The 71,685-nt window shown below is 36.6% G+C and overlaps 6 protein-coding genes and 1 pseudogene across 10 annotated transcripts; 3 read left to right on the top strand and 4 right to left on the bottom strand.

Moving 5' to 3' along the window:
- Positions 1-10,141: 10,141 nt before the first annotated feature.
- LOC125468714 lies at positions 10,142-10,694 on the bottom strand. The gene has a single exon (XM_048564965.1). It carries the CDS (start codon positions 10,640-10,642, stop codon positions 10,142-10,144), a length of 501 nt encoding a protein of 166 aa, XP_048420922.1. The 5' UTR covers positions 10,643-10,694.
- A 1,175-nt stretch (positions 10,695-11,869) lies between these two features.
- Positions 11,870-18,253, bottom strand: LOC103942745 (guanylyl cyclase 1). Of its 5 annotated transcripts, XR_007251199.1 has the most exons (11): positions 17,940-18,253; positions 16,851-17,133; positions 16,565-16,689; positions 15,476-15,587; positions 14,951-15,025; positions 14,740-14,828; positions 14,535-14,596; positions 13,658-13,730; positions 12,633-12,798; positions 12,393-12,468; positions 12,154-12,219 (listed from the first exon to the last, which is right to left on the bottom strand). XR_007251199.1 is itself a non-coding variant. In XM_009352960.3 (10 exons), exons 2-10 carry the CDS (start codon positions 16,980-16,982, stop codon positions 12,169-12,171), a joined length of 792 nt encoding a protein of 263 aa, XP_009351235.2. In that variant the 5' UTR covers positions 16,983-17,133; positions 17,940-18,204; the 3' UTR covers positions 11,870-12,168. The 5 variants fall into 5 exon arrangements, 4 of the variants coding, with proteins under 4 accessions (XP_009351235.2, XP_009351227.2, XP_048421318.1 ...); XM_009352960.3 differs by lacking the exon at positions 12,633-12,798 and having other exon boundaries at positions 11,870-12,219; positions 14,535-14,593; positions 17,940-18,204; XM_009352952.3 differs by lacking the exon at positions 12,633-12,798 and having other exon boundaries at positions 11,870-12,219; positions 17,940-18,199.
- Positions 18,254-23,781: 5,528 nt separating this feature from the next.
- Positions 23,782-27,397, top strand: LOC103942753 (rop guanine nucleotide exchange factor 7). Its single transcript, XM_009352964.3, has 7 exons — positions 23,782-24,429; positions 24,688-24,804; positions 24,936-25,090; positions 25,400-25,474; positions 25,566-25,856; positions 26,173-26,529; positions 26,627-27,397. The coding sequence occupies exons 1-7, from the start codon at positions 24,099-24,101 to the stop codon at positions 27,122-27,124; spliced, it is 1,824 nt and encodes a 607-aa protein (XP_009351239.2). The 5' UTR covers positions 23,782-24,098; the 3' UTR covers positions 27,125-27,397.
- A 9,836-nt stretch (positions 27,398-37,233) lies between these two features.
- Positions 37,234-37,788, top strand: LOC103942998 (annotated as a pseudogene).
- Positions 37,789-38,843: 1,055 nt separating this feature from the next.
- On the top strand, positions 38,844-39,470 carry LOC103942762 (non-specific lipid transfer protein GPI-anchored 5). Its single transcript, XM_009352972.3, has 2 exons — positions 38,844-39,208; positions 39,295-39,470. Exons 1-2 carry the CDS (start codon positions 38,869-38,871, stop codon positions 39,309-39,311), a joined length of 357 nt encoding a protein of 118 aa, XP_009351247.1. The 5' UTR covers positions 38,844-38,868; the 3' UTR covers positions 39,312-39,470.
- Positions 39,471-40,141: 671 nt separating this feature from the next.
- LOC103942770 lies at positions 40,142-42,934 on the bottom strand. Its single transcript, XM_009352981.3, has 5 exons — positions 42,505-42,934; positions 41,229-41,450; positions 41,057-41,132; positions 40,712-40,771; positions 40,142-40,434 (listed from the first exon to the last, which is right to left on the bottom strand). Exons 1-4 carry the CDS (start codon positions 42,667-42,669, stop codon positions 40,755-40,757), a joined length of 480 nt encoding a protein of 159 aa, XP_009351256.2. The 5' UTR covers positions 42,670-42,934; the 3' UTR covers positions 40,142-40,434; positions 40,712-40,754.
- A 6,069-nt stretch (positions 42,935-49,003) lies between these two features.
- On the bottom strand, positions 49,004-52,786 carry LOC103943001 (cucumisin). Its single transcript, XM_048564918.1, has 10 exons — positions 52,639-52,786; positions 52,440-52,540; positions 52,148-52,245; positions 51,817-52,060; positions 51,109-51,625; positions 50,817-50,920; positions 50,488-50,703; positions 50,251-50,362; positions 49,925-50,138; positions 49,004-49,723 (listed from the first exon to the last, which is right to left on the bottom strand). The coding sequence occupies exons 1-10, from the start codon at positions 52,732-52,734 to the stop codon at positions 49,197-49,199; spliced, it is 2,229 nt and encodes a 742-aa protein (XP_048420875.1). The 5' UTR covers positions 52,735-52,786; the 3' UTR covers positions 49,004-49,196.
- Between the last annotated feature and the right edge of the window lie 18,899 nt (positions 52,787-71,685).

Below are 71,685 nucleotides of genomic sequence, written 5' to 3' on the forward strand. Positions count from 1 at the left end.
ATTATGGATTAATTTCTTACATGTTTTAGTTTTTCCAAAGACAAAAATAACAAACATAAAATTCACGCCCTTAGAAAAATTGATTTGTATGTGTTGTTTGTTGGATTTTGAATGCTAATAAACAATAAGATGAACCCGTAAAAGAATTGATTTGATGAGGAAAAGAAACGTGATAGTCCAATCGGCACACCATGCTCACTACGACGACAAGACACCGTCGTGGGCTAAAACAGATCTTCAGACATTGTGAATGATTTTCCGATAAGATCGATATATACTAGAATCAAACCCTCTGGATTATTTGTTTTGTGTAGAAATTTGATTACATTATATATATATATGTGTGTGTATATATATATATATTGTGAGCTCATATTTTGCTGGGTGACTTTCCTTTCTCCAAATAAACTGATGTAACATCTCACATTGTCTAGGGGAGTGGATCATCTATCCCTTATATGTATATTCTCATCTCTATCTAGTACAAGGCCTTTGGGGAGCTCACTGGCTTTGAGTTCCATAGGAACTCCGATGATAAGCGAGTTCGCGTGAGAGCAATCTCAGAATAGATGACCCACTAGGAAGTTCTGCTCACGTGAGTTCCTAGAAACAAAACCGTGAGGGCGTGGTCGAGGCCCAAAGTGGACAATATCATGCTACGGTGGAGTCAAGCCCTGGATGTGGTAGGGGCTCGGGCGGGGATGTGACAATTTGATATCAGAGCCAATCCCTGGCGAGAAGTGTGCCAACGAGGATGTCGGGCCCCTAAGAGGGGTGGATTGTAACATCCCACATCGCTCAGGAGAGTGGATCATTTATACCTTATATGTATATTCTCATCTTTACCTAGCACGAGACCTTTTGGGAACTCATTGGCTTCGGGTTTTGTAGGAACTCCGAAGTTAAGCGAGTTCACAAGAGAGCAATCCTAGGATGGGTGACCCACGAAGAAGTTCTCGTGTGAGTTCCTAGGAACAAAACCGTGAGAGCGTGGTCGGGGCCCAAAGCGAACAGTATCATGCTACAGTGAAGTCGAGCTCGGGATGTGGTAGGGGCCCGGGCCGGAATGTGACAACTGAGGTTCTCCATGACAGCCTAAGAAAAAGATAGTGAAGAGCCGACTAGATCAATAGGAGCCATTGGATCATGGTTCAAATTTAACAACTTAAATTTACTTCAGCATTTATTAATTTCAATTAACCATAGTTAAACCAAAAGCCATGTGATGTCATTTAAAAAGGACAAAGGGTAACTGTTGAAGTTTAATTCGTCTAGAACACTGCTGTCAATCTGTGTTAGAGTGAGGGTCACCTGGAAAAATTTCTTGATAACATCAACGATTACAAGTCCGTTGGACAACTCAGAAGCTTAGGAAATTAAAACAACATTAATCACGCGAAAATCAAAAAGTTTGATTTTTATTACAGAAATTAAAACTACATTTTGGATGCTGAAACAACCTCGGATGGCTAAATCTCATTTATGTTACAATTGTGAGTTTGAACAGCGACATCGTTCTCTTTCCGTAAAGATATCATGAGCCCGAATCGAAGCTCGGACGTCAAATTTACAAATTTCCACATCGTCCTTTTGTCTTCTAACGATGGTCATTTCCTCTTCAATCCATTCAACCATTTGTTTTACATTTCCTAAAAATAATCTCCTTTTATAAAGAGTGAGAGATACATGGAATAATAGAATAGAACTCGGTAGGTCTTAAATGATGGGTACTAGAGGGAGATGGTGAAAGTTGGTGGTGTATATTATTAAGGGCACCTAGCTCACAATTTGAGTAAATATCAAGCTTTCCTTAAAGTTTCAATCATGTATCTCACTTCTCATTCCCGCACCCCACGTGTCATCTCTTCCTCTTCCCTGTCCATTTTCATAGGGTGGGGTTACCTTATGTAAAATTAATTTATTTCATTTTATTATATTGGTTGGCTTATAAATTCTAAAGTTTCCTTTTTGTGAAAGAGACCAAAGTTGGAGGGAAGATCAACCCTAGAGATTTGTTTACTCCTCCTCCCACATATAATTCTGATAGAAATTCCACATCCGATATTTGACAACACAAAATATGATTTATATACGAATATTCTATTTCTAGTTACATTGAAATTTTTTAGAATAAAATCTCACACCTTATAATTTGGAGACACTGTCATACTTGAAAGTACTTAAAGTTATCTCTAACCAAGAGCTATACGTCACATTTAACCTTAAATTTGACAAAATCAGTCTCCAACCAAAAGGCTAAGGAGATTCGTCACTTAGTTGTTAGTATTACAATGTAGTGGTATTCTTCTTCACTTGTAAGTGAGAGGTCTTAAGGTTCAATTATTGTTAAAAGTAAATTTGAACCACATTATTACTAGGCCATTGTGAGGCTCAGCCTACTTCCACACCCTCTTAGTGTAGATAATATTGTTTGTTAAAAAAAAAAAAAAAAAAAAGTTAAAGAGAATTATGTTAAGTTTGGCCCCTGGACATGCAACATGTTGCCCATAGCAGGCTAACTTTGGCTCGTAAAAATAATAAAATATGAAAGGACATTAATATAGACCTACATGATTAGAGATGAAAAATTATAACCCTAACGTAGTCTTTATCATTTTAAAAAAAGTTAAAATGCAATCAGAGTCTATGTTTAGCCTCTCGTGACGGATGATGGCAAAAATAATCCCCTCCTCCCACTAGTTTACGCCTTTCTTCTGTTCATATATGTTCATGAAAATGTATTTGAATTCTATCCGGATCTAAATTATAGGGATTAAAAAATAATCGCACAATATATAATGCATGGCTAGAATATAATGATCTTTAAAATCTCGACAAAATAGATCTTAAAAGGATCTTCTCCCATGGAAATTGTTGCACGGCATCATGGTGCGAAAGTGATGGTGACAAGTGACACTGTGACACCCCATTTTAGGTAGCCCAAATAATGCTGTCCTCCTTTATAGATTTTGTTCCCTAATTTTTCAAAATTCGAACAATCGAACTTACCTGCCGCCCTCTCTCTCTCTCTCTCTGTCACATGCATGCTACTGCTATGTTTTTCCCATTTGATTATATTCAAAGATTCAAAGATTGTTAGAAATTGAAATTATGACGTAGAACTGGCCACCATTTCACTCAATCAAGACAGAGGAGGCATCACATGGGCAAACACACCTTGTTGCTCTTGGTCAAAGGCTCTTCGGAAGGGTGATGAAAATGTTTATTATGTGGGATCATTCTAATCAAATCATTCGTAAAATAGTTCCATAAAAAATAGAATCAAGTATCTAAAGTTTTTCAACGTTTATGTATCATTCCAAACTAATTTTAACTTTAAACATTTCAAATATGTGCCCATTTATTGAAAATGTCATATCTGTTAAGCTTAGTTAAATTTCTGTTATATGAACTAGGGCTTACTTTATCTCCAAAATCAATATTAGGTTATGTAAGCATGGAATCCTCTAACTAATGATCACCACCACCACCTCATCAGACTGTCACCTTCAAACCCAACGCTCAATCACCAACTTCATCCTACAAATCAAGCCGCCAACATCGATAAGAAGGTTATGTAGATTGCTGAAATTGTATGGATTGCCATGATGTAGCCATAATCATATTCACCGTCCACAAAGAAAAATTGTCATGGAAGCTTACCAACCGAGAATCGGCTAATGAGGAAACCACATGAGCAGAGAAACAAGCTTCTTAAAACCTATATGAATTATTAACCCTTTTCTTTGTTAAGAGATTACCCTCCTAATGTAATTTCAATTTGGGTTCAGTTTCGTTTCAATTCAATACTCGTTTCCTCATTAGGTTCCATATTATATAATTTATGTTTGAAATTTAGATTTTGAGGCAACTAATATTAATGTTGACTATGATATATCCAATTGGTGGGTTTTGAATATATGGTTAGGATGAGATTTAGGTGGTCGTAGGTTGAGCTTGGAGGTGGTGGGGGCTTGATAGTTTCCGATCTTTTTTTTTTCCTATTTTTTGTGAATTTGTTTATTATTTTTTTTTTTTGTATCTTTATGTCTTTTTGAAGTTATTTTTATTATTATTTTAATGTCCCTGTAAGTTAAAAAGTGGGATCTATTGTTGCCACATGTACATTTAACAAAAAAATTAATTGGGGTTTATTGGATGTGACATTTTCAATAAGTTGGGCACTTGTTTGGAATGTTTAAAAAAGATTGAGACCAATTTAGAATGACACTAAAAAATTAGAGGGTTTTAGGTACTCAATCCTAAAAAATATAAGACATGTTATTTGGTATAACTTATCTCAATAAGGGTGTGTTTGTTTAACCTCACTAACAATCAATTAATTAGACTGGATTAATCCTTAGTCTAGACCCGTGTTTCTACCGTGCTAGGATTAAGATTAATGTGACTAAAGGGGACTTGCATGGACAAACCCCTTCATTATGAGGTTTTAGCGAGACCCCCAATAACCATGGGATTGCTAAGGCATCCCCTTCATTCGTTTGCTCTTTGCTCTCCTGCCCTTGTTACTTGCAATCTCTCCTCAGTCCAACGAAATCACACCACTAGACCACCACACTCTCTCCCTCTTTCCTTGTCCTACTCGACTGCACGGTAGCTCCCTAGGTGAGCAAATCCAGATTGTCGTTCACCCAAAGCTCGATGCTGATCTACGCATTCGCACTCGACCACACCATCTACAACTGCAATGCCTACTTCGATCAGTAAATCTTTCATCTGGTAGGGGTTCATCGGCTTGTACTCAGTTCTTGAATTTGAAAAGGAAGAGAAAAAGAAAAAGTAATGAGTAGAAAATAACAGAGAAGCTTTGACCTAAAAAAAAGAAGGGATTTGGATCCTCTCTTGAGCAGAGGGTCCGAATCCTGCTGACCAAACAACACTGACCGTTGGATCAAAATCCAACTGCTACAATTATTATAACTTTTAGAATGTCCTTTTGTTTGTAGCTGTTGGATCAAAATCCAACGGTCCGTGTTGCTTGGTTAGCAGGATTCGAACCCTTTGCTCAGAAGAGGATCCAAATCCAACGAGAAATATTTGGAAATGATAAGAAAGAGAAAAGAAAAGGGAAAAGAAAGAGGGGGAGAGAATTAAAAAAATGACAAAAAAAATTTAGATCATAAAAATAATTTAATTTGTGACTTAGTTTGACATTGTACAAACACTTTATTATTCCTATACTAGGTTGTTCATGCTAAGCCAATTTAATTTAGTCATTGAATTTAGTCTAATCCAAGATAGTCCAATAAAACAAACGTATCATAATAATCTTATTACATGTGAGAGATGTCTTAATAAAGTAAATTGATCGAAATTTCTCTTGTTTTATTAATGTTTGGATTACTCTCTTGTGTGGCCATTTATTTCCCTTCTGATTTGGGGTGGGTTTGAGCAAACCCCAACCCACACACCTTACTAAAAGTGGTGGTGGTGGCACCTAATTTATAGGAGATTTTCTTTTTTAATATTTAGATTTAGTGGCATCACTAATAAACATTAAATGGTTTTCTAAACCTTTTTTTGGAATAAAATTAAAAATCAAAAAATAGAAAAAACAATTCCGTTGCTAGAGGGGGAGGAGGGTCACATGCAAAAGTTACATTTTCATAGGGCTCATCTGATCACATGTGCTCACACCCGTTGTTTAGAGAGATAATCATTGCATTATTGTGAACGATCAAACCTTACAAACAAAGATTCTGCCATCCCTTCGAGTTAGACAACAATTGCATTATTGTGTATGTCAGAGGGGGCGTTGAGGGGGTGCGAAAGGTGCAATCGTACAGGGCCCCAAATTTGAAGGGGCCCTCAAAATTTTTGTTACCTAATATTTATATGTAATAATATTCTATTTCAAATTGCTTTTGTTATGAAATAATGTTCTATATTCAAAAATTGATTTTGTTAGCACTTTAAAATCTCATCTTACACTCCTTACAAGCGTAACAATAAGAAATTTTGAGTGCTAATAATACACCATAAAAGACGATATTTTTTTCAATATTATTATGTAATAATGTTACATATTCAAGTGAAACTTTAAGGTTAGAGTTTTTGAAGTTTGTTTTCTTGTTTGGTTTTTTAAGATTGAACTGCTTATGATTGTTTAATGAACGTTATTGTGACATCCCACATCGCCCAGGGCAATAATCCTTAAATGTATATTCCCATCCCTACCTAGCACGAGGCCTTTTGGGAGTTCACTGGCTTCGGGTTCTGTAGGAACTCCAAAGTTAAGCGAGAAGGGGGCTAGAGCAATCCCATGATGGGTGACCCACTGGGAAGTTGCTCGTGAGTTCCAAAAAACAAAACCGTGAGGGAATGGTAAGCCCAAAACGGACAATATCATGCTACGGTGGTGGAGCGGGCCTGGGAAGTGATCCGCCCGGACCGGGATGTGACAGTTATGCTTGTAGCTCTTTTTACTTATTATTAATATCATTTTTAAACTTGCAATCAGTGAGTGCTAAACTTTGTTTTGATTTAAATGATTGTTTTCTAGCGTTAATACATTGTCTTACATTTGTTAAGACTATCTTAAGGAGGGACACTTTTATAAATTTCGCACAGGACCCCTAAAATCTCAGAGACGATCCTGGTGTATGTGAGCCAAATCATGCACACCTAATTAATACGACATGCAAGCACGGTTGGAAGAAAATCACATTGGTTAAGACATGTATAATTCAATTTGATCGCAACTCTTGATTCAATGAATTTGGCTTTGTAATTGATATGTTTTATCATTGGCTGTATATAATTATGTGCTTATTTATCTCATCAGCATGATTTCTTATAAAATATTTACCCTTTCACCGGTCGTATAATTATTCTGCCTTATTTACACAATCAGAAAAATAGTTTCACAAATATATATACAACCGAAAATCCAAGAATCATACCCTACTAATTGAATTTTGAATTGCACAAGTTGAGGCATCCATAATCCATAACTTTAGAAGTTTATGTTAGATATAAGTAATAAACTACGTTGATTGGCATTAAGTTTTAGAAGTTTATGTTAAATATAAGTAATGAACTACGATGCTTGACATTTTAATTCATAAAAGAGAAATATTAGCATTACTGAAATCTAGTTGATTCAATATTAAGAGATTAGCTTCGTAGCAGGTACTCCGTTTTACTGCAGCAAATTAAATCGGGATATATATAGGCCAATGTATGTGTTTGGCGCGAAGATTTCTCTGGAGAAGGATCCTCGGACCTCATCATAGCTCTCAAAGGATTGACACTTTAGATGTGTTGTTGGGCTCTTACTTGTTGATGTGCTACAATAAGAGGATAGAGTTAGTTTTGAAAGGTGCATTTGTGAAGCCTTAGGTGTAGGCCTTGAGGCTTGCAATCAAAACCAAGTGAATGCTAGGCGTGCCACTACTATCTCAGTATAGCAGATGTAGAACAAGTGTGTTTAGTTGATTACTTGCACCCCAAGTTACTCGGACTTCTTGTTATCAAATGATTGTCATAGATGGGTTAAGTCCACGTAAGTTCTTTTTCTTGCTTTGTGACCAAGGACTTTTAGTTCATAGTTTTGTATGTTTGAATGAAGGGAGTCCAGAGCCCTCTAAGTCATTTACTTGGTTCTTGATTGATTTTAATGAAAGCATATTCATTAAAATGATTAGATTCAGATACAAATGAGACTCTTAAAGTAGGAAAACTGATGGAAACAACTTGAATACATAATGGAGAATGCATTAAGTAATAGATCTACAAATTCAGAAAACAAACAAAGAGCTTCGGACAAGATTTCACCTTGTCTGCAAGGTTGAACCTCTTGTAATCGCTTCTCTTTGAACTAACAGGGGTTTATTCGCTAAAAGGGGATGAATGGTAAACAAGATTACACGAGGGAATCGATACTAGAGAAAGATAGGCTTTATAAGGAAATCTAGACAAAAGATAGCTTGTCGCTAAAAATGACTGAATATAGGTTGAATTCAACTTTTGGATGCAAATTTGGCTTGAGAGCAGAGTTTGTATGTTTGTTTGTTTGATTGGTCGAGTGTCCTTGTCTCTGGGGCCTCTTCCTCCTTTTATAGGCAAATTAGCCCAACTATTGTAACTTTGTTCTTGCTCGAAAGCACTTTGGAGGGTAGTGAGTTTTCATCTTTTTACTTGTAATGCCACTAGAAAGTGTTCTTTGGCTGGTAGTAGGTTAGTCTCCATCACTTGTCACTTCAGTGGCAAGCATGCGGCTTGCATTTTGGCTGAGAAAGCCTCAATTTGCTTCTGGGCTTGGTGCTGGGCTTCAGGCAAGTCTCCTTGAATTAGGTATTCTTGAGCTTTTCTTCATCTAAATCCAATGTTCAAATATTAACCCAAATAGTATGTCACCATATATGCTCTCTTTTATATATCACTATTTTTTTCTCTCTAAAATATAAGAGTCTTATACGACAAATACATAGTCCTTACAGAAATCCTATCATCTTGTTTTTCTATCGTAATTCTAAATTATGGCTAAGAAGGGGCACACAATATGGATTTACTAAATAAGATTTTGTGTCTATATTACTACTTTCTAGTTTAGAATCACATAGTGGCACAAATATAATTACTAGACTAGAGTATGGCATACCATTCTATTGAAATGTCCCACATCGATCGTATCTATGAGAAAATAAGAGTTTAATACTCTAATCCCACTTCAACTAATACTGAAGCATTTTGTAATAAAACCCCACACCTGACGGATGGGTAGGTGGTAATTACCAAGTTGGGGATAATATCAGTGTTGTTGGAGTGGGTCATTGGCTCGTCTCTCTGATAATTCTATGTGGTATCAGAGCCAGGAAGCGAGCCCATGCTGTAATGCCACGTGATGGGTGGGTCTCCTTAGCCCTACGTGTAGGGTGAGTCCCATTGGCTCCGCATGGTTGTCAATGTGTGGATCTCCCACATGGGGAGTGTGTTGAAATGTCCCACATTGATTGTATCCATGAGAAAAGAAGAGTTTAATACCCTAATCCCACTCCAACTACTACCTATGTCTTTTGTGATAAAACCCCTCACCTTACGGATTGAGCAAGTAATAATTACTAAGTTAAGGACAATATCGGTGACTAATACCGAGGTCTTTTGTGATAAAACCCCACACCTTACGGATTGAGCAGGTAGTAATTACCAAGTCAGGGACAATATCGGTGTGGTTGGAATGAAACGTTGGCCCGTCTCTCTGATAATTCTACACATTCTACTTCCTAAACCATAAAAACAAAAAGGAAAAGAGCAGCATATAATAATAGAACAATAATACACCAAAGTTATGGGGTGTGTGTATGAAGAGACATGTTTTATTGTTCTCCGGGGAAAGGCTTTCATTTGTTGGAATCTTTGTTTTTCTAAGATTTGGAACTAAATATTATATGCTATATACTATATACTATGTACATGTTGCTAGATATATGTGTGTGTGTGTATATTTATTATATGCCAGTGCACTTTGCAATATTATTCATCACCTTCTTTGAGCCAACTCAATCTTCCATGCGTATTCCGTTTCCACCAATTCCTCCACCATCATCTAGATAATGCCAAAATTAATCATAAATAATAATAACACAGTTCTTAATTAGCTCAATCACATTGGACTTAATCCATTATTTATAGACAAAGCCATATAGATTATAGTTTGTTTAGGTCAAGACATGGTATTAGTGTCTCAGATGTAGAGAAAAAAGAAGGAAAGCACCCCAAATCGAGGACTAAATTAAACCCTCACTCATGTTCTCTTAAACTTTCTCTTAAACCCTATAAGTAAAGAAGATTATAATCACTCATAATTCGATGTTAATTCAATAATAGATGATCGTTTTATTTTTTAGGGTAAATATCAGTTTACTATCCTCAAGTTTCGTGGTTTTCAACATTTGGTACATGAAATTTTTTTCGTCCCAGAATTATACCTAAAGTGTTAATTTTGGGACAGTTTCATACATTCGTTAGTTTGTCTGTTAAATCAGCCGTTAACTAATGACGTGATGCCCATGTGGACAATGACTTAGCACCACGTGTCAATATGGCCGACGTGGATATTAAAAAATAATAATACAAATTAGAAAAAAAAAAAAAAAAAAAAAAAAAAACCACCCTTCTACTACCTCACACCTCGACCCCCTCCCCCTCCGACAATCGCACCCAAACCCTCCATCCCCCCGATCCCACCCAACCCTCCATCCTTTCTCTTGCCCACCCAACCCTTCGTCCTTTCTCTCTTCACCCGACCCCCTCCCTCCCTTCTCTCCTTTGCACACCCTCTCTGCCAGAAGCTCTTCCGTAATGACCCTTTGAGCTTCCCTTCCACTATATACACCTTATAGCTCGCCACCCTCTTCTTCCTCCGCATCTTTGGATCACTCAAGCTCCAGCTCTTCGTCTCCAACTTCCCCTTCCTGATCATCTCGCCGTTGTTTCCCGCCTGGGTTTGCTGCTGCTGCAGTGCACAGAGGTTGCGTAGGAGGCGCTGTAGCACCTGAGATCCTGCATCCCATTGACCCCCGACGAAGCGGGTCCGCCATTGTAGCTCTCCATCTGCGACCTTCCGTGACCGCACGATCTGGATCTGAAATCTTCCATTCCATTTGCGACCTTCCACCATTGTTTGAATTTGGTACAGAGGAGGGAAGAGATTTCTTTGGGGTCGTGGTTTGTTGAAGAAGAGAGAAAGGAGGGAGGGGATCGGGGGTTGAGGTTAAGCCCATAAATTATTATTATTATTTTTTTTAATATTTTTTAATATTTATGTGGGCCTTTATGACACGTGATGCCTAATCATTGTCCACGTGAACGCCAAGTCACCAATTAACGGTTGATTTAGATGTATGAAATTGTACCAAAATTAACACTTTAGGTATGACTATGGAACAAAAAAAATGTCATGTACCAAATGTTAAAAACCACGAAACTTAAGGGTAGTAAATTAATATTTAGCTTATTTTCTAATTAAGATTGAACAGTGAATCACCATAATATTCTTGAACTATGACCTAAGAAATCAAAACTCATTAAACTTTAGCTCGAATAATGGAGGACTAAATTAACTCCTCAGTCATGGTCCAAAGAAATTATGGTCACTCATAATTAGATAATAATTTAACAATAGGTAACCATTTTACTTTTTTGTTGTACTTTCTTCGCTAACATTGAATTAAAATCAAACGGTGAGTGACCACAATGTTCTTAAAATATGATCTAAGAAATGGAATTCAATAAACCCTAACTTGAATAATTGCGCGCACTCTCTACGTGCACACGTGCATGCGTGTGTCTTCCATGCTCGAACATGCATTTTGTTATAGGCCCACAGGCATGCACGTATGTATATACTTGGTCACACGAAGTCCGTTTATGGTTAAGTTTTGATAATTTATGGGGCTAGCTCAGTAGCTCTACATATCTACAGCTCTGACGAGGAGCACATGAACTCAGGACAATGATGAATTTGACTGGAAAACGATGGCTTACATCACTAATCGCATGCTTGTATTGAAGAAATCACAAGTACACTCTGAAAATTAAAGTGCCTCCTGTCCCTTAGAGCGAGGGGATATCATCCATAATCTTGCAGGATAGTTGCAGAATGTGAGGGGCCGGTCAATCAACAGAATTCAGTCAATAATCAACTGGTGGTTCGCATCCCGCCATTATCCAGCAAGATTCATCTTGCATTATAGAAAGCCTCGTGGTCTTTTGTTTTTAGTTTAGGTTTTGATTTCGATTTAAGAGAGGGATAGACACATCTCAACGCACCGAAAAAAAGGTGAAAACTGCATTTACAATATGACATACGGAAGTGAAAATAACTAGAGATTAAACACAGAAAAACTCAAGGGTCACGTGATTCTAATTTATTGAGATATAAGAATCTGTTTGGAAATGGAGATGGTAGTACAGAATACATACATACATACATACATACATGTTACATGATGTACAATTATGTCCGTTGGTGGTTTGCACGTCCATCCTACCAATTCGGGAGCTTACATACTGTGATTTTAAAATCAATAGAGAAACAATTTTTCCCTATATCGTACATGCTAATCCTAAATACGAAAAAACTTGTAATACATATGTTTCTTCGTTTTCATGGGGACTGACAATTGATGTTAGCAATCAATACAATCACTGGTGTGTTCCCGGGCGATTTTGCTTCCCACTCTTCTTCAGAGATATCTGCGTCGAAATCCCACACGAAATTAGTTGTTTCTACCATTAGATGTTTGTGACAGGTGAAGTTACTTAATGCCATGGAAGAATTAGGGACCCATAACTAACACCCTAGCAACTAAATAATGATTAAATGACAACCGATGTGCACAACGAGGTGAAGGCTCAGTTTGGATTACCAAGAGAAGATCCTCATCGGTACCAAAGGATTTGCGGGCTTCTTCTAAGCACGTTGAGGAGATCCTCTCATTTTTCCTGCAGTTACCAGAGTGTAATCTTTTATAAGCTAAAAAGAATTTGGGAACACAATCAAAGTGTTCACCGTGCCTACAGAATGCAAATGTAAGCACACATGCATGTAAATCTCGTATCGAAGACTATTGACATAAACAAAACTCATTGAGGGCATGCTTACTCACCAGGAATGGGTATGGAAGGTATGGGTATCATCCCCATTCCTGAAATATCCTGCGTTTACTATCACACGAGGAATAAAAAATAAGTGTGCCCCGCATCAAAATCATTTATCCCTTGCCTAATCAACCAGGTATCGTATCACCAAGGAGGGGGTAGTTTATCCCGTACCTGAACAACCATGCCTTTCCCCATTCTAAGTAAGGAAACATGCGATGAATGATAACGACCATAGGGTTTGACTTCTTCAGCACTATTGGCTGTATGCAAGCATAATGCAGCCTTTCCGAGTAACATTTGCAGCCTTAATACAGAACATCTCGAAATAATACCAGGTGTGGGAGACTCAATTAATCAAGATTCAGAAGATCAAATTTCACCCCGACCATCAATAGGTTTAGCCGGTGGATATCGGATCTTCTTAACTATTCTTATGGTGGAGTACCACTCACTCACGTTGCTAGACTTTAAACCGAATAGCAGGAATGTCATAGGGTGATGAACTTAGTGTAAATAATAAAATTAACTTAGTTTTATGTGATGGGTAGATTGGGAATCATGATGAACTAAGACTTCCTCTGACAGACAACCTTATTGAACAGGTAATCGGTAATGTCTTACTGAATTTTGAGCATAGTTAGTCTACTAGTCATCAGTTTCTTATTTCAATTTGTACATTTACAGTAGAAATCATGAAAGCTGGATTGTCTCCTATCCTCTCTAAGAGGTTTGACAAACTTGAACTTATCATACGATGGGTTTTCATAACTCATCACTCTAATCTTTCTACTAAGTATAACTTATTAGTCAAGGAAGGAAGTGTTGAATTTGTTTGCCTTACTACACAAAATGTAAGAAATTGTTGGAGTCAGGTAATCTCCAAATTGATGTCATCATGCTTTATACCAGTGAGAAAGCTAAACACAAACGAAGATGACCCAACGACATCAATAGAAGATAAGGTAACAGATTTTCTTCTTCTTTCCCAAAAAAGAAGGGAAAAGAAAAAAATTTGTAATGAAGATAATACCTTGAACAGGCCGGATCTCTAATTTCAAACTCATCTGCAGTAGTGTCATACCCACATATGACGACATAGTGACCTACAAAAGACAATAATAATAATAATAATCAGTAATCAATTCATCTAAAGACATAAACTTCTGAAGGTTGTGACTGGGAGCAGAAGTGAATAATCAGGACGTGCAAAAAGATACTTCATCCCAGCATTTACTTTATTTATTATTATTAAGGGGAGGGGGAAGGGTTTGAAATTATTACAATAATTTATGGGAGGGGGGATTTTTGAACCCAAGACGCATGGGTAGAAACCCAACAACCTATCCACTAGGATATTGGACCATATACATCATCCGAGCATAGAGCATGCCTTTAAGTTTAATTATAATTCCATAAACTGTTAATTCAGAAGAGCTGGGGAAATCATGTTGGAGAAACATCCTATAGGAATTAGCTCATTGCTAACCACCGTTCTCACTTTTTGGAAATGGAATGACATTAACATGAATTACAGGCCTACGAGCTATGTTATCACGGTTCTGAACACAAGAGGTCATCCAACCTGTCTTGCTAAGCTTAAATAATATGTGCAGAAAGATGCTTACAATCTCCAGGGTAATATAGGTGCTAAAGTAGATTTTGACTAGGAGTTAAGCTAACACAAGCATGAGCTTGTCATTTTTCATGTATTCATGTCCCGTTTTCCTTTCTTTTGGTCAACTAGTACTTATACAACATGTATATCCTCCTCCCTCCCCTCGCTTCCCCCCCCCAAACAAAAAACAAAACAAAAAAAAGCACAATCATGTCATACTCAACACTGAGTGGTGAAAAACTTTTTAGTTCAGATTATTCAGCACCAGGGTAACTAAAAGTAAAAGTCCTACCTGTGTAACCAGAGTTGCTTACACAATAGTCTGAGACAAAAACATCGTCCGGAGAAGACCTACTGTGACAAAATTTTGACAGAAATATTTTTCCATTAGCCCAGTAAGACTTGATCATATATGTCATACATTATTGCGCAAGCAGTAAAGAACAGTTATCAATCAAGGTGGAAGAAAGAAAGAAGGGAAAGCGAGAAGTTTGAACCTCAATTTATACTGATCAACCAAAACAATGGCAATGTACTTCCCGGACAAAATCGAGAAACAAATTTCTTCTCGACTTATTGATCTGCGCTGTAAACAAAAGAAGGAACGTTTATTGCCTTGTTCTAAGAAAATTATAAGTAAAAAGGACGTCTGGCTCTTAATTTGGGAAGAGGTAACCAAGAACTGAAATGAGCAGCTAGCAATTATACCTGTATATTAATTCCGGCTTCTAGTGCTTTTTGAAATAGATTATCAACTCGCTCCAGATCATTAGGTAATTGCTCCTGCAGAATAAATCTACTTATTTGAAACTTTTATGCGCATCAAGATTTGAAAAGACAAGCTCACAAGTATATGAACTAAGAAAAGTGATACTACAGTCTTTAAATCCAAAACAAGTTTTCTTTTCAAAATAAAATAAAATATTCAACTTCTCATTTCTTTTACATATAACAAACGCAATAAGTAGCATTACTCGTACTCATGCAGTTTTAGGTGACACTCATTGGTAAATATTCAAAGTTCGGCTAATGCCAGGAAATCGTGACAGACAATGATCTTGTCTATATGCAGTTTGGGTCCTCGTTGTCATATGATATATGCATCTATAATTGATAGACAATTAGGCTTAGATGTGCATTCCAGATCTTGCAAACAACCAATACAATCTAGTTCATACTAACCAACACCAAATACTGTCAACTAAAACTTATCCATCTTAAGAGTAAAATCACCTTGTAAAATGTCTCGCCAGAATAATTAGGGTTTGCTCCAAATGTCACTGTGTAGTAGGAAAAACTGATAGAGAACTTCTGTAGTAAAAATGCTAGATCAACGGTCCAAATGCTGCAAACAAGATGCAAGCACTCAGTTATACCAGAAACTTTTCACGTAAGCACATGTTGAATATGTCACTGATGAAACAAGTATAAGTCTAACTTCAAATTTTTTGCAACAAGAAGGTATCAAACATTTTTATATACTCCATAACCATTCCAACTTCACACAAACATACCTAGGATGCTCCATAGCTATTCAAACTTCACACAAAAAATATTGATTTGTATACAAGAAGAAACATAAAGTCATCTGTTGGTTGAAAAGTGAATGAGAAAAAACGACTAGTGTTGCATGTTACTTGTTTCTGTATCAGAATACATAAGGTATAGCCACAGCATGCGCTTCTGTAAATAAAACCTTTAGGAAAAAAAATAAACTGATATAGTAATTCAAGTTAAACTCTAGCAGCTTCAACATTAGATTGAGGACGGACTTTTATTCATCTGCACTTTTTCACCAATCGTCAAACTCATAACCCTATAAACATCAATCAATTTATAAAGGACAATACTCAAAAGGAAAGTACATAACAGACCTTCTGTAATAAATATGCTAGATCAACGGTCCAAATGCTGCAAACAATATGTCAGCATTCAGATATAACAGAAACTTTTCATATAAGTTTGTATTGAATATGTAACAGATGTATCAACTATTAACTCTAGTCTCTAGCTGAAACTTTTGGTAACAAGAAAGGTATCAAGCATTCATATCATATCCCACCTAGAATATTCATTTCCGTAACATACAGCATGTCCTCGTAAATAAACCTTCTAAGAAAGAGTAGATTAATACAGCAATACAATAAAAGGCTAGTTTTTTCGAGGAATGGATTTTATTCGTCTACACATTCTATCTTCACCAATCACAAAACCCATAATGCTATAAACATTGATAATTTCTAAAGAACAAATTCTCAAAGGAAAGTACATAACAGTAGTAAAGGAGGAAATGAAGTTCTGACTCTATAAAGAGGGGAACACCTATTTGTGTGACATAGCTCTGCCAATGTCTGAATATCGCAGTTGTCTATGCCAAGGGTCCGAAAGACCATAAGAACACAGGCGAGGCCGCAATCCCAAGAATCTTGCTGGTTTATGTGCGGGACCTATAAGCACCAGGACAGCTAAACAAATTAAAACTAACAATACGATTTGATGGGTCCACTTGGAATCCATATACTGTTATCAGGGTACATACTGAAAACAGTTGTAATTTCAATGTAGATGATCAATAAGAAAGGTAGCGACAGAATCACAATAAACTCACTTCAACAAAGTGCGAGCAGGGCAACGGATGTTCACATGGGTAGGGTTCTACCATGCCTGAATGTTCACCATTCGATACATCTTCATCTTCTGTCTTAAGAATCTTATTGAATAAAAAATACGAAGGCCACATGTGTGAGCCACTTCGCTAAGGGTTTTCACCCCGCCACACTAAATCTCAGATATTTAGATAATCAAAATGGTTATTGCACTTGGTTATCCCAGTAACAAAGTTCCCCAAAAATCTTTAAAGGGTATATTATATAATTATATATCTCCGCAACCTGTTGCATTTTGAACATAGAAATATATCAGGTTTCTGAACTAAACAACAAAGAGGAATGAAATATTAATTTCTCCAACCACGAAAAAAAATGCTGTAATCAAACAACATTCGTACTTTGCCAGGGCATGATGTATGAAAGACTATTACAGATTCAGTTAGGCTATTTAGGACTGCTTCTGTGGGAAGCACTTCTGCTCATAACTGCTTTTTCTATAAGTACTTTTATATAGAAACACATTGAAATTCTTTTTAGAAGTCCATGTGCTTCTTAAGCTTTTCTGCCAAACATATTCAGAAAGCGCTTTTAGCCCTTCCAGAAGCAGTCCCAAACAGGCCATTAATTCTAAGCCAACTCAGGCAGAATCAAGCTGAGCTTGGACAGTCTCATCCATGAATCAAATCAAGCTGAGCTGCTTCCCCATTTGCATTCAATTATTCAGTTCAAATGGAAAACCAGGGTTTCTGATTTGGAAAGAAGCTATTGGATGCTCACAAGAACGTAGCTTTACACATGGTAACGAATCCGACGCGAAAACCCATAAAATATAACCAATCAATTTCCATAAATTGGATTAAATTTCCAGTTTCCGCAATCAAAACGGACAAAAAAAAAAAAAAACAGCATCATCAATAATTGAGCTCAATAATTCATCAAAAACAACATTAAAGCTCAATACTTTGCAATCTGAGGTATCAAAACGAAAGCAATGGTCAGAGGCAAAGCAATCCAACCGCAAGTTTCAGATCAAAATCCAATCATTTCATAAAACAGATGGAAAAGCGAATAATGTAAAAAGACATGACCTTTGACGGAAAAGACGACAGAAGCGGAAAGGCGGGCAGAGTTCCAAGGAATCCTTGTCTGGCTGGTTATGTCCTTGTCCGATTCGATCCTGCCCGGAAAAACATTCAGATTCTAAATTCCATGTCTTGTGTTTTTCAGCTCTTAAATATTTTTGTGTTTTGTTTTGGTTTCTCAAATTGACAAAAACTTGCGGTTTCCTTTTTCTCTTATTTTCGTTTGTCGCCGCCACACAAAAATATTTCCTTTGTTTGCTCAAAATAAATATTATATATATTTCATTTGTGGGGATGAGAAATGTTGGGTTTAATCGCAAATTGACAAGTGGGTTGCAGGAAAGAGAGAGAGGGAGAGGAGGAAGGAAGAAGAAGGCCCAGTGGGTTTTTGTGCTGATGGCTTGGGCTAAAAACTGAAGGAATCGGGATCTCTTTATTCTGACATTGTTTGGTAGTACTGGAATGCGACAACGTGATATGTATAATTATTTATTTACTTTATGAAAAAGAAGACAATTGTTGATAGGCTGGTTATCTACTTTTTTTCAGGTCCGGAGAGATTATAGAGAATTTCATTCTGCTCGTGGTCACAATCAAGTAGACTCATCAGCTTGGAGTATCAAACCTGGAATCTCTCACATTTTTTTGTTTATTGGGCATCAGCAATCTACGCCTTTACCATTGAGCCACTTGCTATAATTTGTGATATGAATAGTTCACGTGTTAAAAGTATGTAGACCAATATGATTGATATTTTTTCACATTATTTAACAACGTGACAATATTTCAATGATGTATAATAGTTACTTGCCTATGAATTCTTGTGACAAATAATTTTTTTTTTCTTTGTTAGCAAATAGTTGAGTTATGTAGAGTTTGATTGAATTATGTCGTTGTTAGTTTTTGGTTTTATTTTTTCTATGTACCCTTTTCCTATATCTTTCAACTATCTTTCTTCACTCTTCTATATCTCTTATTTTTCTCATGATTTCTCATTTATCTCTTTGAAATCCTAAAAATGAAACAATTATCAAATGGATTTATAGTTTTCAACCACCACAGGATGACCCAATGGTTGGGGACGAATTCCATGTAGGTATTCCACATGGCACATCGTGGGTTAGATTCTCGGTTCTAATGAATCGCACGATGGTGGCTAGAGAAGGTTGAAATGTCTTTATGAGTCTTGCCGACCTCTGAAATCTTGGACTGTCGTACATAGATAGTAACATAATATTTATTCTCAATTTTCCCAGATAAGTACATAGTTACATACTATTTATTTTCAATTTTTTCAGATAAGTAAATATTATTTTGTAACTAGAGAATCCAATGTATTTGAATGAGATTGGCCAACGAACTTCCCCCAGCCTACAAATGAAACCTGCCACAAGTTGTAGAGGGTGTAGCTGACGACAGTGGGTTTCAGAACAGATCCAATTTGTAAGAGACAACCACCTATTCAAATTTAAAGTATCTGAAATTTATGGCCCAACGTTGAATGCAAAAGGAGGGAAAAATAAAATGAATGCAGAAAGAAAATGCAACTTTTGCGCTTGCGAAAAGCAACCTCAACAAGGCTGGAAAGGCTGTAGCGCATGAGAACCATACAAAAAAGTCAAAGGATTTAGCTTTTAGCTTATAGCTCATTGCTTCTGCTTTCACAGTCACTAACGGCTATTTAAAATCCAAAAGACTTTTGGTTTTTTGCTACTTTATTTTATTATTTATTGGTTTATTTTGCAGTCGCGACATGGGAGGATATTTGAACTTTAGTCCTCTTCGTCTTTTTTATTTTTATTTTTATTTTAAATTTATTATTATTAAGAAGAGAGGGGATAATTATAAATATTACAATAATTTAAGAGATGAAGGATTTTGAATACGAAAAGAATAAATAAAAAATTAATATCTCATCTACTAAAGTATTGGATCACATACATCATTTTCGTCTTTGATCATGCAGTGCTGTGCTCTCCACCATGCAAACTATTCAGTATGATGAATATGGTGGGGCATTTGCCTTGAGGCCCTCTTCATCCTTTTATGTTGGAAGTTGGGAGTTGGTGGAATTCCACACATATATAACTTGGGGGATTTCAAGCAGATGAAACCACCCTTGAATATTTTATAAATCTCATAATATTGGATTCACTAGTAGCTAGGTTTATCCTTCTTCTGTACTACTTTGATGAACAGAACTTGTAGTCTTTATTTATTATGGTAAGGCAAGATTTTGCTCACCTAGTTGGGCAAGACAAGGTAGTGCGATGTTGCAAAGGACTGCAAATTTTCTTTTCTACCCAAAATCAACAACTATTTTTATCTTTTCTCCTCCATTCAAACCGATTTCAACCAAATTCATTCACTTCACTCAAATTTCTCAATCCCAACTTCTTTCTTTAATCTCTCAAACGCCACCATTGCTAAGACTAACTCACCAGTCACCAATAAGAAACTTAGGCATTACACCAAGTTTTTATACCTTGCCCACCCTAATAATATTATTAATTCATTATCGATAGTATACTAACAATAAAACGGACCAATTTTGTTCAAAACATAAAGGTCAATTGCAACTAGAAAGTAAAATAGCGTCTCATAAACCGTAGGATTTTCACTTTTTACTAAAATTCAAGCAAAAAGTCCAAAGGGAAGTTCAAAGGTGAATAATATATATATATATATATATATATATATGGATTTTAGTCATTCAACGAGGTGCTTTTTTGTAGCTCATGGACCACTTACCCCCCTTAAAAGCGGATAGGTATTGTATGCCCTTCACTTACCATCCCTTTTCTTTTCCTTCTTATTTGAGCGGTTACGGTTAAATCATGTTATAAAATATTAACGTGGCTTAATCGTGACCGCTCAAATAGGAGAGAGATGATAAGTGGAGGGTAGACAATCCCCATCCCTTAAAAGCTACCTTATTGATTCTCAAATCCCATTCATTTGAATTACCAAAGTGCCCTCGCCTAATTACAAAATATTTGTTTACCCTCTTTAAAAAGGCTTTTTATATTAGTACTCCACAAAATATTGGATGCAACCCACAATAAAATTTAATATTAAATAACTTATTTACCCCACTATGCAATGATATTTTTTATCTTATTAGGTTTAAAAAAAAAAAAATCTAAATACACCCCAAATCACTTTTAGCGTATTATTTATATTCTCAACTATCAAAACCCTCTCATCCTCCATTGTTGAACAAAACCCTAACCAATGAAACTACAAACATGTTGATTGAGAAAAATTGTTTTTGACGAATGGAACACGAAATCGATGTTTTGAAAGCTTCACATGAGGTAAGATTTCATATTTTCCATTGTTTTAGTGATTTTGATGACATCGATAATTATTTAATCTTACGTTTATTGAATTAAACTTCTATGTTCATATTCATTTTTTAGGTTCATATTAATCTTGTGTGCCTAGTAACATGAGTCGTGTTAGTGCTGGAGTCATATACTACTTTTACAAATTGAGGATAGCCATTCTCCACAGGAACTCCTACATTCAATCTTTTGCTGTTTGTCGGGATCTTCCATGCCTTAGGAACCGACGCAAAATCTCCGGAATGTATAATAGGTCCAACATTGGATTTAGAAGTTGAACAAGGATCACTTGTGTTTTTGGATTTCAATTTTCTCACAAGTCCACTCTGTGGTGTCCAAAACCCAATTCTTCTTGTTGCATCACCGAACGCATTTACCATTTCAAAGACGGATGTTTGTAATTGCCCATCAACAAAACTGAAATCCCCACCAAAGCCTCTAAATTTAGTACCTGACAAGGATTTGCAAAGCTCTGAACCATTTTGGGAGATCCCAATTGTTTCAAGATCATTTGATGAGTTGGTGGAAGCATTAGCCTTTTCATAATCAATTAAAAGTATAAGACTAATATTGATAAGGTGTATATTGAGAATTAAAAATGAGTGTTATAAGATTTGAGAAATGTGGGGTATATAGAAAATGTGGGTTGTATTAAGTATGTAAGGTTTATTTAACAATTTGTGGGGTGTTAATATAATAAGCCCATAGGGTAGTAACTACGAGCATTATGGTTTCTAGCCACCAGAAGTAAGGTCTTTCAGATTGGCATCACTCTTCACTCTGGTTCCTGGCATTTAAAATCAATAGAATTAGTTTATGAATTTGTTCACTATCAATATGGTCATTCTCTGAAAAATCTTCGTTAAATAAGGATAAAATGAAAAAAATACTCCCAAATTTTTGTCAAATCATTTTGGGTCATCATTTATTAAATTGAAAGTATATTTGTCATTTTGATCTTTATTTAACATAAATTTTTCACGAAGTGATCAAAATACTTGATATGAAAATTTTCTTTTGTGGTCCATAAATGGCAATTAAATTTGCGTTTTGGGTGGTCCAAATTGACAACATTTTTCTTTAGTGGGATTCATACCATATGTTATCATTATGTGGGTTGGTCCCTTGTCCCCATACTAATATGCAGGTGAAAGAAAATAAACCAGAGATCATAGATACTTGTTGGGGCCAGGGGCCATGTTAGGTCTGGGTTTTCAGGCTGAATCCCACTCGGGACTTGTTGATTTGATGGCATGGAAGAACAGTTGCAAATTCAGGCTTTGAAGATCATCAAATTTCAACCTTGACCTAACTTTCCTATTCCATATAAGTTCATGTACGCTCATGATTTTCGATTTTTCCATTTCTTTGATCAAGATAAAAACAAAGTAAATTCTCAATGGATTTTTCTCCCAATAATTTACTTTATGTGAGTAGCTTGTAGATTCAATTCGATTTTCCAATTATCTCGATAGATTTGCAGTGTATTGGAGAATTGGAAGACCTTTCAACTTGAAAGGGGAATGAATTTTTTTATAGGGGCTACTTGACGAACTTGTAAAGCTGTCAGATTAGAAGTTGCCATGTCTGACATGAGTAAAGCCAAACTAACTAACAAATAGGGGGTTTGTGTGTGTTTGTGAGGAAGGGTGGGACTATAGAATTGTCCACCTAAGTACAATGTACCTTCTCAATGGAATTTTCTGCAATGTCGGATGAGTTTTGCGACATAGTTACACATGCAGCCACCTCAATGAATTTATCTCACATTGAAAATTTTCTGTATGACCTAAAGTGACTACAGATTAAGGGTTATGCATGCTTAACCTTAAAACCGATGTATCTTCTCATAAAATTTTCTTCAAAGTGAAATGTGCACAACATAGTTGTTAAACATAAACAACCGATCGATTGACACAATAACGATAGTGAACTGGTCACTAACAAATAATACTTATCTACTAAAAGAATGAGGAGAAATTCCTCCTCAAAACACTTTGTTCCCGATTCGCAAAAATTTGTACTTATTATTAGAACCGTTCATATTACAATTTACTCTCTAAAATCATCTCAGCATAAAAAATCAATAAAATATGAGATCATTTAGTTATCAAATTGTATAAAACATACAATTGAAATTGATAAAAGTATTACGAGCCGATTATTCATTTGTTATAATTGATTGACTAAATGATTATTATCTTAATTATTTTTTAAATAATCTTACAAACTGAATTTACAATATTAGCAGATTCAATTATAAACAAAGAAATTTTGCAAATAGACCACAAAACATTTTGGAGAGGAATTCCTCTTCATTGTTGAGCATCCAAGAATTGTCAGTCACTACAATGGTAGAAATGTGACCAAAGAAAGGTCAGAGGGCAAAATTGTAATTACAAATTAACGAATCCGTACTCCTCCATCTACGTGGTCCTATATTTTATTAATTTTTTGAACGTATTCTCTACTCAGAGAGAGAGAGAGAGAGAGAGAGAGAGAGAGAGAGAGAGAGAGAGAGAAAAGAGACGTTGGCATGGCATGTGACAATGAGCAGTTGACTCACCCTTCACTTCAAACTCAAAAATCAAATTTTACGACAAAGATAACATAATCTTCTTCGACCTCGACTGACTGCTTCACTATGTGCACAGAGATAAATTTCAAAACCCACCTCCCAAATCCTCCCAAAACTTCAAGTGCACAAAGCTTTACATTCCAAATCCACGGCAGAAGAAAGCACCTGAGCTAAACGCTGGCTCATTTCCCTTGCTTTCCTTGTGCTGCAGCAGCTCAAGCATTTTCAGAATTCGAAAAGATGGAGTCTTTAACGAGAAAAAGGGAGAACTTGCAGAAGAAAAGAACTGGGTTTGGCAAGTCTTCAGCTAACAATGTCGGTGGAGGAAGCGAGTCGCTCACCGATTCGAGCGGCAGAGACTCGAGAGAGACAAGCAGTACCAGCCGATCGAGCCCCGAGACTTCCGGTGAGGAAGTGAAAAGAAAAGGGCCTTCTTCTTCGCCGTCGCCGTTGGGATGGCCGATCAGGAAAGCTGAGCTGTGTAAGAATTCGGTTGCTGATTTGGGTGAAGCTGAACGAAAAGCCCCTGTTGATGATTGCAATTACAGGGACTTGGCTTCCAAAATTGCAGGTCAGATTTTGATTTTCTGCGATTTATTGGTTCGTTTGGTTGCTGAAAAAGAGTCGTACAAGTTAAAAAAAAAAAATGCTCAGAATTCAAAATTTTGAACCTTCACCGTGTTTTCAGCTCACTTTTTAGCTGAGCTGCATCAGAAACCAAAAGGGGAATCTAAAAATCCTAAATTTTAAATTTCTTTATATTTTTTATTGGGAAATTCTACTAATTTTCCTTTTTGTAATCGTATTGTAATGTTGGAAATTCAAACAGAGATGGATATGATGAGAGAGAGATTTTCAAAATTGTTGCTTGGAGAAGACATGTCAGGTTGTGGCAAAGGGGTTTGCACAGCGATGGCGATTTCGAATGCCGTTACCAATCTCTGTGGTATGCTCATCCTCCCAGCTTCTTTTCAATTTGTAATTCTGTGAAATTGATGTATACTATATCTGTGGTTCTATTACTTCATGTTGCACTTTATTTTTCAATTAATTATTTTTTCCTTGTACAACATGTAGCTAGCATTTTTGGGCAACTGTGGAGATTGGAACCCTTGCCTGCTGAAAAGAAATCAATGTGGAGAAGAGAGATGGAATCGCTAATCTGCGTCACCGACCATATTGTTGAATTGATACCTTCTTGGCAAACATTTCCTGATGGAAAAAAGCTTGAGGTAATCTTTGATTTAGCGTTAATTCTGCTCCCAGTTGTAGTAATATCACATCAAGATGTCTTGTTTAATCTTTCCTTTTTATTTAGGAAGACAGAGAAATGTAAATTGATTTTTCGAACCTTAGATTTTTCACAACCCTAGCTCACCTGACCTAAGCATAATTCTGCTGTTGGTTTTTCTTTTGAATGCCATGACCTTACTTTCTAGGGCATGGTAAACAATGTGCAAAATCTAGAATGGAGAATCGGTGGCAAGCATGAACAATCTGTCTTTATGTTTTTTGTTTCTTATTGGTGGTACATTCTGCAGGTCATGACTTGCAGGCCCCGATCAGATCTATTTATGAATCTTCCAGGGCTGCGTAAGCTAGACAATATGCTTCTTGTGAGTCCAGACCCTGATTGTTTCATAATGTACAGTTTCCAATTTTATAGGTAATTATGAGCTTAGGAGTCTTTGTTGTTTTTCTATCCAGGAAATATTAGATAGTTTCACCAATATGGAGTTCTGGTATGTTGATCAAGGAGTTATGGCCCCTGAAGCTGATGGCTCAGCCTCTTTTCGCAAAACAGTCCAGCGGCAAGAGGAGAAGTGGTGGTTACCTGTACCTCGCGTGGCAGCTGACGGTCTCAGTGAAAGTTCAAGAAAGCAGTTACAACACACGCGGGAATGCACAAATCAAATATTAAAAGCTGCAATGGCTATCAACAGCATTACTCTTGCAGAAATGGAAGTTCCAGAGTCGTACTTGGAAACTCTTCCCAAGGTTTGCAAACTGAACATTCCACGATACTTTTATGCGAAACTGAAGTGCGCTGTTATAGTATTTTTTTTTTTTTTTTTTTTTTTTTTTTCCAAATCTTTTAAAATTTACTACTCAATCATGCTTTTTCTAAACACATATAGAAGTTACATAATTATGGTTGATAAATCTAGAGGTGACTAGATGCATGGCATCTAGGAGTAATGATGTGCATCCACAAGTCAAGAAGTGCATCTAGGAGTAATGATGTGCTGCTTTTCTCTACTCAAAGATTGTAGTTTCATAATCTGACGTTGAAATTCTTATGATGTGTGATCAGAATGGAAGGGCCTGTCTTGGGGACATAATTTACCGATATATTACATCAGACAAATTCTCCCCAGAGTTTTTGCTTGACTGCCTTGACCTGTCCAGCGAACATGTTGCTCTAGAGATTGCAAACCGTGTTGAAGCGTCAATATTTGTCTGGCGTAGACGAACTCACTCAAAGCCCCCGCTTTATCCAAACCGCTCCTCCGCAAAGTCATCCTGGGAGATGGTCAAGGACCTAGTGATCGATCTGGACAAGCGAGAATTGCTGGCAGAAAGAGCTGAAAGCCTCCTGCTTTCCTTGAAGCAGCGGTTTCCTTGTCTTACTCAGACTATCTTGGACACCAGCAAGATTCAGTGCAACAAGGTTAGTTTTGCTTCCTTTGAAAAAATTTCCTTGCATTTTGTTTATTTTCTTGTATCTTTGTCTTAACATTAACACTCCTTGTTTTCAAAATTTTCAGGATGTTGGAAAGTCCATTCTTGAAAGCTATTCAAGAGTTTTGGAAAGCCTGGCATTTAACATTGTGGCTCGTATTGAAGATTTACTATATGTGGACGACTTGGCAAAGCAGACAGATAAACTGTCATCAGTTGCTGCAGTCAGTGTAATTTCTCGCAAGAAGGTCTCGGTTTCATATCCAGTGCCTGCCCCAAGCACTCCTCACAAAAGAGCTTCTGCCATGCCTAACGTATCACCTGCACCTTTAATTAGCCCTGCAAGGGGAGAGAGAACTCCTTTTCTCCACACCAATAACAAGGACAAGCCTCCCCGACGCAGTTTTGGAGTGAGGAGAGTCTTGACTAATTACCTTGGTGTTGAAACAAAAGCAAGAATCTGCAGCAACACAATGGAAGGTTCAGTTTCGATACCAAACGTACACGGCACAGAAACTTTGGATCGTCTTAAGGACTCCTCGCCCCACCAAAATGGGAGAAAATCAAACGAAGCAGATCGCTGAGGTTTGGCGTATTAAATTATGGTTGTCTCTGGAATTGGTTGAGGCAAAATGAGCTTCTGAATGATAGAAATAGATAGAAAACCTCTTGGTGGAACCAAGTATTGATACTTCATGAGAGCTAGGGGAGTTTAATGTATTTGTTAAAGTTCCTGGTTATTTATATGTTGGTTTGGATTTGAAATGTAGCTAAAAGGAGAAAAAAAAATAGAGACATTAGATCGGTCGTTGGAACTTCTGCAGATAGAATATAGACATGAGATTGCTTGTTTTTTCTTTATTTATTTATTTTTATTTTTTATCAAGAGATTGCTTGTTCAATATTTCAAATTAATAACCTCTCTCTCTCTCAAACACAACACAAACCCAACGTAAAATGAACTCCAAGGTTAAGATTTTTGAACTTAGGACATACAAATATGTAGATAGAAAGAATTTTCGTTAGTGTGGAAAGTATTATCTTAGCGAGTAAGGAATTGGAGTTTTAGAGAGAGAGAGAGAGAGAGAGAGAGAGAGAGAGAGAGAGAGAGAGAGAGAGAGAGAGAGAGAGAGAGAGAGAATTGTGCAACTGTATGTGATGATTATATCATCAACATAAACCAAGATGAAGGTGATAGTTGTGTTTTTCTTGATGAAGCGACTAGTATCTGATGAAGATGGATAGAAACCCAAGGAAAGAATAGCTCTATAAAAAGCTTCATATTAGGCTCTAGGAGCCAGTTTAAGACCATATAAGGATTTCTTGAGCTTGCAAACATGTGTAGGTTTTGAAGCATCAACAAAGCCAGGAGATTGCAGCATATAAACATCCTATTTTAAATGACCGTGAAGGAATGCATTGCTAACATCTATTTGGTGTACAAACCAATCATAATGGACTACAATGGAAAGAAGAATCCTTATGGTTAGTGTTTTAGCCATAGGGCTAAAAGTTTCTGAAAAATCCAAGCCTTTTTGTTGATAGAAGCCCTTGGCAACTAGACGTGCTTTATACATTTCTATAGACCTATTAGCCTTGTGTTTCACTTTGAAGACCCATTTATAACCTACAAGCTTGTAAGAAGGGTGATGAGGTACCAAATCCCATGTACCTATGGGTTGAATGGCCTGAAACTCAGCTTGCATTGCTGTCATCCAAGGAGCATGTTTAAAAGCTTGTAGGTAAGTAGTTGGAGTTGATGGTATCTTGGTGAGTTGATCAACTGAGAAGGAAGATGATGCTTCGTGACTGTGAATACTTTGGGTTTATGAATTCCAGAATTTGGCTTTAGTAATCATTGGATGAGTGTTGTGAGGTGCTTTTGATAAGACAGGTTCCTCAACAATTGAATCAGTGACATGTAGTGATGGTGCAGATGTTGAAGTAACAGATGTAGTGACATGTAGTGATGATGCAGTGGAGGTATTAATATTAGCAGATTCTTGAGATTGAGATACAGCAAGCGAAGAGGTAGATTGTACATGTATAGTCATTGAGATTGAAGAAGCTACATGAGTGGATTTTGACATTGCAAGAGTTGTAGTAACTGAGAAACTGTGATGAAGATGAGGAAAGAAACTCTCATCAAACACAACATGCCTTGAGATGTAAAGCTTCTCAGTGATAAGATCATAACACCTATAACTACTGTGATTTAAACTATATCCCAAAAAAATGCACAGTTTACTTTTTGGTTCTAACTTGTGATTGGAGTAAGGTTTAAGCCATGGATAACAGGCACAACCAAAAGGCTTCAATGTGAGATACTTTGGTGTAGCTTGAAACAATTTTTCCCATGGACTCAAGGATGAAGTCTGTTAAGGCAACTTGTTAATAAGATAAAATGTTGTTTGAAAAGCTTCAACCCAAAATTTAAGAGGTAAACCACTTTGAGAAAGTAAGGTCCTGCCCATTTCTACAACATATCGATGTTTCCTCTTAGCACACCCACTTTGTTCAAGTGTGTGAGGACAACTCAGTTGATGTGTAATGTCTTGACCATTAAAGAAACCCTAAAGTACTTTGTTTATAAACTCACCATTTGAATCTGATCTCAAACATTGAACTTTAGATGCAAACAATGTTTGAACTTTGAGAATGAAAGTTTTAAGTACTGACGCAACATCTGATTTAAGAAACAAAGGGTACAACCAATTGTATTTTGTGAAATCATCCACTAGTATTAAGTATAATTTGTAACTAGTATAAGAAGAGATAAGAGAATGCCCCTATACATTGGTATGAACCGAATGAAATGGTTTAACAGAGTTACAAGGTAACACATAAAATGGAAGCTTAGAAGATTTTCCCATTCAACAAGCTACACAAACTGGAAATTTATTTACTAGACCAATTACATGTAAATGATGAGTTTGTAAAATAGAATGTAAAACTGCACTAGAAGGGTGTCCAAGCCTTCTATGCCAGAGATGAATATCGGCCTTTGCAACCATCAACGCACGAGGATACACTGTTATTCTAGAAGATCCATTGGAAGTTGTCCAGTAGAATGGATAAAAACCACCTTTAATGGGGCCCTGGAAGAGCATATTCCTAGTTCTTAGATCCTTGATATAGAATCCAAAATAATCAAAAGTTAGAAAGCACCAGTTATCATGGATAAATTTGTACACAGATAACAAATTATGAGAAGCTTTTGGCACAAGTAAGATATCTCTAAGTCTAAAAGCTGCATTAGATATGGGTATAAAAGCATGACCAATATGAGATATACACATAACTTTACCATTACCAACAAATAATTGCTTATTGCCAGTGTAAGGAATAACATAATTGAGAGAAGAAGGATCTGGAGTAACATGATGGGAAACACCATTGTCTGTAATCTAATAATTGGGTGTAGGATTAGTTATTGCTAACATAGCTATGGGAGAATAACCCGAAAACTGATGGTTGCCAGAGAATTGATTGTTGCCAGAAGTCATTGAAGAAGCAAATTGAGATAGGCGAAAACAATAAGGAGCTTGATGACCATGCTGATTACAAAACTGACATGGAATTGATTTCCCAGAGAAGAAAACGATTGACCAGACTGGAATCCACCATATCGAGATGGACCAGTACCAAGAATTCCACCAGTTTGAGTAATAAAGCAATTTTCTGCCAAAATTGTGATTTTGAATAAATTTGTTGCGATTCTAATTGTGTCCCCAATAATTCCCTCAGAATCCAGAGTTATGACCAAAATTATTTGAAGATTAAGCATCATAAACATGAAATATAGTAGATGAATTTGATGTAGTTCATCAAGTTTTACGCTTTTAAAGGGAAATTTCCTTGCTCAAAAGTAAACCATGAAGTTCATTAGAAGTAATTGATTCATTTCTGGTTTCAATAGAATCAACAAATGATTTGTAATCATCAGAAGGCCAGAAAGAATATAAGCTACCAGATCAGACTAAAAAATTGGTTCACCTGCAGCAGCCAATTTGTCAGAAATTTCTTTAATTGAATTGAGGTGATCAATCATAGAAGGATCACCTTTTCGGATTGTCTGAATCTTAGCACGAAGACTGTGAATGTGTGTGCAAGAAGCTCTAACAAATTATTTTTCCAGAGAGAGCCACAGAGATCTGGAATCATCAATTCCAACAGTTAGAAGGAGAAGATCTTTAGAGAGTCGAATTTATCCAAATCATCAAGATTTGATCTCACTTACACCAAATTTCATGTGCAGAATTGAGAACACAAAGTCCAGTACAGTCAAGAACAAATTGAGAGGGACATAAATCTGTGCCATCGATAAACCCTAAAAGCTTAAGTTGCTTTAGAACTGGAAGAAATAAGCTGCACCAGGTGATGTAGTTATGATGATTCAGCTTCGTCGGAACCATACCGATGATATTCTGAATGGTAACAGATGCAATCAGAGCTAGTAAAGGATTAGAAACTTCAGCGTGAGGAGCAAAGGTTGAGGAATTCGTAGGAGAAGAAGAATTTGAGTTCATTGATGTAGTCATAGCGGAATCTCATAGAGAATTGAAGAGAAAAGTAAGAAATGATCTGTTTGGCAAGAGAGAAAGTGCAAGAAAATCAAGAACATGGAAACGGGAGATCAACGTCGGTGAACTCCGGCGATGATACCATGTGGAAAGTATTATCTTAGTGAGTAAGAAATTGGAGTTTTAGAGGGAGAGAGAGAGAGGAAAATGTAGAGAGAGAGAGAGAGAGAGAGAGAGAGAGAGAATTGTGCAATTGTATTTCATTACATTGAGTATTTCTACATAAATACCAAATCTAACTAATGTGTTGACTCAACACTTCTTTAACTAATATACACTGAGATACTAATCTGGTGCTTTACACCTTTGATAAGATTGTGAACCTTCGTTACTCCTAATAGTTAAGTACGAAGATTGACTTTTAAATCAACAACTAAGTAACTAATGGCAGTCCTATCTATTGTATTCTCTATATTTAGAAACAATGAAAATTTAAAATTACTATGAAAAGGTGAAGAAAACTTGAATTAAAAATAAAATTTTACAACGAAAGAGTGAAACAAAATTGGTTTAAATATTGTGAAAACAACCAAGAGAACAACAAGATCGTCGTAGTATAATGTGTATATCCGCTTGTCATGCAGGTGACCCAAGTTTCATCCCCGGCGACAACGCGTATTCTGCTGGGTGACGTTCCATTCCCCAAATAAATTGAGTCTCCATGGCAGCCTACTTACGCCTTCGATTGGTAAGCCCTAAATTCCGACCTTCTCCTTCATCTTCTTCCTGCTGTTTTTTCACCTACATGGTTCTAATTTATCCATCTTCTATCTATCCCATTTGGCTCTGTCTTCCTTCACTCCCACAAATTTTTAGACCTGTAATTACTTCCCTTTTTCGTTTTTTGCGGGTTAATCGGATGGAGCGTAGAGCCTCGACTCGGATGTTTACACCACTACCATCCACTTGTCTGTCGTCCTCGGCGCTGTTACTTGTGGGATTTTCCACTGGCTTCCTTTCCTTGGTGGTTGCGATTTGGATATTTGTGGTTCTTGTTGCCGGTAGGTGGAGTTTTTTTCTTTTCGTTTATGGGGCTTTGCCTTGTTGGATCTTCGGCGTTTGCAAGGGAAGCTGGTTTGTTGTTGATGGTTGGTGCGCCAGCGGCGATAGAGGAAACCGGCTGCTCGGTTTTTCCGTTTTGGGCCCCAAAGTTTGAGTTGGGCTTTTTTTTGTAGTTGCTATGGAGGTTTATATCTTTGTTTTGTGCTTTTGTCGTAAGTGGGCCTACATCTATGTATAAGTGTGTGCTTGGTAATAATATTTGAAAAAAAAAAAAAAGATGTGGAAGAACCGATTGGACCAACCTGACAGTAGAAAGATAGTAACCACTGGATCAATCTTAAGGTTCAAGTTTGAAAACAAAATTTATTTCAACATTTATTAATTAGACCCAACAATAAATCAAAAGCCACATGTTTTATTTTAAAAGGACATAAGATAGGTGTCAAACTTTAATTCGTGGGGAAACTAAAAAAAAAAAATTATTGTGTCCGAAACAGCCGTGGTAATCATTTGTGAAAGACTTATTTTCATGTTTTAATTTTTTAACACGAGTATTTTACCACTTATATAATTACACATGTATGCCACTTCGTGTTTCAAGTACATTAAAAAATCTATCGTAAAAAAGGAGCCATGTGAAAATTGCTCCCCTAAAGAGCTACCCCATCTACAACGACAACATGAACAGCTTTTGAAAGTAAGTTGAATTATTGACCAAAACAATACAAAAATATATTGATTTCCCTACCCCTCCCGGCTGCTATGGTTTGGTGAAAACATAAAAGCTAGTTTAAAGTTGGGTGCTTTGGTTTCATTACAAATACTCCCTCAACTCTGTACAATTCAACCAACAAACCCACAACTTCAGCCCCTCAACTCTCGGTTTAAAGTTGGGTGCTTTGGTTTCATTACAAATACTCCCCCAACTCTCAGTTTCATGCACAACTTCAGCCCCCGTTTCCTTTGATGGCTTCCCCCAATGCATTACCAAAAAAAACTTGGAGTAGGATTCTCGCTTCTCCTATTTCTCTCCCCTTCCCTCCTCTTTCCTCCTCTCCTCTCTCACTTTTCACTTTGTACGTCTCTTGCTATAAAAAAATTAATATAAAATATTGAAATGACTTAATTGTGACCGTCCAAATAGAAATGAATGAAGAGGAGAGAAAACAAGCGAGGACAGAATCTTACTCCAAAAAACTCGGTCTACCATTCCAATCTTTGATTCCATTTATATCCCTCAAAACACCTCATATGATTCCATTTTGCATGCACGCATAAACGACCTCGTATATTCTACACCTGAAACTCCAAACCTTTGGCCATAATCGATCTCGAGAGTGTATCCCGAATTCAAGCAACCATTCTTTTTGCAAAACATAATGGATTGCAAATTAAAATGGGATCTTTTGATATAGGCGCTTCAGTTTTGAATTTTCTAGATCAAACATCCATGCATTTAAGTGATTTGATTAAACTTTTTTTGGTCATAATTTTGGTGCTATATGCACATTATATTGTAACAAATTTCCTGTAATCTAGCTTTTTTATTACACTCTCCTCCATTAGAGATAATTGTAAAAAAAAAAAAAATGGTTAGATTCAATTTATTTTCAAAATAATGCTACAATTTAGCAATAATTATCTACGATTTAAGACATTTTTTTTTTCCAAAATAATTTAAAATATTTTTAAATCCCCCAAAATCAAACGTACCAAACTCAGTTTTTCTTTTAGTACGTTAAGAGAAAATAGGATTGAGAATAATATAAACATACCAATACACAATGTGTACAAAATAAAACGTACCAAAAAATAGAAATAATGTACCAATGTTAACAATATGTATCAAATCAAACGTACCAAAATTGCAAATAAACGTACCAATTAATGATTTTTTTGAATTAAAAAAAAACAGCAATATATATATATATATATATATATATATAATTTCACAAAAAAATTGAAAAAAATTACACGGAGCTTTTACGTTGATCACCAACTATTTGAAAAAGAAAAAACCATTTGGAAAAAAAAAATTAATAATAAATGTTTGCATAACCCAAAAAAAAAAAAAAAAAAAAAAACTATGATCGAAATAACATATTTGGAAGAAGAGAAAATGTAGTTTAATTACTAATATCTCTACTAAATAAGGAAAAGTCCATCCTGCAGATAAAAGAATAAATTCAAAATTTATTTTAATTTTAAAAAATAGAGATGACTATTGGTCAAAACACTTTAATCAAATTTTACAAAAGCACACGTGTTTAATCTAAATGATATAGAAAAATTATAGAGGATTTTAATTTTCCCAATTAAAACCCGAGGCGGCAGCCATGCTTTGAGAGCATATCGTACGTGTCGGATGTGCCCTTTGTCATGATTGACATGTTCATCCATCTTATTTCCATTGATGTCAATGTAGGCGATGGGAGCATGTGGGTTAAGGCCGGAGCTCTTCTTGGTAGGAGTGGGTATCGTCCAGTTTGACCAGGTTTCATTTTCAAATTGAAACTGGAACCAGAAAAGTATTTATGATTCGGTTCTATTCTGTTTAAATTTATTATTAAAACCGTATGACTCGGTTCACATCAATTTCAGTTCAATTTATGTTGGTTTTGCGATCCTAACAAAAATTATATATATATATATATTATATTTCGAATTTTCTACTTTCAAAACCAAACACATATTTCAACCACAAATTGAAGCAAATTTGAGTTTTCACTACTAGATCTACAAGACTTGTGACCGGAAGATAGAAAATGTACATCCTAAACTAAAACTAAAGTGTACATGATGCAAAATATAATGGAAAATAATGAAAAAAAAAAGTTAAGGGAAGAGAAGCAAGAAAAAATTGGCCCTATGCATATTGCCTTCTTGGAAAAATGGCTTATTTATACAAGAATAATAACAAAGCAATAATTTATATTAAAATTGATTCGGTCTGGTTCATCCGATTTTTAGTATTTCCAAACCGAAACCGATTTGAGACGTTCTGGTTCGATTTTTGTTCCGGTTTTTATTTTTTTTATTAACGCGGTCTTTTACAGGTTTTTGTATCATGGTTGGATTCGGTTTTCTATTCAATGTTTTTTATGCCCACCCTTGCTTCTTGGACAAATTTACTGTGGACAAATTTACTATGCAATTTCTACCAAAACCCGAGTTTATGGATTTCCTGTTGGGATTTGTCCAATGGATGAAATGTTGATAGGGGAGGTCCAAGAGGAAGAATATTTGATAAAAAGAGAAGAAAAATAGTGGAATTGACGAGAGAGGAAAAAGATAATGAGTTCTCAGATGGGGTTTAGGGTTTACTTTTCCTTTTCAATGTTTTATGCCATTTTAAATTTGATTGGATTATTTATTTATGGTTAAATTACACAAAATTACCTTAATTATTGGTCAAACCACAATCTTTTACCTTATATTTTGAAAATTACAATGTCATACCTCATCTTACAAATTTGTTGCAATTTTAGACCTCTATCAATTTTTCTATTAGTTTCTCTGTTAAATGTTGACGTGACTTGAGGCAGGCTTGCTAGTCCAGTTGGATTAAAACTAAAATTAGTTAAATGTTTTTATTTAAAAATATGGAACCCACCTTACAAACCCATCCCCTCACCCTTCTTTCCCACCCGTCTCCTCTACCACCGTTTCTTAGGCGAGCTTCCCAAGTGAGTTGACCACGAACTCCAATGACAAGCATCGTCGCCACCACCGCCGTTCCACTACTCTTGGTGCCACTGACAGGACCTACCTAGACTTCACGCTGTTTGACCGTCGTTCATGGCAGATTGAACCGTGGAATTTCTGGGATTTTGACGCCGGCAATCTTGTCTTTGGAGATGACGGTGAGGGTGTAGCGTTAGAGATTGGGGATAAATTGTTTTGGGTATTTTATTAGGGTTTCTGAGTGAGCGAGAGTGACACTTGGGATTGGAAACAATTTTGTAATTTGTAAACCAATCCAAGTGGTGGAGGACATTGAAATGGGCGGTAAAGCTTTAAGCTTTTTGATGGCATAATAGAATACCAAAAGCAATTTATCCCTATTTCCTACGGAATCCCAAGTGTCCCCAATCCCCAATAAAATGGTTGTAAGACTTTAACGCCCTCCTGCCTTCTAGGCAGTATGACCCGCCGAAAAAAAAAAAAAAAAAAGACAAAGAGGAGGAGGAGAAGGAGGAAGAAGAAGAGGAGCAAGAGCTGGAGGATGAACTCCAGAGAAGATGGGTGGGGAGAAATGGACGGGGAAGATGGGTTGGACGGACTGGGAAGATTTGAGCAGCGATGAGTGAATTGACAGACCCGTGACCAAGATGGTGGACGGTGGAAGAAGGGTCAGGGGATGGGTTTGTAGGGGGTGGGTCCCTCTTCCTTTTTAATAAAATATTTAAATAATTTTAGTTTTAGTTTTTAAATATTTAATTAATTTTTAATCCAACTGAACTAGGAAGTGGATCAGCATCAAACTATGTTAGTATTTAATAGAAAAATTAATAGAAAAACTGATGGATGTATAATATTGCAACAAATATGTAAGATGATGTATGATATTGTAATTTTTAAAACATGAGGTATGAGATTGTGATTCGACTAATAGTTGATGTAGTTTTGTGTAATTTAGCCTTTATTTATTTATTTGAAAGGGTTAACTACAACGGTAAACTTGTCTTTAAGGTTTACTTTACGCTGAAGTCAGCATCTTATTAAGTTAATCTAGGCAAATTTAGGAGGAAACCCATAAACTCGGGGTTTGGTAGAAATTGCATGGTAAATTTGTTCAAGAAGAGCTCCGGACCTAACCCGCACGCTCTCATCGACAACATTGACATCAACGGAATTAAGATGGATGAACATGTCAATCATGACGAAGGTCACATTACGATAATCTCTCAAAGTCATGGCCACCGCTTCGGGTTTTAACTTGCAATCCATTATGTTTTGCAGAGAATGGTTGCTTGAATGTGGGATACACTCCTGACTGAGATTATGGCCAAGGGTTTTGGAAATTTGGAGTTTCAGGTGTAGAATATACGTGGTTATTGATACGTGCATGCAAAATGGAGTCGTATAATGTGTTTTGAGGCGTATAAATGGAATCAAAGATTGGAAGGATAGACACCCCCGGCGGCACCACCATCCACCTGACGGCCCCAGATGGCATTGTCAACGTTAACTCCCTCTTCTCCTTAGCCTTCTTCATCGCCCTCACCTGGAACCCCTCCGACCCCAGTAACAGGCTCATTGAGGACGACACCACCGCCTGCCTCCCTGGCCCCTCCGTGGCCGAGGACCTCGTCTCCTTCCACGTTTACTCCTTCAGCTCCTTCCTCTTCTCCAGCCTCATCGCCACGGCCTCAGGCAGGCATCCGGATCACCCACAACCCGTCCTACCACCCTCCCGCCGAGATTATAGCCCGGGTCACCAACGGCTCCCTCCCCCGGATCGGGATGCTTGTCTCGAGTCTCCGTTCGGTTGCCAGGTGCGTGTTCGTGATGCTGGTTCTCATCAACATGGTGCAGATCAACTCGGGACTTTGGCTTGCGGCAGCTCCCACACTCTCGCCGCCGTCGTCCCGCTAGTCATCTTCGTCCCTGTCGCGCTGCGCATCTACTGTTGCACCGTTTTGTAAGCATTTACGCGCTAAATTTTTGTATTTTAATTCTAATTTGATGTATTTGAATGTTTGATTTGGATTAATCCTGAGATTGAAGTTCTTAAATTCGATTAAAATATATAATTCCTTGATCTTCGTTCACATTAGTAGTGGATCAAGTGGGAAATCAAGTTGATTAGTGCTCCACAATTTGGGTGAAATGGGAATTTGGGGATAAGTGGTAGTACACGTGGGTTAGCAAGTGCTAATATTCTAGTGAATTTGTTCATGTTACCAATTATTCCTTTTGCTCTGTTTTGGATTACTCATGCTGTCTCCATCATGACTTCAGTGTGGAATGGCCAATCAGGCACCCACATACGGGATGTTATTGTGGCAATATCTTAAGCTAATCACGTGTGTTAACTGCGTTATTAGCTTGTAATACCTTTGCGCGTGTTCTATTTCGTTCTACGCAGGGTGGGGAGGCTGTCATCAAAGGAGTATTAGTTGCTTGATGATTTCTGTTGAGTTGGTGATTATGGTTGGGTAGTTCAATACTTAACCGTGCTTTAGCGGTTTTTCTTCAGTGCAAATGCACTTTCAGTCTTTCACACCATCCCACTACTTGCTTTGCTCTTTAGAAGTGGTAGCTTGGATCTCTGGACTAGTTTAACACTGATTGAACGTAGTGTGCAAAGAAGCGCCAAAGAAAAACCAATGATTTACTGGGTATCGGTCTAATTCTTATAGGTCTAACTAGTCTAGAGAAACAGATTGAGGTAGGAATAGGATGTAGCCGTGGAGATTGTGAGATTGATTGCTGCTGTGTTATCTGTTGCAAAAGAAATGCCCTTTCGCGCCTCTTCTCTGAAATGACAAAAGTAATGGAATGGTGGCAAGCACTTTAGTTAGAGGTGATAATTTTCAATGGCCTAAAGTTGCCAGGTAATCGAAATCCATTTCTGGAGGAGTAGGTGCGGCAATAAACAAAGCATGCCTCCTTCCAGTGCTACCTCCACTATGTCTTGTGGGTTTCATCTTTCAGTAACTAATCAAGTGTCTTTTGAGCTGCCTATTGCTGTATAAAAGCGGGAAGTCGAGAAGTGTTTTCTGCACTAAATTGAAGAAATGGAAGCTCCAATGAAGTACATTTGCCTCATAGCGTTTCTTGCAATTGTCGGCATAAGTCAGTTGAATGGGGCATATGGGGCTGGTGAGTGTGGAAAATCTAGTCCTGACAGCGAAGCTTTGAAGCTGGCTCCCTGTGCATCAGCAGCACAGGATGCACAGGCTCCAGTTTCCGCTAGTTGCTGTAGCCAGGTAAAAAGGATAGGTCAGAACCCTAGCTGCCTCTGTGCCGTGATGCTTTCAAATACTGCTAAGATGTCGGGAGTGAAACCAGAAATTGCTGTTACCATTCCAAAACGTTGTAACATTGCTGATCGTCCCGTGGGTTTCAAGTGTGGAGGTTGGTTTTTAACATCTCAATTGTTTCTAAATGCCTCCTCAACATACATTTGCAGTTTTATTAACACTACCTGTTCTTATTTTCAGCTTATACATTGCCCTGAAGACGCTGAAGTCGCTGATGGTGCCTGGTGACTGGGAACGAGTACTGGGGATTGTATCTCATTATCTTTGTAACTAGGTTTCATCTAGCGTTTCACTGTGACATGTTGATCCAGATACCCTGAATAATAAATAAATTGTTGGTGTTTTAACCGTCTTTACAGAATTTACTTCGTGCTATCCTTATTGATGTTAACCATGGCTGCTTACATCCATAACCAAAAAGGAAAGTAAAGATGAAAGGGGTATCTCATTTGCTTCTTAGCTTCCACTCCTGCTTATATTCATCTTCAATTGCTAAGCAGCACATATTTCATATTTGTCACTAGTATTATTCCTCTCTGCTTATAAGTGAAGGGTTTTAAGTTTAACTCTCATGAATGGGACGGTTCAAATTCTCATCCCCACATATCTGTTATGTTAAAAACAACACATTCTGTTGGGCTAGGCTCGAAAGTTGAATTCCTAATTACTGGCCATAGGCCCATCCCATATAACAAGTCTGATGATTGAACCTTACAAATATATAGTTTAAGTTTTGCTCAAGTACTGATTGGTTAAGAAGTTAACATCGCGCAAACCAGTGTTTTGAACTCATTTCACATTGTATCTAGTGGATCCGAACCTTTAATTTTTTAAGCATCATTGGAAGAACCAAACTAATATACTATTGCTAGTTATAAATGCATTCAATGTCCTTAATTTGTAGGGATTCCTACTTTTAGAAAATTTAGGGAAGGAGCCAAGCAAATTGGCATCTAGAATATCACAGAAAAAGCTGCTATGGCTTCATTATATATTGATTTGATTAGTAAAACTAATTAGATAAGGATTGAAATTCAAAAAAGCACAAGGTGTAGTTAACTAGTACGTGGAAAGTTCTTACAAAACAAAGTACATCAAAGCTGAGATTAATAAGCTCATATCCATATTTAATTAAACTTGGCCAACTTGACTAAGTGGGGTAAAAATAACCCAACAAGTTAAGTTTCTGGATCAGTTATGGCTGCTCTGCTAGCTCTATCTGCCATGCTATTGCTATATATAACACCACCATCTTTATTTGATTTTCCATACATATATAGCTTCAAGATAGAGATCATACATATATATTTGTGCTTGACCCTGCAACATAACAAGCATATTTCTACGTCAGATGAATATCTAAGAAAAATTCTTCAAATAGTTATTGCTTTTTATCACTTTGAAGCAGCATATATTTGTGGTTATAAAAGGATGTGAAAAATAGAAATTTTTTAATATGACGTGACAGCTTCTTATGGTTTTGATATTTGAGATTTTATTTAACATATTATAGAATAATATAAATACATCAATTATAATATGAGTAGATTAATAATACTTTTCGATGCATATTAAAGGAAAGGACAATTCGAGTTACCTGCTATTAGGTGGTGAGTTCACATAATGCGTAGAGCAAATAATTAGTAATAAAGTGAACCTGCAGAAATGACGTCACGTACATATTAATCATGTAGAATAAACACTAATAATATTTCTAGTCGTGGAGATTTTAGGAAATTTGTGATCGTGACAGTTCATTGTAGATCGTGCGTTAGAAATTATTTAAAAATTTAAAATTAAATATAAATAATATCTAATAAAAACTGACCGTAAGATGTACGATAAACAATCACGATCATAGAATTTTTAAAATTTCCAAAAAAAAAGATCCGGTATCACTTTTTTATTTATTAAGTAATAAGCCCACAGATATACATCATACCCTGCCACCAGTTTCCTCTTGAAACACTGTTAGCATCATTCCCATTTGCATCGTCCTCGCCACCATCTTTCTTAGACTAAAAATTAAATTACAACAATATCATTAGTGTTTACTTCATAAAAAGCGAATAAAGAATAAACAACCAAAACAAAACCCTAATTTTTGCACTTACAGTATGGTGCTGGTGGGATTCAGTTGTCCCAGTTCTTGGACTATAATTCTCTCGGCCGCCATAGTAGATTGATGAACTGAAGTTGCATGGCTCCACAGCTTCGTTTTGATACATATTGGAAGCTTTGGTGGTTTTGCTTTCACCCTTATTATCCGAAAAACTTGGATTCCCATACTTCCCAGTTTGATCTCCGAAGTCGTGCCTTCTCTCCCTCCCGACTCCCTAAAATCCAAATTGAAATAGAAAACTAGATTTTAATCCTTAAATAAGATGAAGTCTAGAAAAATATTTTATACAAGATTAAAAATTAATTTTAGTCCCTAAATTCTATTTAATGCCCCCATATTAAATGCCTCTTTTCTTTATTTATAATTTTATGAAAATATTATAAATTTTAATTTTCATTATGATAAGTATAGTATTTTTGTAAAAAATTTTCGGTACACATGTTTTTACATACTTTCTTATGTGTCACTAATTTATTACAATATATTTAGATACGAACATTTTGGTACACTAGGTTAGTATAATATGTTTAGGTATGGTCATTTCGGTACATTAATTTATTATAATATATTTAGTTACCGATATTTTGGTACACTAGTTTAGTATCATATATTTAGGTATGAAATTTTTCGGTACACTTATGTTTTTGCATATTTTCTTATGTGCCACTAATTCACTACAATATATTTTGATACAGACATTTCGGTACACTAATTTAGTAAAATATATTATGATACAGACGTTTAAGTACATTAATTAGAGGAAGTAAAATAAATATAATGATTTAAAATATGTATATTAATAAATAATTTTAATTTTAATGCAATGACATTAAATAAGATATCTATCATTAAAATAAAAATATAATATAAATTTGAATTAAGTACACATTAAAGGACTAAAATCAGTATCCAATCTAACACCAGATTTTTATTGAATTTTAATCTTCTTCAAGGATTAAAGTTCAAAAACCTCAAATTTAAACCCCACAGGTTAACGGAAAAAAAAAAAAAAAAACAAACAAAATGTAATTTGATAACGAATGTATGTCTCGCACCGAAAACCTGACAATACCAAGGACTTGTTGGATAATCATTGTAGTTTTTACAAAAGGAAATGAAAACCAAAATCTAAGTCAAATTTTGAAAACTCAAGAAATAGCTTTCAGTTTTGAAACAATTGCTAAACAAGTTTTCAGTTTTTAGAAAAGTGAAAAGTAAAAACGAAATGATTATTAAATGATAATCTTAAATAAATAATAAGCATATACCGTTGATGGGACTGGTGGGAAAAGAGAGCCAAATAATCCGGAGGAGGATGATGAAGAAGAAGATGAAGAGGAGTCCTTGGGACCAAAGAGATGGTCCAGATTCCTTGATGGTGGAGAAGAAGAACCATGGCTTGCACCACTTCCCGCTTTCTTGTTGTTCTCCATAGTAGTGATGAATTAGAAAACTAAAGCTAAAGTTGGTATGTTGTAAAAAGCTGCGTTCAGCTTTGTAAACCAACGAACAGATTATAACTACCGCTTTTTGATAGTTGTTGATAGTTATCTCTTAACTCGGAAGCAGAAATTGGATAAGGTTCCTAGAATACCGACCAGAATTCAGAAACCAACAACTTCAGAGATAAAATTGGAGGGAGGGCAGATAGGAAGCAGGAAAGGGCACGTAAAGATTTGCAGATGTGGAGAGACTGAAGGTGTCACTCGCTATTTATAAACCCAAAAGGAGAGAAAAAATAAATAGAAAATTAGATTTTAATCCTAAAATAAGATGAAATTTAGAAAAATGTCTTATACAAGATTAAAAATTGATTTTAGTTCCTAGACTCTATTTAATGCCAACATATTAAATGTCTCACTTTTTTAGTTATAATTTTATGGCGTTCATAAATTAAATTTTATGAAAATATTATATATTTTAATTCTTATTATGGTAAGTATCTTATATAAGTAAATATTTTCGTAAAGATTTTTCGATACACATGTTTTTGTATATTTTCTTATGTGCCACTAATTCATTATAATATATTTAGGTATGACCATTTCGATACACTAGGTTAGTATAATATGTTTAGGTACAGATATTTCAGTACACTAGTTTATTATAATATATTTAGATACTAACATTTCGGTACACTAATTTAGTATCATATATTTAGGTATGGAATTTTTCGGTACACTTATGTTTTTGCATATTTTCTTATGTGCCACTAATTCACTACAATATATTTACGTACAGACATTTTGGTACACTAATTTAGTAAAATATATTATGATACGTACATTTAGGTACACTAATTAGAGAAAGTAAAATAAATATAATGAATTTAAATGTGTATAATAATAATAAATAACTTTAATTTTATTGTAATTACATTAAATAAGACATCTATTAAATATTAAAATATAAATATAATATAAATTTGAATTAAGTACATATCCAATTTAACACTAGGTTTTTATTGAATTTTAATCTTCTTCAAGGATTAAAGTTCAAAACCCCAAAAATAAACTAGAGTTAGCTCTAAGGTTGGACTGTATTCATAACCCATTAATAATATAATACGTGTATCTAGCCATTTTAATTTACATTATAAGTGCATGAAATATTAAATATGTAATATATTTTTTATAATATGTGAATTAATAATGCTATATATTGGTGTAACACTTTTCAGTGGCTTGCATGCATCATTATGCTATTCTTATCATCTACTTATACAATCTCTCTAATAAAGATGGGATCCGTATGCATTGACGGACCCTATCTTTATTAGAAAGATGACACAAATGAATGGTAAGTGTAGCATATCAATGATTCAATGCTAAACCCATCACTTTTCTCCGGTCCCCATGTGCCCTTCATTGTATACACCTCTCCCCTGTTTTTTGACACATGGGTGTATCATGTCGACAACTTCGACCTTAAGGTATCGTTTGGTATGCAGACGGGACGGGACGGAACGGGATGGGAGCGGACAAGACGGGACAGGACGGAACGGAACGGAACGGAGCGGGAGCAAAGATGCCCTTGAATGGAAACAAGAAGGAAGAAGAAGGAGATGGAGTGGTTATAATTTTGTGTTCCACGGATGTGGAACGAGTCGTTCCAGGGGGGTGAGGTGGAACGAAAATTCACCCAAAACTCGTCCCGTGGAACAGCTCGTTCCACCCGTTTTAGGTGCACCAAACGTGGGACGGAACGCCTTGTCCCACTCTGTTCCGTCCCGTCCCACGTACCAAACGGTACCTAAGTGCACATCTTGCCAAATCTAAGCCCGCGGACATCTTTCTTTTGGTTCAACTGGGGCTTTCATGGGAGGATATGCCCGTTTACCTAAAATAATTGACTCCTTAAAAGTTTAGAACAAGACTAGATTGTCTTCTCTGATATTTTTTAAAGGAAATAAGATATGAGAACTTTTGAACCATTATTTTTCTTGGTTGTAAGATTAGTTATAATTTAACTGTGTTAATAAAAAATACTACTAAACTTTTTATGACACGCCCCGATCCCGATGTCTGTGGAATATTGGGATGGTCACGTGCTAGCTGACACCTGAAGGTAACGCAAGCCATTTATAAATGCAAATGATGAGAACATGTGAAACATGCATATAAATTTTGCTTGAATACTAATATAATAAAATAATATTCAACTGCCAACAATGAAAACATAATGATAATGCATGACATGTTCAGAGCATACATTTAGTTCAGAATACAAGCGGAAGGTGAAATTACAATGATGTCAAAGCATAAGAGATGACGCGGTATCACTGGTAGGGGAAAGCCTCGTATCTCGAATCATATTCCTCGTCCCTATGTCTTGAGGGGACCCAAAACAAACATGAGTGAACCAAGTTGATATATATAATTAATTAATTAATTAAACAGTTATTAACATACTAACGCCCAAAGTTTTATGAAAACTAATAGCATAATATGTGATAGGTTTTTCCTAAAACACTAGCATTCCATAAAACTTCTCATAAAACATATCTTGTCTATAATGGGCTAAATAGTGGTATCCAGTAACGATATCTCTTGGCCCAATGCTAGCTCCATGTCTCTCGGCCCGAAACTAGAGATTATTTCTCCTGGGCTGCAACCAACATCCATAATCCTCGCCCTTGGCGGTATAGTGACCACTAGATAAGCACAAAATCATTGAACATAGACTTTCCAAACATAGGTGTGTGTGTGTCTGTGTATATATATATTTATCTAAAAAAACATCTTCATAGTATAAAGTCATCCATCATCTATACTATAAAGATGTTTTTGAGATATATTTCAAAGCATACATCTAGTTCATAAATGGTTTGCATCACCTTCGGGTGTCGGCTAGGACGTGCCTACTCTGGTGTTCGGGTAATATCAAGGTCGAACGTGTCATTTTATGTGTAAAAGTTCAATGTTGTGCCCAAGTTAGAGCAAAATGAAGTATTGATGAGCCTAGGAGGATAATAAACACGGATCAAGAATAAAATGCATATCCTTTCTTATAAACAAAATGTCCCTTATACCGTCAAGATTCCTTAAGAAAACAAGTAAAAACAAATAACTTATACATTTAAGGAAACTTGACCACTTTCTTTAAGGCTACAGATCTCATTTACTTCAAGTTATTCTTAGGTGTGCTAAAGGTGATTAAATTTTATTTTTAAATATACTTTAGGATCAAAAGAATAACTCGTGATCAACATGGCAACTGGCAAAAGATATTCCACATGGTCAATCGGTGTAGCGTTGTTATGAAAAATATCAACCTAAGGATTCCTCAGGCTTCTCATTTGTTCTTACAAACATATGCTAATTAGTTCGTTTAGTTAATTAATTGGATAAAGATGGCATCAAGTTACGTACTGATAATCCCTTCCTTTCAGCTCTGCCGACCAGATTCAATTTTTTTTGTTTTTTAAATTTTTTTTGTCAAAACTGCCGACCAGATACTTTAATTGGATGATTATAATTAACCAATGAAGGGCTTACACGTATCACGTATGATGTTTAGGACGTGTAAGTAATGTTAGGATACAATATTTGAATCACACTATCTCGAAGATACGGTAGTTGAAGAAAGAGAGAAAATTTGAGCAATCGTCTCTAAATTTTGGTTCAATTGAAGTTTTAGTTTGAATTAAAAATTCGTGAGTATTGATCCATAAACTTATTATAATGTAGAGCAATTGTTCTTTTGGCTAACTACGTTGGGATTTTCATCCATTTTTTATCCTTTTAAACTCTTTATTTTGGTTCGATGTTCTAACGGAGTTGGGCAAAAAAAGATATTGCTCAATCTTATAACAAGTTATGAGATTAGTAGTCACGAATTTTTAGTTCAAAAACCAAAACTCCAATTGAGTTAATATTCATAAGCCATTGCTCCAATTACCCTTTAAAGGAATTTCAATCTTTGAAGTTTGATATCATCATGATTCATGCCTTTAGGTTCTTTTGGCAGCTTAGGATAATCACTACATCTTCCGTTACATGCACCGATATTCTTTCCTGGAAAAGTTGATCACATGTTTCTAAATCCAGAGAAAAGTTTTTCCGTACCTGCCATATCTATGCACTGCATGCTTTTTCCTTCATTTTCTAGGGAAAGTTGATCTGAAGAAGAAAATACAGATTTTCCGTGATCCTTTGCACAGTTGGCATATTGCTAATTTATACCATGTCGGTACTAGTGGTTTGTCAATTGGATGGATCGTAGCTTTGAGCTGGTGGGTTTTGGTTGGACTTGTGAAGTTTCCATCCAACCCTATCCTTCTATTAGACTGGTTGACTTGGGCCAGAATTGATGTCCAACCAATACTTCAGGGACAAAGAATAATGAGTTTCTCATTTGAGGTCAATGTATTGTTTAACTTAGAGTTGAATCATATTACATAATATTATGGTCTAGTGATATTTTTTTTTCACTTGTAAGTGAGAGGTTTTAATTTGATTATTGCCAAAGGCAAATTTGAACCACATTACTGCTAGTTCATTGTAAGGCTAAGCCCACCTCTCATCCTTAGTGTAGATAATATTGTTTGTTCAAAAAAATAAAAAAACCTAGAGTTCAATCAGTTGGCATTTTGTGTGTTTGGCGTTCCAAAATGGTTTAAGGTGAGTTTGATTCTTATAACATTGTATTTATAGTGGTATGATGAGTTTTATAGTTGTGAGTCACTATTTTATAGTAATCAGTTCATGAGATGTCAACAATTCAACTCATTACTGCTGACTCAGCCCACTGTAAAAATCGTACGTATAAATAGGTGAATGGATGTTGGAATTGTCGATGCCTTAAACTTAGTGCTTGGTTAGATGACAAATTGGGTATAAATAGTAAGAACTTGTAACTCAATTGGTTAAGAGCATTCACCACTTTTGTAATTGAGGTCATGAGTTCGATTCTCCCTCACTTAGTATCGCTTGTATAAGAAGAAAAAAAACTTGAATAAAATATCCATCCATAGACCTAGGTTTAAAGATTTTTTAATACAAGTGTCTAGACACTAATTCTACTAAACTGCGGGAAGGGGGAATCCTACTCGAGTGCAGATTGCTGGCATGCGTAAATCACCTTATTCACACACTTGCATTAAGGTATTGCATTGTACAAATTTCATAAGTGAAACCCTTAATGTTTTTAATTATCATTTGATATTATCTTTGCTAAAAAAATAGATAATCAACTTAAAATTTGTTTAGCCATCCATATGTATCAAATCGATAATTTGGGCAACAACTAGTATCCTCATAACAAATTCTCCATTCAGATATGATACATATAGATGTATTGACTGATCTCCAAGTGCATTGATCTTGCACATATAATCTTAAATGAAGATTAAAAAATAAGCGGTTCTAGTTATAAAATTTGTACTATAAGGCGGCCGGTAGCTCTACAAGCAAATAACCGCTTGCAACCTTTTCTTAGCGCATAACATGGGCAATAGCCTTCATCGATGGTTATCCCAGCCCGATGGTTATCGTCCTTGATCATATCTGCTCAAAGAAGAAAATGATCCGACCCAGTTTACGTACTTCGACCATGAAGACAATTGGAAAACTAGAGAGCCGGTAGCCAGTTGAGAAATGTTGCGAAATAAGGCAGTTTTTACTTCATTCAATTTTTGGTTCTAGGGAATGGCGGTACAAAAGCATATTAAATATGGTATCAATTCCATGTCTAACTTTTCCAACAGATACTGCTTTTGAAAAGAAGAAAAACCTCTTGACCTACATCACATGCCATGCATCCATATTGACCTTTGGATATATCCACAAGTCAGGAAACAAGCATATTAGTCGGTATGCTCGAACAAGTGAGAGTGGGAAGTGAGAAAATGCAGCTTGCTAATATTCCTAGCTCTCGCACCACTGGTCACTCGATCGATTGTTCTTGGCATAATTTGCATGGTAGGGCTTGCATTGTCCATACGTATATCGATCGATGCATGATCATGTGCCAACATCTAGAACAAGTGGGTGGGTAAAGATTTTTATGCCACCGATTCATGATGCTACTCTGATATTTTTCATGTGTATAAGTAGTTGTTTGCAAATGTCCCCACCGAAGTTTTTCGGTCTTTTGTTTTTAATCAGGAAGGTTCCGACTAAAGTCTCGTTGATAACTTGATCTAGTGATAGCTACAACCTGTATAAACGGGCAACGAGGGATGGGGCCTTCAATCAAGTAATCAACGTAGGAGAAAATCTAGAGAACAATCAAATATACAATTAGATTGCACAGAGAACTATAAAATATCCTTGAATGAGTACGTTTCAAATTTCGATGTACTACATCATATTAAAGGTTCATAAATATATAATAATTAAATTTTCATTTGAAATACATCATCGTGATCAGTACGTTGCACTTTTGTTTCATTGGAGCCCTGTCTAGCTTCATGCAATTACTTATTCATACATCATACATTATTACACATACCCTGTTCTCAAATCACAAAATACACAACAATGGGGCTCCTCACTTGGAAATTACCATCATCCCACACCAGAGAACCAGAGACTATGGTTTTTTCAATCAACCCTTTCACCGTGACTTGAAACGATAGCTTCTGCCAGAGAGATGTGAACTTTAGAACGCTTGGATTAACTTTGATTTCAAGTCCTGGTGGTGCACTCACTTTAGCTTTATATGAGGACTTTGGTGATCCAACATTTGTGACGGTCCTATTGAAAATGCCATTGACGGATTTAGGGTTCGAGGTGGAAAGTGCAACAGAAGGATAGTTTAGATGATCACTGAGTGTTCCATGACTCGATTGTGATGATGAGCAGCTATCCCCTGTAAGAGCTTTCAATAATCTGGTACTATAGCCGTGTGCACACAAAAAATTTACGTAATCGATTTCAGCAGCATCGTATACCAAACCAGGATACGGAGCCCTACTAGGATCTATTAGGCCAGCACCGTATGCGAATTCGGCTTCAGGGTTAAGATTTGCACTCATAGGTTTGGCTGCAAAATTGTTACAAATTAATCAAACATATAAATCTTAGGTAATACAATGTACATCATGGACAAAGTCTAATTATATGTAGAGTCTTTCTCACAGGACTTGGTCACATGATCTCTGACAATAATTGGTCACACGACTCATCAAATATGTGAGAGAACGTTTGTATTGTAATGGGTACATTTATGAAAATGCATCTATACCAGTAGTCGTAAGAGCTGACAGGATAGCAGCAGGTGACCAATTGGGGTGAAATGATTTGACGTATGCAGCCACGCCCGCAGCATGTGGGCATGCCATTGATGTCCCCGAGATTATATTGTATGAAGCTACTCTGTCATCACCTTCAACACCTGAAACTGGGGTAATTGGAGGCCATGCTGCTAGAATGGAAACTCCAGGAGAAGCGATATCTGGCTGCAACATATAGGAGAAAACAAGGAGGAAAATTAAGACCCCTCAATATTCATGATTCGGTTTGTTCATTTTTTAAGTCAGCATTCACACACCTACGGGGCCTTGAAGTTACCTTGAGAATGTTAGGAGTGTTTGGATTTGGACCCCTTGATGAGAATGAAGGTACATATGGGGCCAGTGCATCCCTACCCTCAGTACTTTTCCAAATTGTTGCTGTTGGGTTCCTACGAATCATTACAGGGATTAAGGATTTATTAGCAATAACATAATAAGATGTCTTTTGATTTATGTTAGTTTCGCACATTAGCAATATTTTAAATCAATCACAGTCATTCTCAAATATTGATACCTGGTTGAGTTTATGTAATGGGTAATTTCGTTACCAACATGGAACCAAACAGAAGCTGCTGGTACTGGAACAGGATCGATTACATCTGCTGCATTTCGGCTTGTCAAAACATAACCAAAAGCGCCTGCATATATAGCCCCATCCCCAGTAGTCCCATCGCAAAGAACAATTTTACCCTCCACCAATTTTTTGTCTAACGTGCCTATATGGCATAACCTGTTCCATATATATATATATCCATGTTATTAGCACCTGGTTAGACTTATGCTAGACTACCGTGGTTCTTCAATACAAAAAGGTATATATACTCTCAAAATGCGTAGACATACCTGGAAGTTTCCCCATCGTAACCTGCTGCCCTATCTGGAACGTCTGCAGCATATACTATGGGGTAGAATTTACCCTTGAGTTCAAATGTGTTTGTTACTATTCCCTACCAATTAAGGAAGCAAAAAAAAATCATAATCAACTCTCATGTTAATCACTTCTCTAGTATTTTGGTGCATCTTCAGCGCATATATATATATTGTTGATTCTCCAAAAGTGATTATATATTGCCCAACCAGAATCACTACCAAACAAAGCCCTAAATGAGCAAAGGTTAGATTCTGTATCAATTACCTCATAAATTTTGTGGTTTCCCAATTGAACCTTGGTATCAAAGTGACGATCTATGGTGCTAGCAGCCACAGCAAGAGACCATGGTGCAAAGTTTGTAATAGTTTTCAGGTTTGGACCTTCATTACCAGCAGATGCGGAAGTGAATATTCCTTTTCTTAAAGCGTGAAAAGCTCCAATGTCAATGGAATTTCTGAAATAATCTAACGGTTTAGGCCCCCCAAGGGAGACAGAGAGTATGTCAACACCGTCAGCTATGGCATCATCGAATGCCGCTAGTATATCAGCATCCGGGCACCCTTCTGACCAACAAACTTTGTACACCGCAATGCGTGCTGATGGCACCCCTCCTCTTGCTGTCCCCAACCCTAAACCATACAGACTTGCCTTGCTAACTAAGTTCCCTGCTGCTGTTGATGCACAGTGGGTTCCATGGCCTTCCGTGTCTCTCGGGGACAAGATATCACTGCTATTTTTGGGGTAGGGTAGACTGCGGTAATACCGTGCTCCGATAATTTTACTGTCCAAGTGTAACAACAGTATGCCATATTATTTAAGTTAGAGTTACAATTTGACAACATATCGTACAAATTATAATCGAGTTCGCACTTTTTTTTCTTTCTGTCCAAGTGTAATTAACAACACGTGATATCTTTTTTATTTTTTTTTGAAATGTGCAGTGGATGGTTGAAATAAACTGGTTTGCTTTACTTGTTGCAAGTAAAATTGCCTTCGCCCTTGCAGGCCCCTTTCCACCTTTTGGGGGGTGGACCAAACCCGGCGTCACTGAAGCTGGCGGATTCAGGCCAAATTCCATAGTCAATCACCCCGACAATTATATCCGTTTCAATGGCGCTTCTCTTCACCATTTCAGGAAACCCAATGAAGTCCCATGACCTTGTTGTTTGGAGCTTCTTAGTTTCACTAGGGAAAACAGACACCACACCATCCATTCCTGCATATATTTTTCTCGTCATACAATGGTCACTATTAATGTTTATGCTAGTTGAAAAATAAATTAAAGTTGGGTTCATAAGACAACCAGCCAACTTCTGTGCTTCTTCCTCCGTTAGCCTGGCGGCAAAGCCATTGAAGCTTCTCTTGTAGCTGTGCAGAAGCAGAGATTCGTGCGCAATATTGCTGGATAAATAAACGTCAAATAACAAAATCGTCAAAGATTTGATACTTTCAAACTCTGCCATAATTAAGCTCGAAAAACAAAGAGAAGATGCGTATGTACGAGAAATGACTAAATTAAATGGTACCCTTGTCACGGATAATGTTAATCAGTATATATAATTAAGCTCACTATCATATGTGATAATTAATTAAACCTGTCGTCGACGACGTTTTGTAGCATGTTTACATGAAGAGCTGATGTGGTAGTGGTGGAAACCTCAGGCTTTGGCTTGTCACCCATATACACTATGTAATCCTGCAGTTAATATATCCAAGATCAGAAGATTAAATTAATTAATGAACATATTTTGAGCAGAGAAACGGAATTGTTCAAAATGCATATTTTATGAATGCCTTCCGGTTATCCTGGTGAGCAGCAGACAGAGTGACATCAACTAGCAGAGTAGATACGAGGCTGATGAGAAGGAGAAACCATGGAGTTAAAGCCATTGTGGCGAAGTTCTAGAAAGCGTGTAAAAGATGGACAATCTCATCCAAGAACACCATTATGTATTTATACTAAAAATGAAAAGCCACGCATTTCACGTGTTGCTTCTTTATTCTTAGGGGTATGGTTTGTGTTCCCATGATTATTTTACTTATTTTAGGAGCGTATTGATATAAACGCTTCATTTTTTAATTTCATTGAAAATGCATCTGTTACTTTTAAGAATTTGATTAAATATTTTCTCTACAATTTTGGTGATTAATTTCATTTTATTATAAGTTCAAATTTTTCCTTTTTTTTAATAATTTTTTTTTTACCTTTTGGGTAATTTTCATGAAATTGTTTGCTAGCCACCCTAAAAAAATTTCACATTACATCTTTACTTTCGTTTTCCTTTTTTCCCTATCATTCCTTACCTGTGAATTTGTTATAGTTATATGCATCTCTCATTCTGCAGATTTTAGATTTTCTATTATTTGTTATAATAATTAGTTTAGTGAATTAAATAGAATGTTCAAAACTCATTATCACATACATAATCATAGTAAAGGTACGTTTGATTGTAGGTCGTTTGATTGTATTGGTACATTTGATTACCTATAATATGGGCAATTTTGGTTTTATGGTACGTTTATTTTCAAATGTACCATAAGTTTTAAATACATTTATATAACTATATGTAAAATTTTACCAAATTAATGAAGCTTTCTTATGAAAGTATTAATAACTTTTTTTTTTTTTTTAATGTAGCAAGAGACTAATTAAATATAATAACAGAAATAAAAAATTCTCTCTTTTTTTTTAAATGACAATAAGGAATTTTTTTGGGTCAAACAATAGATTATTAGATTTTATTAAATTAGATGTTAGATTAGTCACTGACGGGGTTTGAACCCACTCCTCCATGCAAGGACTTAACACCTTTCTACCACTGTAGTAAAATGCTACTTGCAATGACAATAAGGAATTAGTTAAATTACTATTTTTAATTAATAAAGTCACCAATTTAAAATTCTTAGATTGTAGGAAATAGTTATTAGAGCATCTCCAAATAGTTATTAGAGCATTTCCAAAGGAGATGTCAAAATGTCCACATAAGCTATAATAGTAAAAAAAGACAGCCACTAATTGTTTTCAACCGAAATGCCAAATCCTATGTGGCATGACATGGAATGTGTGACATCCCACATCGCCCAGGGGAGTGATTCTTATATGTATATTCTCATCCCTACCTAGCACGAGGGTTTTTGGGAGCTCACTGGCTTCGAGTTCCATGGGAACTCCGAAGTTAAGCGAGTAGCGCGCGAGAGCACTCTCAGGATGGGTGACCCATTGGGAAGTTCTCGTGTGAGTTCCTAGAAACAAAGCCGTGAGGCCGTGGTCGGTGCCCAAAGAGGACAATATTGTGCTACGGTGGTGAAGCGGGCTCGGGAAGTGATCCCCCCGGGTCGGGATGTGACAATTTGGTATTAGAGCCTAACCCTGGTCGTGGTGTGCCAACGAGGACGTCGGGCCCTTAAAAGGGGTGGATTGTGACATCCCACATCACCTAGGGGAGTGATCCTTATATGTATATTCCCATCCCTACCTAGCACGAGGCCTTTTGGGAGCTTATTGGCTTCGGGTTCTATGGGAACTTTGAAGTTAAGTGAGTAGCGCACGAGAGCACTCCCAGGATGGGTGACCCATCGGGAAGTTCTCGTATGAGTTCCCAGAAACAGAATCGTGAGGGCGTGGTCAGAGCCCAAAGCGGACAATATCATGCTACGGTGGTGGAGCGGGCCCGGGAAGTGATCCCCCTCGGGCCGGGATGTGACAATTATTGTGATATCCCACATCGCCCAGGGGAGGGGAGTGATCCTTATATGTGTATTCCCATCTCTACTTAACACGAGGCCTTTTGGGAGCTCACTGGCTTCGGGTTCCATGGGAACTCCGAAGTTAAGCTAGTAACGCGTGAGAGCATTTCCAGGATGGGTGACCCATCGGGAAGTTCTCATGTGAGTTCCCAGAAACAAAACCATGAGGGTGTGCTGGGGCCCAAAGTGGACAATATCGTGCTATGGTGGAGTTGGGCCCGGAAAGTGGTCCCTCCTGAGTTGGGATGTGATAATTTGGTATCAGAGCCTAACCCTGGCCGTGGTGTGCCGACGAGGACGTCAGGCCCCTAAGGAGGGTGGATTGTGATATCCCACATCGCCCAAGGGAGTGATCCTTATATGTGTATTCCCATCTCTACCTAGCACATGCCTTTTGGGAGCTCACTGGCTTCGGGTTCCATAGGAACTTGGAAGTTAAGCAAGTAGCGCGCGAGAGCATTCCCAGGATGGGTGACCTATCGGGAAGTTCTCGTGTGAGTTCCCAGAAACAAATCCGTGAGGGTGTGCTGGGGGCCCAAAGCAGACAATATCATACTATGGTAGAGTTGGGCTCAGGAAGTGATCCTACCCGAGCTGGGATGTGACAGAATGGCAACAAAGGAGGCTGCTGTCAAATTTGACAATAGCTTCAAATATTTTTTAATTAATTAATATTTTTTAATTAGTTTAATTATTTATTATAATAAATGTTGATTATTGAACGTGCAGTCTATTCATATCCTGCCTCTTTCTTTCTTTTTTTAATCAATGATAGAGTTGTGATAAAGATTAGAGAATGAAGGCCTCCTGGGATTAGCTCCTGAAGCTTCGGGGAGGCAAAACAGAGGATATGAGATTTGGAAAAAAAATGAAATGAAAAAAGATTAATTAATTGGTAAAGAAAATTGGTGAATGTTTATGGAATGTGTGTACGGAATGAATGAGAAACCCTGTGAGATTATGGAGACAATTCATCTCTGCTCACATGAACAAAAAAGATAGGTATTCTTTTGATCTAAGAGAGAGAGCTCAGTGTTCAAACTGATGAGATTTTGTTTGGAAGCAAGAAAAAAGTTATTCGTGGTGCTGGGTAGTGGTGAAGCTAGGATTTGCCAAGGGGAGGGGCAAAATTCAAAAGAGTGCAAAGTTCAATCGAAGCGGTTGTTTTCACATTGGAGAGTGCAAAGTTTTGAGTCTATTCATAGCAGAAAATAGTCTCTCCACCAAACCGGTTGTAAGCAATAATATCAAAGCCAATGTAAGAAGCTTAAATTGGCTAGGATTAGATCCTAAAAAATGTTAAGCACTAGTCAAACAACGGACTATAACCTAGCAACTAGGTGCCTAGGCAGGAGCCTAGATTGATTTAAATTAGGGCGTCTTAACGAAACACTCATGGTAGTGTTCACTTTTGACGTTAAAGACATTTTTACTGTAAAAAGTCACTCATGATACTATTCACTTACAACACATTTTTGTTCTTTTGGTTAAAACTCAAAAGTTTTCAAATCATTTTCTTTAGTTTTCCTATTATTTGAAACATGAAACAAGTCCACAAAGTCACGTCGGAAATTCATTGAATGTAGTAATGGCTAGAAAAAAAAAACTATACAAATTTGAGTATGAAATAGCCTCCTCCATATTGTATTAACAACATTAAGGTAATTTTAGTATTGAATGTCTTACTTTATGTGGTATTTTGTGGGTATGGTTTATCTAAAATATTTCATTGAAGCACTTATGTCTTTAAAGTATAATTAGGGACCAATTAGAAGATCAAACCAAAAGAAAGATAGACCAAGCCAAACCATTTAACCAAAATCAAAGGAACCAAGTTGAATGGAAAAAATATAGAAGGAAAAAAAAGGGAAAGTAAAAACGGAGAAAAGCAACAAAAGAAGGATAGAAGAAAAAGTAACAAAACGCAATGTTTCATTTAAAAGGAATGTTGAAACGACATCGTGGGGTCCAAGATTTTTTTAAAACAACTTTTGTTTTCTGTTTTTCATCCTCGGGCAGGAGTTGCCCTCCTCTGCAACAAGCAGCCCACCGACACCATGGCTGTTTATGTGGCTTTTCGATGACTGAAGGGGCGGATTCCTTGCTCTGCATGTGAATTTCCAATGACCGGAGGGGTGGCCGCCCCTCCTAGCCCTGCTGTGGCTTTGCCACTGGTGCTGGGTTCAACAAAGAACTTCATACAGTGAACATGCCTCGAGTTTTTTCCGACTAATCTTCTGATTCAATGTCTGGAAGCAAGAAAAAAGTTATTCGTTCAACAAAGATGAGGATCATGTCCTTATTAGTGTTCAACCAATAAAAGGTTATTTGTTGGGTTTCAATTATCATGAATGATTTATGTGTAAAATTTAAAATATAAAACAAAAATTAAGAACACAAAATAATGTAATAAAATAATAGTTTAATTTGACATATCGGATGGCGAGTGAAATGTTAAAATATGTCAAAGTGCTATGTAGGCTGTCAAATTTAAATTTTATGTTCAAAATTTGATATCTCATTTGAAGATGGTCTTAGCTTACTTATGTGGATGTATATTAAATAAATGCAAAATTATTGAGTTGACAATTGATTAAACCATCTTAATTTAAAAAAATTTAAAATTACGACTCTTTAATTTAAACATGATGAAGAAAATGGTTAGGAATTCAATAAAACTTCTTTTCGTACGGTTGAGGTTTTTATGTTTTATTTATATTTTATTTCAAATGCATTTCACATGTTGCAATTTATGTGTTCCAAATTTTTTTTGTTTCCACATAGTAAAAATCCACCACTCTTCTGCTCAATCACTTTTGGATTGTGATGTGCGGTAATAATTAACAGACAACAAACACAATAAAACCGAGTGGAGAATCCGAATCCGCATGATTAGTAAACTCTTAGTCATAGCAATACTCTATTCACTTTACACTATCCCCCTACAATTATCACACTTCTTTAACGTTGGATGCCCATTTGAAAGAGACTATACTTTAGTCCGATTAGCGCTTTTCGCAAGAAGTGTTGTTTTACTTTATCCTTTATTTTTGGAGTATTTGAACATATTTGGGGGTGTTTGCCTATTTTTGATAGTGCTTTCACCGAAAAAATGATTTCCACACCTTTATTCTTGTTGTGCATTCATGTTTTTATTGAATTTTAATTGTTGGATAACAAAATTAAAATAAGTGTGTGAAAATTATTTTCAAATTTTTACTAATGTTAGGGCTATATCACGTGTTTTTATAAGTAATCGTTAAATGATTTTACAATACATTTTCTTAATAATATCTTGCTGTTATAAAATGAATTCTCAAGCCAATTAGTATTAAGGTCTAATGATATTCTTCTTTACTTGTAAGTGAGAGGTCTTATGTTCGATTATCTTTAAATGCGAATTTGAACCATATTATTGCTAACCTATTATAAGGCTAAACCTACTTTATTTTCTTTCATATAAATAATATCGTGCGTTAAAAAAAAAAAAAAATTCCTCAGCCTCTTGCTTAAGGGAGTCTTGAGGGAAGCAAGGGAGTGTAAACATCTCAAATCATGCAGCAACAATAATTGAATTTCAAATCATGCAGCAACAATAATTGACATTTCAAATCATGCAGCAACAATAATTGACATCTCCTCAAATGTGAAAGGACTCCATTTCTACAGAATTGGTTCTCCATTTTTGTCCCATTGATCACTAAATAATTACTTGATTATGTTGAAAAGTCTGGTGGGTAATGAATGCCCACAGTTCATTAGCAGAAGTTTTCAGCATTGACAGAAGTTTTCAATGCCCATGCAAAGTAAAAGTTGAATATGTAAATACAAAGAGATTGTATTGTCAAAGGAAGTGTCGTAAATTTCAATATGTAGTTAATGCATCAGTTTGGAGTTGCTCTATAAATAGAGCACTCCGTATATTTTCAAGTTACAGAAAATATAAGAAAAAGAGAACGAGAGAAAAATATCAGTAACATCATCTATTTTTCTGTCTTTATTTGTTATCCTCTTGTGCTATATTTTAGTGTGACATTTTACATATACCTCGCACCTACCATTAAAAAGGTTATCTTTCAAACTTTGACCTATTTATAACACATTATCAACACGAGTCTCTAAATATAATTATTCTCTCATCTCTATTCGCCGAACGAAAGAAAGAAAGAAAAAATATTTCCCCTAAGGTTTTTACTGTTCATCTTCTTCCTCTGCCTCAACTATGCGGTATACCCTCACGACGAACTGTTTGCTCCATGCCTGCTCTTAGTTCTCAATCTAACGGTTACATACATCTTTGATTACTTGTTTGGTGTAGAGATTGATTACTAACCCAATATTTATTTATGTTAATTTTACTGCAATCCAAGATGGTGCGGTACAATCGCCCATCTTGAACTGCAAATTTATTCTTACTGTGATCCAAGACGGTGCGGTATCATCGCCTATCTTGGACTGCAGATTTAATTTTATTGCAAATTTTAGGTGGAGCGGTATAATCGCCCACCCTACCCTGCATATATAAATTTGCCTGCTGTTTAATTTCATTGCAACTTTAGGTGGTGCGGTATAATCGCCCACACTGCTCTGCATATTTAATTTCCCTGTTACTTGAGTGGTGCGGAATAATCGCCCATTCTATATTACATTATTTCAATGAGAATGGTGCGGTACAATCGCCCTCCTCATTCACCCTAAAAATCTCGAGCCAGAAATTTCGAGTGCTTATCATTTTGGCTTGAAGATCAAAATGAAAAATTTGTAAGAACCAGAAGTTCTAACATCATATTCCTCTAGGAATACATATTATTGCAAGTTCTTACACATTTCATTTTCTTTCAGAAAAGAAAATGATGAACTTGGCGAATCTTGAATTTGCTGCCTTGGATATTATTGGGAAGAATTACCTGATCTGGGTACTGGATACCAAGATCCATCTGGAAGCAGGGAATCTTGGAGATACCATTAGGGAAGAGAGCAGCTCATCCTCTCAAGATCAGGCAAAGGCCATGATTTTCATTCGTCGCCATCTTGATGAGGCGCTAAAGAGCGAGTACTTAACGATTGAAGATCCGTTAGCCCTTTGGAATGCCTCGAGAAACAGATACAATCACCAGACAACGGTGATTCTTCCAAATGCCCGCTATGAGTGGACTCATCTGAAGATCCAAGACTTCAAGTTAGTGGCAGAATACAATTCTGCATTGTTCAGAATTACCTCTCAGATAAAGCTCTGTGGGGATATTATTACTGAGGAACATATGCTGGAAAAGACTCTCAGCACATTTCATGCCTCTAACGTGCTTTTGCAGCAGCAGTATAGAGCGCGAGGTTACACTGAGTACAACCAGCTGATATCTGTGCTCTTAGTAGTTGAACAGAATAATGAGCTCCTGATGAAAAACCATCATTCCCGACCTACTGGATTTGCACCATTCCCAGAAGTGAATGCTGTTTCCCTCGAAGTGAACGCCACATCCTCTAGTGGTGATAATCATAAATGAGGACGTGGCCACAAACGAAGTTGATGGAATAGGAAAGGCAAGAACCATGGAGTTCAGTTTCACAACCAGGTTCCAAGGCATAATTCAGGCCCGAGCTTCAAAAATGCGAATCGCCACAAAGGCAAAGCTCATATGAACAATGCTCTTAGAAACTTTGAAGGAGCCTGCTATAGGTATGGTGGCAATGGGCATTGGGCGCGTACTTGTCGTACCCCAAAACATCTAGTGGATTTGTATCAAGCCTCCCTCAAGGAGAAGGATGTCGAGACCAATTTTCTCGACCAGGCTAGACCAATGGATATACCTGATCCAGTGTTTGACTTATCAGGGCAGTTGAACATAACTCATTTAGATGTTCCAGACTTTATTGTGGAAAGGGGAAATGAAGTATACCGGTCCGATTGAATCATTGATGTACTTTTATTATGCTGAACTTGTAGTATTTCAAATTAAATAAAAGTGGTATGTGGCATGTAAATTTCTTGTTATAACTTGCTTAAACTCTGATTCTCTTACTCAGAGAGCATGGATAAAAACTGTGGTTATTCTCAGACCATGAGAAATGGTGGAGATATTTGTCTTGCAGACAGTGCATTTCTCAAGCTTAATACTTACAAGAGTAGGGGTAACAACAATATCAGAATCTTCAGATGTAATTGAAGGTTCATGGTAAGCCCATATTATGTTACCAAATGGAACAATATTGTCCATACATAATGCATTGTATGCTACTCGATCTACTCGAAATTTGTTGAGTTTCAAAAACATACGTTTAAATGGATACCACATTGAAACAATAAGTGCAGAAAATGTGGAGTATCTATGTATTACCTCCAATGATACCCAGAAGCATATATTGGAGAAGTTGCGTGGTATGTCGAGTGGATTGTATTATACATACATAAGGACAATTGAATCACATACTGTCATGAACTAGAAGTTCATTGATTCAAAAGTTTACATGCTTTGGCATGACCGTCTGGGTCATCCAGGATCTACCATGATGCGTAGGATCATTACCAACTCTAGTGGACATCCATTAATGAGCAGACATATTGCTGCCTCAAATGATAACCCTTGCAAAGCTTGTTCTCAAGGGAAGTTGGTAATTAGACCATCACAACTAAAGGTTGATGCTGAATCCCCATCATTTCTGCAAAGAATTCAAGGGGATATTTGTGGGCCTATTCAACCATCATGTGGACCATTTCGATATTTTATGGTTTTGGTTGATGTATCTACCCGATGGTCATATGTTTGTCTCTTGTCTACTTGGAATGTAGCATTTGCGAGACTTCTTGCTCAGATACTTAAGTTACGAGCACAGTTCCCTGATTATCCTATTAAGTCAATCCGACTTGATAATGCTGGTGAATTTACGTCTCAAACCTTTGATGATTATTGCATGACATTAGGTATTGATGTTGAACATCCTGTTTCTCATGTCCATACTCAAAATGGTTTAGCAGAAGCATTGATCAAGCGATTTCAGTTAATAGCTCACACTCTGCTTATGAAAACCAAATTACCAGTCTCTGCATGGGGACATGCCATCTTACATGCTGCATCATTGGTTCGATTGAGGCCTATAGCCAACCATCAATACTCTTTAGTACGACTCGTGTTTGGACATCAGCCAAACATCTCACATTTATGAGTTTTTGGTTGTGCTGTTTATGTGCCTATTGCATTGCCGCAAAGCACTAAAATGGGACCTCAACGTAGACTGGGAATTTACGTGGGTTTTGATTCACCATCTATCATTAGATATTTGGAACCTTTGACAGGTGATATGTTGACAGCTCGTTTTGCTGATTGTCACTTTGATGAGACAATTTTCCCGTCGTTAGGGAGGAGAAAAAACCGTTCCAGAAGAACGGAAAGAGCTGACATGGGTTGTTCCCATCTTGTCTCATTTTGATCATCGCAGCATTCAATGTGAAAATGAAGTGAGAAGGATCGTTCATCTTCAAAGCATTGCCAATCAAATGTCGGATGCATTTAATGATGCTATAAAAGTGACAAAATCACATATACCAGCTGCAAATGCACCTGCAAGAATTGATGTCCTTGTTAGACAAAATAACGTGGCAGCAAATGATTCATCTGGTGCACGCTTGAAGCGTGGTAGACCCCAAGGTTCAAAAGATTCAGCCCCTCGAAAGAGAAAGTCGAGGGCACAACTGAATCCAAATGAAATCATTCAGGAAGAGAAAATGAATGATACATCCACAATTTATGATTCTGGACTTCTAGAAAAAGAAAATATCCTTGATGAGACATATGTCCCTAAAGAGACGGAAGTACATGAAAGCAAAGAAATCTCCATAAACTATGCATGTACAAATGAATTGTGGGATCGGAATGAAATAATCATTGATGATATGTTTGCATTCGTAGTAGCCACTGAAATCATCTTAAGTGATGATATTGAGCCCCGCTCTGTTGATGAATGCAAACAGAGACATGATTGGTCTAAGTGGAAAGATGCAATCCAGGCAGAATTAAATTCCTTGGAAAGGCGGAATGTTTTTGGACCAGTAGTCCAAACCCCGCCTAGTGTAAACCCCGTGGGTTACAAATGGGTATTCACAAGGAAATGCAATGAGAAAAACGAGATCGCAAGATACAAAGCATGATTCGTTGCACAAGGCTTTTCTCAAAGACTTGGAATTGATTATGAGGAGACATACTCTCTTGTAATGGACGCAATTACATTCCGTTACTTAATAAGTTTAGTGGTTTCAGAAAAATTTGACATGCGACTTATAGATGTCATCACTGCGTATCTATATGGAGAATTAGATACTGACATCTATATGAAAGTCCCAGAAGGACTTAAGTTGCCTGAAACAAGTAATAAACCACGAGGTATGCTTTCGATCAAATTAAGGCGATCATTGTATGGTTTGAAACAATCTGGACGAAAGTGGTATAATCGTCTCAGTGAGTATTTGATCAAAGAAGGGTATATCAACAATGTTATTTGCCCTTATGTGTTCATTAAGAAATCCAATTCTGGATTCGCTATAGTGGTAGTACATGTTGATGATATGAATCTAGTTGGAACTCCTGAAGAGCTCAATAAAACTGCTGAATATCTGAAAAGCGAATTTGAAATGAAAGATCTTGGGAAAACAAAATATTGTCTAGGCCTGCAGATCGAGTATTGTGCTAGTGGAATTTTGGTCCATCAATCAGCTTACATTGAAAAAATTCTGAAGTGATTTGGTATAGACAAGGCTTATCCACTCAGCACGCCAATGGTCGTTCGTTCTTTGGACATTAAGAAAGATCCATTCTGTCCAAAAGAAGATGATGAACTGGTCCTTGGTCCAAAAGTACCATATCTGAGTGCAGTAGGTGCTTTGTTGTATTTAGCACAGTGTACTAGACCAGATATAGTTTTTTCAGTTAACTTGTTAGCAAGGTATAGCTTTGCTCCAACAATTCGCCATTGGAAGGGTATTAAAGATGTATTGCGATACCTTCGTGGGACAACAGACATGAGTCTCTTCTACTCAAAGAACTCCACAAATGATCAGGTCCTTGTTGGATATGCAGATGTTGGTTTCCTATCTGATCCGCATAAAGCCCGCTCACAAACTGGATATGTGTTTAAGAATGGAGATACACCAATCTCATGGCCCTCAATTAAACAAATATTAGTTATTACATCTTCAAATCATTCAGAAATACTGGCTTTACATGAAGCAAGTCGTGAATGTTCTTGGTTAAGATCAATGATCCATCATATCCGGAATTTATGTGGTCTAACTTTGAAGATAGACAATCTAACTGTCATCTATGAAGAAAATGCAGCCTGTGTTGCCCAAATGAAGGAAGGATTCATCAAAGGCGATAAGACTAAACATATATCTTCAAAGTTTTTCAGTGCACATGAGCTTCAGAAGGCTAAAGTTATTGAAGTCAGACAAATCTGTTCAAATGAAAATCTGGGAGACTTGTTCACCAAATCTCTACCAAAGTGCACATTTCAAAAATTAGTGCAAGGCATCGGATTACGTCGACTTACCAAACAACTAAATTTGGAGAATGCGGAATCAGGGGGAGATACATATCAGGGGGAGCATCCATGATACATGCTTGTTGTACTCTTTTTCTTTCGATTAGGATTTTTCCCACTGGGTTTTTCCTATCAAGGTTTTAACGAGGCAACATAAGCATACTTGACATTATATCAACGATCCAGGAAAAGTTGTACTTTTTTCCTTCGCTATGGTTTTTTCCCACTGGGTTTTTCCAAGCAAAGTTTTAACAAGGCAACTCATGTTGATATGTGGGCATTCAAGGGGGAGTGTTGAAAAGTCTGGTGGGTAATGAATGCCCACAGTTCATTAGCAGAAGTTTTCAGCATTGGTAGAAGTTTTCAATGCCCATGCAAAGTAAAAGTTGAATATGTAAATACAAAGAGATTGTATTGTCAAAGGAAATGTCGTAAATTTCAATATGCAGTTAATGCATCAGTTTGGAGTTGCTCTATAAATAGAGCACTCCATATGTTTTCAAGTTATAGAAAATATAAGAAGAAGAGAACGAGAGAAAAATATTAGTAACATCATCTATTCTTCTGTCTTTATTTGTTATCCTCTTGTGCTATATTTTTGTGTGACATTTTACATCTACCTCGCATCTACCATTAAAAAGGTTATCTCTCAAACTTTGACCTATTTATAACAGATTAATCATTCTTTCACTAAATAAATGAAGAAAGTTTAGATTTTATTATAAAATTAATTTGTAATATGAGAAGCAAATCAACCTCTTATAAGTTCTTACAAGATTTCTCCTTTTACTGATGTGTAACTCTTTTACCTTCACATCTTTGCATCCTCCCTCGCATATGACGAATTTTTAAGCTAAACACATAGAAAACACGAATTGAGTGACATGAAACATGCGTAGCCATTGGATTTGACACATAAGTCAACTTGCTGATACTATGAAAAAAATTAAAATTATACCATAAAACTAATTAATAATATAAAAATAATTCAAACTCTTAAAAACACTCGTTACTCGCTAGTGCTCTCATTTCAATCACACCTACAAAAGGAAAGAGAAAAGAACTTTTAGACGCAAGCTCTCCTATATTCTCCTTTCCATATAGAAGTGGAAGCATCTTTGGTCCACACCACTTTCCCATAGTAGAGACAAAAGGTAAAATTTACATGTGATCTAATATTTTAGTAGATATGTAATTTAATATTTTAATGCATAGAGTGTTAGAATTTTACTTCGGTTCAAAGCTCTCGTCTTCCTTTAATTATTTAATTAGTTTCCAATTTTACCCCATCCATTTAATAATAATAAAATTTAAAAAAGAAAAAAGAAAAAGACAAAGGTAAAATTCAAGTTTTCCCATATTACTCTTAAGTCGGAAAAAGCGTAGGTTGCATTTGCATTGCAGTTTGGGTTCTCGTGTATAGCGACGCTTTGCCTAATTCTTTATGATGTGAGTTGCCCTTTTAACCCTCTTGGGTGCAAGAATAAATTATAGCAATTGTTCTTCAATTTTAACTTAAATCGAACAATGGTCATTTAACTAAAAATTCATTACCATTACTCCCTCAATTCATCAAAGCATGCAGCTATGGTCTTTTTCATCAACTCCGTTAGAACTTTTGTTAAAATGAGTCACGTATCATGCACGTGAGACTAAATCAAGCGGCAAATATGAAAGATCAAGAAAGAAAAATTGTATCAATGGTCTCTCAATTTTAATTCAATTGGAGAAATGATCCTTAACTTTAACCTAATTTAGCAATGATCCTTCCAACGTAACTCATTTTGAAAGAATTCTAACAGAGTCGACGAAAAGGATCATAGCTACACGTTTTGATGAGTTGAGGAACCGATAGTAATGAATTTTTAGTTAAGGGACCATTGCTCTAATTTGATTAAAATTGAGAGATTATTGCTACAATTTACTCTTGTTATAATCCTTTCCTTTATCAATATAATTTATCAAAATGGAAATAGTAAAATAATTGGGTAAATTACATAAAAGTACCTCTACAATAGGTTGAATTACAATCTCATATCTCATGCTTTAAACATTGCAATATCATACCTCAACGTATTAATTCGTTGCAATTTCAGATCTTCGTTACACTTTCTGTCAATTTAGCTGTTAAATAATGATGTAGCAGGAGCGGGGCCTACTCCTTTGCCAATTGGAATAAAAAATTAATTAATTATTAATTTTTTATTTAATAATTAAAATTAATTGAATAAATAAATAATTATTAATACATTATTAAGTTTTTATTTAATAATTAACATAATTAAAAAATATCTCTCTGTTGCAGTTCTATCGGATTAGGAATGTGATTGTGTAAATCCTAGTATATCTAGGAGTTTCTTGTAGTTACCTATTAGGAGTTGATTACCTATTAAGAGATGTAATCCTAATAGGATAAGGATTTTATCTTTCCTACTATCATAAATAAAGGCATAAGGGGGTGATACAACACACACCTCAGAATTAAATCTCTCTCTTTCTCTCTTGTTGCCGCCGGCCCCCCTCTCTCTATTCCTTAGATCGCTCAATTAATTAGTTCTACAACACGTTATCAGCACGTTCTTGCCAGAAACTAAGGAATTAAAGGATTGTAGGAAGAGGCTATCTTCTACAAATTCAAATGCTCTCAATCATTTTCTACCAATCAGGTTCTTTTAAAATAAATTAAAATATTTAAAAAAATCTTGAAGCATGAAAACATTCATCATGATACATGAACCTCCTATATTTATATTTTCCTTTCAATTATATATATATATATATATATCGTATTTATGTTCATATATTTTGTCAATATATATAATTGTACATGCATTACGCATATATGCTATGTGGAATAGCGAGTCAAAGAATTGAAATTAATTTAGAAGCAATTAGGGTTTTTAACCCTAGAATTCGGAAAAAAAAAAAAGAGGAAAATTTGTGGCACCACTGTGGCTTGTTATCACCTTTGGGCTGCCAATTGCAGTCAAATCGAGCCCAATTTTTTTTTTTGTGGCTATTCTTTTTCAAACCCAATGCTAATTTTTGTCATTCTAAATAATTTTAATCTGCATATTATAATTATTTTTGCTTCTACGATCGACCCCGAATGATCTCAAGCTATTGAATTAATTAAAGTGACCAGTAGTCCATTAATCTGACAACTAATCTATAATTATCTTTGAACCGTTGACTATTTTTCGTAGTCCTGAAGCATTCACACTTGGGTTCCTGAAGCAATCCACAAGTTCACTACACTTTATTGTATATTGTATTATGTGTTCTTGTATGTACCCCCATATATGAACTAAAACGTTCATAAACTAAATCGAACCTGTAATTTCGAATTTATTGCCTTTGAAACTTGAGTTTATTTCAAAACTTATCACATGAAACCTGCAGCTTTTATGCATAAATTAAACCAATACATGTATATAGAACCTGAATGTTCTACGATATATGTCTATACGACTAACCACGTTTTGGTGTACCATTTGTTTAGGGACATGTCAAACTTGAACAAGCTCGATTTCACCGCTCTGGAAGTCTCTGGAAGAAACTACCTGAAATGGGGTCAAGATGTGAAACTCCATCATACTGCAAAGAGTCTTAAAGTTACAATTGGGGAACCAACCAATGATGCACCCGTCTACGAAGCTCAGAAAGCTACTATCATGATCTTCATTTGAAAACACATCCATGATGCACTACAGACATAGTACCTCGCAGAGGAGGATCCCCGTACCCTCTTGCTCTCTCTGGCGGATCATTTCGATCACCAGAAAGACATCTTCTTACCTGAAGCAAGACACGACTAGCAGTATTTATGCTTCCAAGACTTTAAGTCTGTGAATGAATATAACTTTGAAGTTTGTAGAATCTGATCACTACTTAAGTTCTGTAACGAGGACTTAACCGAACATGATTTCCCGGAGAAAACCTATTCAACCTTCAATGCCACCAATATTGTCTTGCAACAACAATATAGGGCATAGAAGTTCACCATATTTTTGGATTTGATATTTGTTCTACTTCTTGCTGAAAAGCAGAACCAACTAATGATGAAGAATTATCAAGCTCGACTTATTCGCTCGAACTCTGCTCCTGAAGCGCACGCGACAACTTCGAACAGACAAAACCAATAGAGATCCCGTCGTGACCGTGGCAAGGGGTGGCAAGGTCCATCGAACAGAGGCCCATCTAAGGAAGGAAACTTAACCCAGAAGTGCCAACCTTTTGGCCCGAAGGCCCCAAACTTCAAGAACAAGGGAAAAGCTGCCGTTCAATCGGATTCCACTGAATTGGACATGTGCTACCGTTGTGGATCAAGGGATCATTGGTCACGCGTATGCCGAGCTACCCTCGAGGCCATTGCCAAGTATCATTCATGTCGTGAGTCCAACTTTGCACATGTAGAAATCCTCGAAGTGGCTACTACAACTCTGGAGGTTTCAAATTTTCAAGAGGCATCCGCTCATATGGAAGAATAAATTTAGACATGTCTTTAGGGTGTTTAACCTTTAGTGGCCGAACCCCCTTCCTATTTTCTAGGTTTATGGTTTAATTTTCGGACAATTTTTCTAAGTTTTTGGAATTATTTGTTTGGTTTGGTTTGTTTTGAATATTGGATATTATTTCTCAAATTGATTAATTGAATAAATGGAATTATATTTATGCATGTGACCGATTCAATTAATTTATTTCTAGGTATGACTAGTGGGGAAGTTAGTTGTCTGGCAGATAGTGCAACTATGCACACCATATTGCGTGAGAAACACTATTTTACTAACTTCATACCTAAGAATGCACCTCTGACAACCCTCTCAGGCCCATCCAACCTAATAGAAGGACACGAAAAGGCCCGTATAATGTTGTTTAATGGTACTGAATTAACCATTAAAGAGGCACTTTATTTTCCACATTCCGAAAGAATGTTGATGAGTTTTAAAGATATTCAAGATAATCAATATCATGTTGAAACCATTGAAGAAAATGGTTCTGAATTTCTTTGTATCACTTCTTACGAATATGGTCGAAAATATATTCACGAGAAGCTGGAATGTCTCCCGATTGGGTTGTACATAACAACCATTCGAGTCGTAGAGACACACCATGTGGCCGGCCCTAGTGCTGGGTTCCTTTGGCATGATCGAATGAGACACCCCAAACGAGATATGATGCGTTGTATCCTCAAAGCATCTCATGTGCATCACTTGAAATCTTATCCCGGCCATCCGTTTTGCAAAGCATATTCCTTGGGGAAGTTAAACATTCAGCCCTCAATTACAAAGATTATTCACGAGCCTCCTAAATTTCTTCAGAGAATTGAAGGGGATATTTGTGGACCTATCTAACCAACATGCGAACCATTTAGATCCTTTATGGTATTGGTTGATGAATCGGCATGATGGTCACATGTCTACTTATTATCCATATGCAATGCTGCATTTGCGAAACTTATAGCACAAATTATTAAGCTAAGGGCTCACCATCCTGATTATCCGATAAAGTCAATTCAACTGGATAATGCTGGAAAGCTTACGTCACAAACCTTTGATGATTATTGGATGTCCGTTGGGATTGAAATTGAACATCCAGTACCCCATGTTCACACCCAAAACGGCCTAGTAGAAGTTTTCATAAAGCGCATTCAAACGATAACTTGGACTTTGGTTATGAGAACCAATTTGCTGGTATTTGTCTAGGGCCATGCAATATTGCACGTAACTATGTTGGTCTGTCTAAGGCCCACCGCTACCCAACCTCATTCATTGTTACAGTTGGTTACTAGATACGAGCCTGACGTCTCGCATTTACGTGTGTTTGGGTGCGCAGTCTATGTGCCAATAGCGCCGCCACTACATACCAAATAAGTCCTCAGAGAAAAATGGGAATCTATGTAGGCTATGATTTGTCATCCATTATACACTACTTAGAACCCTTGACAAGAGATCTCTTTACTACATGCATTACGGATTGTCACTTCGATGAAACAGTCTTCTTGTCGTTTGGGGGAGATAAAATCATTAACGTTCCTGTAGAACGCTATAAATTGTCGTGGATTACTCTCATTGTATGCCGAATGCTTTTATTAATCTAGTGAAGGTGACGAGATCACATACACCCACTGCAAAAGCACCTGCAAAGATAGATGTACTGATCATACGCCATAACACTGTCGTGGAAGGTCGAACCGTCCCTGAAGGTAGGGCGGCCGCACCTCCCACACGGTAAGGTATAATGACGGCTAGCCAATCACTTGTTCTTACCCTGAAGCGTGGCAGGCCTCCTGGTTCAAACGATTCACAACCCTGGAAGAGGAAAACGGCATAAACTAGTGAACCTAGTCTAAATCTGACCATTGCTTACTCATCCGTTCCAATGCATGAGGTTATTCAAGATTACGATGATGCTTCAGATGAAACATGTTGGCTTCCCAATAATCGGAAGATTGGTCCATTACGCCGTATTGGATGAGGTTTGGAATCAGAATGAGATGATAGTCGATGATACATTTGCGTATACCGTTGCTTCTGATATTATGCTTAACGATGACATTGAACCACGCTCCATTGATGAATGTCAACATAGAATGGATTGGTCAAACTGGAAACAAGCAATCCAGGTTGAACTCGATTTGCTTGCGAAATGAAAGGTGTTGGGCCCATAGTTCCTACTCTACTATATGTGAAGCCTGTGTGCTATACGTGGGTTTTCGTGAGGAAGCGTAATGAGAAGAATGTAATAGTGCGATACAAAGCACGCCTCGTAACGCAAGGCTTCTCTCAACTCCATGGGATTGATTACAAGGAGACGTATTCTTCCGTAATGGACGTCATAACGTTCCGTTACCTTATCAGTTTGGTAGTTTCTGAAAAACTGAATATATAGCTTATGGACGTGGTAACCGCGTATCTTTATAGGGATCTAGGTATGGAAATGTACATGAAAGTTCCAGAAGGATTTCCATTGACTGGTTCAAATAGTTCTAGACCATAGAACACTCTCTCGATTAGATTGAAGAGGTCACTCTATGGATTGAAACTATCCGGGTGGATGTGGTATAACCGTCTGAGTGAATATTTGACAAGTCAGGGTTATGTGAACAACGAGCTATGCCTATGCGTGCTCATTAAGAAGTCACATTCCAGATTTACCATCATTGCAGTTTATGTCGACGACATGAACCTCATCGTAACTCCTTCAGAGCTTGAGGAAATTGCTACGCACTTGAAATTGGAATTTAAGATGAAAGATCTTAGGAAAACTTGATATTGTCTCGGCTTAGAGATCGAACATTGTTCAGATGGAATCCTAGTACATCAATCGAACTACACCCAGAAGGTGTTGCGTCATTTTAATGAGTATAAAGTGAAGCCTTCGGGTACTCCTATGGTCGTTCGGACTCTAGATGTTAAACGAGATCCCTTCTGTCTGAAAGAGGATGAGGAAGAAATTTTGGAGCTTGAAGTTCCATACCTAAATGCAATTGGTGCTTTATTGTACTTGGCTCAATGCACTAGATCCGACATCTCCTTTATTGTTAATCTTTTGGCTAGATAT

The sequence above is a fragment of a genome, unplaced genomic scaffold (genome assembly GCF_019419815.1).
Source record: "Pyrus x bretschneideri cultivar Hongxiangsu unplaced genomic scaffold, Pyrus_bretschneideri_v1 Contig4, whole genome shotgun sequence".
NCBI classification, from domain to species: domain Eukaryota; kingdom Viridiplantae; phylum Streptophyta; class Magnoliopsida; order Rosales; family Rosaceae; genus Pyrus; species Pyrus x bretschneideri.

Bases quoted from the DNA above. Each gene is read 5' to 3' on its own strand.
- LOC125468714 (XM_048564965.1), bottom strand. From the start codon at position 10,642: ATGGTGGAAGGTCGCAAATGGAATGGAAGATTTCAGATCCAGATCGTG.
- LOC103942745 (XM_009352952.3), bottom strand. From the start codon at position 16,982: ATGTGGCCTTCGTATTTTTTATTCAATAAGATTCTTAAGACAGAAGAT. The intron at 14,597-14,739 runs GTTCAAACTTCT...ATTTTGTCACAG, and splicing joins GTTGATCAGTATAAATTGAG to TAGGTCTTCTCCGGACGATG. The intron at 12,469-13,657 runs GTATTATCTTCA...TGGTAACTGCAG, and splicing joins AGAGATCCGGCCTGTTCAAG to GAAAAATGAGAGGATCTCCT.
- LOC103942753 (XM_009352964.3), top strand. From the start codon at position 24,099: ATGGAGTCTTTAACGAGAAAAAGGGAGAACTTGCAGAAGAAAAGAACT. The intron at 24,430-24,687 runs GTCAGATTTTGA...AAATTCAAACAG, and splicing joins CTTGGCTTCCAAAATTGCAG to AGATGGATATGATGAGAGAG. The intron at 25,857-26,172 runs GTTTGCAAACTG...ATGTGTGATCAG, and splicing joins ACTTGGAAACTCTTCCCAAG to AATGGAAGGGCCTGTCTTGG.
- LOC103942762 (XM_009352972.3), top strand. From the start codon at position 38,869: ATGGAAGCTCCAATGAAGTACATTTGCCTCATAGCGTTTCTTGCAATT.
- LOC103942770 (XM_009352981.3), bottom strand. From the start codon at position 42,669: ATGGAGAACAACAAGAAAGCGGGAAGTGGTGCAAGCCATGGTTCTTCT. The intron at 41,451-42,504 runs GTATATGCTTAT...TTTGGATTTTAG, and splicing joins TCCCACCAGTCCCATCAACG to GGAGTCGGGAGGGAGAGAAG. The intron at 41,133-41,228 runs GTAAGTGCAAAA...TTTAATTTTTAG, and splicing joins AATCCCACCAGCACCATACT to TCTAAGAAAGATGGTGGCGA.
- LOC103943001 (XM_048564918.1), bottom strand. From the start codon at position 52,734: ATGGCTTTAACTCCATGGTTTCTCCTTCTCATCAGCCTCGTATCTACT. The intron at 52,246-52,439 runs GTTTAATTAATT...TTATTTATCCAG, and splicing joins CAAAACGTCGTCGACGACAG to CAATATTGCGCACGAATCTC. The intron at 50,704-50,816 runs GTATGTCTACGC...TATATGGAACAG, and splicing joins TACGATGGGGAAACTTCCAG to GTTATGCCATATAGGCACGT.